Source organism: Beta vulgaris, chromosome 1 (assembly GCF_026745355.1).
Source record: "Beta vulgaris subsp. vulgaris cultivar EL10 chromosome 1, EL10.2, whole genome shotgun sequence".
Classification (NCBI taxonomy): domain Eukaryota; kingdom Viridiplantae; phylum Streptophyta; class Magnoliopsida; order Caryophyllales; family Amaranthaceae; genus Beta; species Beta vulgaris.
Genome location: NC_079202.1, coordinates 59,269,726 through 59,337,697, shown reverse-complemented (window position 1 = coordinate 59,337,697; position 67,972 = coordinate 59,269,726). Strand labels below are relative to the sequence as shown.

At 35.3% G+C, this 67,972-nt stretch overlaps 5 protein-coding genes across 10 annotated transcripts; all 5 read right to left on the bottom strand.

Annotated features, from left to right (window-relative positions):
* Nucleotides 1-7,841: 7,841 nt before the first annotated feature.
* Nucleotides 7,842-15,135, bottom strand: LOC104887351 (U-box domain-containing protein 33). Of its 2 annotated transcripts, none has more exons than XM_048638371.2 (8): nt 14,738-15,135; nt 13,542-13,663; nt 13,255-13,398; nt 12,767-12,871; nt 11,748-12,150; nt 9,723-10,205; nt 8,601-9,341; nt 7,842-8,294 (listed from the first exon to the last, which is right to left on the bottom strand). In XM_048638371.2, exons 2-8 carry the CDS (start codon nt 13,571-13,573, stop codon nt 8,112-8,114), a joined length of 2,091 nt encoding a protein of 696 aa, XP_048494328.1. In that variant the 5' UTR covers nt 13,574-13,663; nt 14,738-15,135; the 3' UTR covers nt 7,842-8,111. The 2 variants fall into 2 exon arrangements, with proteins under 2 accessions (XP_048494328.1, XP_010670272.2); XM_010671970.4 differs by having other exon boundaries at nt 13,277-13,398.
* A 915-nt stretch (nt 15,136-16,050) lies between these two features.
* LOC104887362 (U-box domain-containing protein 33) lies at nt 16,051-21,439 on the bottom strand. Of its 4 annotated transcripts, none has more exons than XM_019248146.3 (9): nt 21,198-21,439; nt 20,867-20,988; nt 20,540-20,661; nt 20,295-20,399; nt 19,559-19,718; nt 18,836-18,940; nt 18,234-18,713; nt 16,726-17,466; nt 16,051-16,591 (listed from the first exon to the last, which is right to left on the bottom strand). In XM_019248146.3, exons 1-9 carry the CDS (start codon nt 21,340-21,342, stop codon nt 16,400-16,402), a joined length of 2,172 nt encoding a protein of 723 aa, XP_019103691.2. In that variant the 5' UTR covers nt 21,343-21,439; the 3' UTR covers nt 16,051-16,399. The 4 variants fall into 4 exon arrangements, with proteins under 4 accessions (XP_019103691.2, XP_010670279.2, XP_057251343.1 ...); XM_010671977.4 differs by having other exon boundaries at nt 18,836-18,937; nt 21,198-21,438; XM_057395360.1 differs by lacking the exon at nt 21,198-21,439 and having other exon boundaries at nt 20,540-20,676; nt 20,867-20,996.
* Nucleotides 21,440-21,528: 89 nt separating this feature from the next.
* On the bottom strand, nt 21,529-38,735 carry LOC104887358 (U-box domain-containing protein 33). The gene is made up of 11 exons (XM_048638360.2): nt 38,347-38,735; nt 37,548-37,633; nt 37,292-37,413; nt 37,042-37,146; nt 36,227-36,542; nt 35,952-36,092; nt 34,850-35,380; nt 33,844-34,602; nt 33,574-33,742; nt 25,457-25,473; nt 21,529-21,972 (listed from the first exon to the last, which is right to left on the bottom strand). Exons 1-11 carry the CDS (start codon nt 38,495-38,497, stop codon nt 21,865-21,867), a joined length of 2,505 nt encoding a protein of 834 aa, XP_048494317.1. The 5' UTR covers nt 38,498-38,735; the 3' UTR covers nt 21,529-21,864.
* Nucleotides 38,736-39,851: 1,116 nt separating this feature from the next.
* Nucleotides 39,852-64,044, bottom strand: LOC104887375 (uncharacterized). Its single transcript, XM_057392377.1, has 24 exons — nt 63,397-64,044; nt 62,371-62,492; nt 62,085-62,206; nt 61,759-61,863; nt 60,793-61,102; nt 60,551-60,691; nt 59,916-60,114; nt 51,405-51,526; nt 51,171-51,292; nt 50,933-51,037; nt 49,363-49,696; nt 49,072-49,209; nt 48,181-48,711; nt 47,315-48,070; nt 46,877-47,057; nt 44,894-45,133; nt 44,409-44,494; nt 44,175-44,296; nt 43,930-44,034; nt 43,132-43,429; nt 42,855-42,995; nt 41,686-42,216; nt 40,710-41,468; nt 39,852-40,606 (listed from the first exon to the last, which is right to left on the bottom strand). Exons 1-24 carry the CDS (start codon nt 63,569-63,571, stop codon nt 40,415-40,417), a joined length of 5,937 nt encoding a protein of 1,978 aa, XP_057248360.1. The 5' UTR covers nt 63,572-64,044; the 3' UTR covers nt 39,852-40,414.
* On the bottom strand, nt 46,583-53,349 carry LOC104887386 (U-box domain-containing protein 33). 2 transcript variants are annotated; one of them, XM_010672005.4, is made up of 9 exons: nt 52,449-53,349; nt 51,405-51,526; nt 51,171-51,292; nt 50,933-51,037; nt 49,363-49,696; nt 49,072-49,212; nt 48,181-48,711; nt 47,315-48,070; nt 46,583-47,057 (listed from the first exon to the last, which is right to left on the bottom strand). In XM_010672005.4, exons 1-9 carry the CDS (start codon nt 52,636-52,638, stop codon nt 46,869-46,871), a joined length of 2,490 nt encoding a protein of 829 aa, XP_010670307.2. In that variant the 5' UTR covers nt 52,639-53,349; the 3' UTR covers nt 46,583-46,868. The 2 variants fall into 2 exon arrangements, with proteins under 2 accessions (XP_010670307.2, XP_010670312.2); XM_010672010.4 differs by having other exon boundaries at nt 49,072-49,209.
* Nucleotides 64,045-67,972: the final 3,928 nt, after the last annotated feature.

Sequence of the window (67,972 nt, the reverse complement as noted above, 5' to 3'; positions counted from 1 at the left end):
TTTTGTCAGTGCCTTTAAGCTCTCGAGAGGCGAAAGATGAAGTAACATGGGCTCTCTCAAAAGATGGCATTTACTCGGTGAAAACGGCTTATATGCTTGGGAAAGGGGGAACTTGGATGATTTTCATCGTGCGTGGGTGGTGTTGTGGGGGCTTGATGTGGCACCAAAGTGAGACATTTTCTGTGGAGGTATTGTACGAACTCGTTACCCACCCGAGGCACGCTATGGGCGCGACACCTGCTGGATAGTGGCAGCTGTCCTTGGTGCCCCGATTCGCTTGAATCGCAGCATCATGCGATTTTTAGCTGCGAACGGATCAGGGGCCTGTGGGTTGATCATGGCTGCAGTGAGATGGTGGGAAATGATGAAGAGGAGGAGGCGTGCGATATGATGGAACGGTGGTCGAAGCTTGACAAAAAGATGGTTCAGCGTGGGTGTTATCTAGCATGGAACATTTGGTTCGAAAGGAATAGATTCGTCTTTGGGGAAAATTGTTGTCCTTTACCGGTATTGAGCCAAAGAGTGAGTAGGCAAGTGGAGGAGTTCACGGAGCACAAATCCCGGATGCAAGGCCCGCCGCGACAGATGCGATGCGTGAGCTCGTGTAGCTGGCACGCTCCGCCGCCAGGTACGGTTAAAATAACACTGACGCTTATCTTGGTGTGGAGGGATGGGTGAGTATAGCTGCGGTGGCGAGGAACTCTGCTGGGGAGGTCCTCTTTGCTAGTGTCCGAAAACAGCAAGCTCGATGGCCTGTGGATATTGCTGAGTGTAAGGCTATCCTATTTGCGGTACGGTGTGCGCGATCTCATGGTTTTTCGGATGTCATAATTGAGTCGGATGCTATGGTAGTAGTTTCGAGGTTGACCAAAGGGTCTTTATTTTTATCTGATTTAGATTCTGTATTAGGGGATGTCCTTTATTTAAGCAAAAATTTGATTTCTGTTTGTTTTAGTCATGTTAAAAGGGATGGGAATGTTGTAGCTCATAACCTTGCTAGAGTTGTGCCGTTTGGTGTCGAGCAGTGTTGGGAAAATCATTGTCCCAGGGAAGTTGCTCCGTATGTATTAATGGACGTTCTGTCCCTTGATTGATTAATGCACATCTCTTTCCCCTCAAAAAAAAAAAGTAATTAGTGAACAGGAGTAGTAAACAAACCTAACACATACAAGATCTATGATGATACCCCTTTTCTCTATGACAAAACTATAAATATCTAAATTTGAAATTTGAGAATGGTAGGAAGTTAGGTACCACTTAAATTAAGTGAAGTTGCAAAATTATTCCCCTAGATTTTAGGCTAACAATAAACATCTAAATTGAATTACATATCCAGCCAATATTTTTTTCTATTTATGATCAAGTCAACCCTTTTATTCTCACAGTTTGTACACTTTCTACTACTACTTTTTATTTATATAGCTACTTGAAAATTATTTTTGCACAACAACATTTAACTTACCTTTATATATTTATTTAATAATCAGTAACAAAAGGTTTTTAAGTTTATATGATTTTGTAAACAAAGTATAATTATACCGATGGTAATATTTTTTTATAAACATCCATGTGAAGCAGCAAGTAATAACTTAGTGATGTTGACATCATTTTCGAAACCAAAGATTTTGGGATCAAGCCACTAGCCTCCTCCTATGCAAGAGGGATCTCCAAATTTTCCCCGACTTACATGAATCATGTTTTTTATATAATGACCTTTTTTTTCATAAATCATATGAATTAGTATTAGATCCGCACTGATTTAGTATAGACCAAGTTCATATAAATTTTTTACACCTTTTTCTATTGATAACCCTTCCTGCATGTTAGGGTTTATTTGCTTCCATTCTATTTTTTCTTTTCTTCCCAATTGCATGTGGGAGAAAAATAAGGAGATAAAAAGAGAAAAAAAGCTGGCCATTAATTTGATAAGGCTTCATCATCGGTTATGGAATTTTATTGTCAATCTTTGTTTTGAGATCCATTTCCCAGAAGACAAGTAGTACAAAGTACTCCAATTTTAATTTACAGCCGTGTTTAATTTAGGCAGCAACCACTCCAGTGAAAGTACTAATAAGCATATGGACGAGTATATGGGTTGGTTTCAATCACATTCATGTAATCATGTTATATACGTCCCTGATTGACCCTTAGCTTATTTGTGCCCCACCATTCCCAACTAATTTCGTACAATGTACCATACTAGATTACTAATAGTTTAATATAATACTTCATCCGTCCCATAATATAGTGCCTATTTCATTTTTGGTGGGTCAAACTTTAAATATTTGACTGAATATTCTCATTTATATATATAAAAAAAATATTTTCATGTGGGATCTTGTTAGATTCGTTTCAATGTGTAATTTTATAATATTAACTTTTTATATTTTTTATTAATATGAAATTGAAGATATTAAAGGTCAAAGTTACGTATTGGAGATCGTGTAAAAAAGAAACAAACACTATATTATGGGACGAAGGGAGTAGGTGATTAGTAGTAGACTAGTAGTATTATAGATTTATAGTGATATCAACTAATGTTAAACTGAGTTTTAAACTAGTACAACACATTATGCATTTTAATATTGTTGTACTTGTACTAACAAATTTGTGGAAAAACCTATTCCATCCGTGTCAGAAAGCCTCTCTATATGTATATATTAGGGTTGGTAATCAAGTCAGATCTGTGTTCGGTTGATAATACATGCATGTTAGAAATCACTCAATTCAAATCTAAACCCTTTAACCAGGTTGTAAAACTCAAATCTAGCCGGACCCATTTAATAAACGGATTATCCATATAACTCGTTTAACCCTTTTAATTATAATTATCATTATATTGAAAAATAAGTATTTTTTTAAAAAGCTAAATGAGTAAGTTCATGATCGAAAGTATGCATGTTTAGAGTTTCTTGGAATGACTGTGACCTATTTTGGTGATATGTTACTTTTTTTTAACCAAATTTTAGATTTATCAATATATTTTTTCGAAGATTTTCTACATGTTTAAGTTAATAAGGTCAAAGCAGGTCATTTTCAGGTCGGAACTGCAAACCTTAACCTAATCCGTTTAATTAAATGGGTTAATCGTGTCAACCCATTTACTTAAATGCGTCAAAATGCAAATCCTACCATACTTATTTCGGGTTAGGTTCGGGTCGAGTCAGCATTTACGTACTAGCCCTAGTATATAGGGAAAGGTCAACTCAAAAATATATAGACAATCCTGCAAGTTTGATTAGAGAAATTAGCCAATGATGGCCACAACCATTGGGCCACGATGGTGGTTATTTAAAAAAGTTACAACTTACAACTGATCCAAAAAGTTCATAAAATATTTTTTTATAGCATATCGCGTCTAGTATTATCCTTATTATGCTTCTTTCATGTCATACTTTTTTGAAAATTTTGTTAAAAAAAACGTTTTAAAGGTTCAATTTTGCGAAAAAAAACTTATAAAGCATTCTTTGTAAAAAGAAACCACAAACTTAATTTTCTCTTGCAAGAAGAAACTAATTCCTGGGTGTTTTCTTTCAATTCCAGCGATGACCCTTCTATCTTTCTTTAACTCTCTATTTCCATTAACTGCAGCACTACCCTTATGCATCTCAAAAACCACACCGAAAAATGATAAAAGGTTTCCTCTTGCAAGAGAAATAAAATTTGTGATTTTTTTTTTGCACAAAGAATGCTTTAAAAAATATTTTTCTCGCTAAATTGAACATTAATGACAGCCACAGGGAACAAGATCGTGCATGACAGAGTGATAGTTAGTTGCAAACTTGCAACTGCAACATGGTAAGTTGGTAGTAACTAATAATCAAATGAAGTCTCTCAATTTAACTTGATGTTGCACCATATTGGTTAAGTACTAGTCTAGGCTACTATATATAAAAACGAAAACTGGTAACAATTAAATAGAACTTATCTGATAATCGTGGAGTGAAAAGATCACTGTCGTACAATTGAGTTTGCCCCGTAACAATACACGGACTCGTAGCAATCTACAAAAACCTCTTATAAACTCCAACACTATACATGCACACAGCACACTGAAAACTGAAAAGATGGCACCAAAAACTGCACGATTGTCTCTTATTACTTATGCTCCTTTTCGTCGCTACGTAGGAGTATTGCGTATTGCTAATGCAACAGGTCCACTTATATTTAAGTTATTAAAGTATGGTAACAGTATTACAGAATGGCATGTTCTCAACCAAAATAAACGAAAATGGTCGGCTGAGTCCATACTTCCAGGAGTACTATATAACTTGCAACACTATTATCTTATAATCTTATTGTCCAGGTACTCTGAACTTTTTAGCTTTAAGAGAGAGAACACAGCAATTGATAGTCCTATGCAATATGTCAATATGTCATCCCACTAACTGAAGAAAAGAAAATACTAAGTTAGATTTTTAGCAGACTTTCTAATCCAATTTAATCCTAATTTTTCAAAGTTATAGTACTTCCTGATTCGATCCCTTTTTATATGAACATTTTGTAAGGAATTGGGGTTGGCTCAAGTGGTGAACTTTTCCATCTTTCCTGACAAGGTCTAGGGTTCAATTCTTACCCTGCTTGGGATTTAAGAGACGGAAGGGGTTAGGATGTCTGACTTGTAATGGGTCTTTGGGTGAGGGTCTTTTGCGAGAATAGTCCAAAGGAATTCTTCTTACTATTTTTTTAAAAAAATTTATGAACATGTTGTATGTTATTGGATTTATTTTAATGTGTATTTACTTTTTTTTATATATATAATTTTTACTAAGAATATTATTTAATATATGAATAGTCAAAGATGTATATTAAAAGATGTGCAAATAAAAATAAATAAATAGAGAGAGTACTTTATTAATTCCGCGTAGACCTATATAAACTAATTTTGCTTTAAGAAAATATATGATACAACATAGCAATAACATTAAGAACGGATATTAGGGAAGATCAAAGCATACAAACATCTTGATATTAATTAGGTTAAATTCTTATATATAAATAACTTGCTATATGCTTATATATAAATCTTATTGTGGATGCTAGATAAAGTAATTGATAAAATAATGAGAACGTATTGTGTCGGACTCGTCCGACCATAATTTTGGTCGGACGACTTTCAGGTGGTTCCAATTTTTTTTTTAGGTAGTCTTCATTTTTTTTCAGGTGGTTCCAATTTTTTTTTCAGGTAGTCTTCATTTTGTTTTCAGTTAATCTTCTTTGTTTTTCAGTGGGTTTTTGTGCTTCAGTTAGATTTACTTGGGTTTCAGTTGGTCTTTATTCTTTTTCAGGTAGTCTATATTTTTCTTCAGGTAGTCTTCATTTTGTTTCAGTTAGTCCATTATTTCTTTCAGTTGGCCCATTATTTCTTTCAGTTGGTCGTCCAACTGAAAGAAAAGAAAGTCCAACTGAAAGAAAAGAAAGTCCAACTGAAAGAAAAGAAACTCCAACTGAAAGAACACAAAGTCTAACTGAAAGAAAACAAAGTCCAACTGAAAGAAAAGAAAGTCCAACTGAAAAGAAAACTAACCTGAAAACAACCATCCTTCGAATTGATAAAAACAACCATGGCATTGTTATAAGCAAGGAATCACCACTCACCACATTCTCACCATCCTTCGAATTGAAAGTAAACCAAATTCGAATTGTCTGATATCAACATTCTTCTCCTTAGTCGGGTCCTTTTCAAGTAATGCGGCAAAATTTCATCAACTTCAATCAAATTTCTAGGACCTCCACCCTTTTTTCTTCTTGCTGCACCTTTCTTTCCTTTACCACATGCTGTATCCATTGTTGTTTTTTCTCTCTCCTAAATGAAGTTTATATTTTCTGGAAAAATATGTATGTATGTGTAAGAATTTTGAGTGTGATGGAAGATGAATGAAAATGGATGATGATGAATGGTTGTGCTCAGTTTTGGTTTTTCACCGGCGGCGACGGAGGAAGAAGATGAAGAAGGAGCAGCGGTGCCGTTCTCGCGGCTTCGTCCGACGGAAAATGTTAGGTCAGACGGTCTGACCCAATACTTTCACTAAAATAATAGAGGTGAAATGCAAAATCAGATATCATAAAATTCGGTCGGATTCTTTTAACTAGGGACTAGAGGTGATCATGGGTCAGACCGGATTAGGGCAGGGCTATGCCTTTAAAAAATTGCCTATTGACCAGATCAGGCCAAAATTTTGTGCCCAAACCTCGGTATTTCGGGTTAAACAATGTGACTTTCCGGGTAAAAAATTAGACTAAAAAGTTATTTTTTGAGTTACCCATAGCCTGTCTCAAAACAAACAAAATTGGATCGAGCCATACTATGGGCCAAATTTTTTTGCCCAAACTCGTCCAACAGCACACAGGCCGAGCTGATTTGATCATCTCTACTAGGAACACATAACCAAAACTGGAATATCTTACACTAGAGTTATCAAGCCAACCCATAATAACTCCCCAATTTCTAATGCTTCCATATGCTACTCATGATAATCGAACTTTTGCTACAAGGACATACAGAATAAGAAGAGCTACCACCCTCTTATTTCCTAATTCTAAAATTTGGGGATTTCAAGCATGCCCCCCTAGGCCCTAGTTCCCTACCAATTGGGTGAGGTGAAGTTGTTATAACTTAAAAGTGGAGGAGCAAGAGAATATTCGTAGTACACATTCATAAAAAAAAGTTTATTAGTGCTGATAAGATAAGCTACAATGCATATTGTACGTACCTTAACAAGTGGGAAGTTCACGTGTCATGTGTTTAGTGCAAATCATTGAGCTCATTTAATAGATTTCCTTTTTCTTTAATAAATCCTAAAAACAAATTAAAATAAGACAAATAGAGATGTAGTTAAAAAAAATATTACTATTCGATGCATATTTACTCAAAAAAATATTTCATATTCAACAAAAATAATCACATTTATTATATTTTATAGTATACAACTTTTATCATACACCGAGTACAGTGAGCGGGATACACTCAAGGCTACTTTTTTATGCTCATCACTTATTTGAAACTTCCAAATGAGCAAAGTTTGCATAATAAGAAGATCTATAAATAAGCAAAGGAAGCCTTAGATGTTCCATGTTTTAGAGCATGTTCTCCCCAGTTTATTTTCGATTCTGTTCAGTTCCGTTCAGTTTAGCTCTGGACAATACTTTTACTCACATATCACTATTTATTTCAGTTCATTTCAATTCAATTCAATTCAGCTATTTTATGCCGAAGAGAACATACCCTTATATTATATACACCGTCCTTTTTCCTTGGCAACAAGTTCATATATTTGTGAAAAAAGTTGGTTTAGATGAGATGGATGTGTCATCTATATCCTTCAAAAAAATCTAAATGATAGAAGTGAGAAATAAGTTAAGCCTTTTTATTGTCAATATTAATTCTAAATAGGTGGCTGGTTATTAAGTAATCAAATAATACAATCATGAGAAAGTCACCTATTATTTATTTCATGTACGTTGATGTTTTGTTTTTAAACAATTTGAAAGTGATAACAAACAAATAGACCAGTGATATTATTAAAAATATAATTGAGATTTGAGGTAAGTGATTTGCATCCTTTGGACCTACTAATTATAGTGTGCACGAGGTAAGGACATTAACGAAGGCCACGTCTGTACGGAACCAATAATCTACTTTTAACACATCACCTTTCAATTTTGAGAGTGACTAAATACCAATACAACATCTTTATCTTTGGATTGTGGAGTAGAAATGGTACTAATCTTAGCTTCCCATGTCCTTTGCATAAACATGTTTGTGTCTTATCACAAAATGGGCGCGTAAATAATAATTTCGGAAAAGATAAGGTTCGAACAGTACTAATTAAATCCGATCGAATATAAACATTAAGTTCAATCAAGGTTGAGAAAATTCGATATGCTGTAAAAAGTTCAGTTTAGTTTAGCAAAATTCTAACGAAGAAAACACATCGCATGCAAAGGAGTGTTTAATTCAACTAAGCTTGACTTGTCATTTATGTACTTGCTAGGTAAATCCACCTCACCAAGATATGTACACTACCAGTTTACTATTATCATCTTGTAATCTTGTTTTCCCTTTTCTTTGCAAGAACCAAAACCAAAGAGTAAATTTGATTTGATGAGAATCAATGCCTCTGTCTCCACTCCTGGATGGCAGAACGAAGGGCATGGTTGGGGATAAGATTAGTGTGTTCGAGTTGAAGATTTGTCATGGGGGAAGTTGTATGGTCGGTATCAAGCCACCCTCGCAACGCTTCCGCCTCATAAGTGTAGCCATCTGCTGCAACATGTGGATCTTCCATGACTTCCTGAGAGTTGTAGCACCAAAAAACACTTTACTTCATAAGACAACATGAAATCAGATCTTCCTACAAGACCAAACTTCAAGATAAAGTAAAGTAGTTCCTTATTTCTTTTCTTCAAAATACATAATTAGTTATGTAGTAAAAAAGTTGTCATATTTTGGAAGGGACCTTTAGAAAATAAGGAAAAGCAACTTTTAACGTATTTTGCTAGATTTTAGTGATTAGTGTAGCTAATAACTGATTCGACCAAATGTTTATGTGAGGCAAATTATAAGGAGACCTGCTGAATCGAACTCATATGAAATATACCTGGAATATAGGACAAATGAAATATGATGGAGCTTGGCGGCGTTCTTCATCTCCAAGATGGTACGGTGTTGAAGACTCACATGAAGTTCTCATCGGCTCCAGGACTCTCCATACATCCGACTCCAAATGTGGACGATCACTTGCATTCTCCTCACAACACCTCAATGCCAATCGAGCCAATTGCTCAGCTTGCACAAATGGCCAGTCTCCTGCTGAAGTATCCAAGAGAGAATCAAGATTGTTTTCATTCAAAGCATGTTCCAGTTCATCTGTTAACCCATATGCTGATTTTCCAGTCAGCAACTCCAGTAGTATCATTCCAAAAGAATAAACATCCACGGAAGGTTTAGCAACTCCCATTATGAAGTACTCAGGATCCGTATATGAGGAACTGCAGGACACCTCAGTGGTGTGAAAATCTTCATCGTGCGGAATTATGCGAGAAAATCCAAAGTCACAGATCTTGCATGTGAAGTTCGAATCAAAGAAAATAGACGCAGGCTTCAAAGCACCATGAATAACTCTTTCAGGTACACGGGAATGAAGGAAGATTAGAGCACAGCATAACTCAGTGGCAATCCTTATTCGGGTTTGCCATGAGAGAGGAGAATTGCACGTAGAACTTAATCTTTCTTCAAGGCTTCCATTGGGGAGATCTTCAAGAACAACACCCTTAGCTCCAGGGCAAACTCCCATAAGAGTTACCAGATTTGGATGTCTAAACTTGCTTAGTATCTCAACCTAATGAATAACAAGAGATGTCAGCAGAGTCCAACTTAGAAAAAGTTTCAACGGGCTCATCAGCATTTTACATGTCAACTGTTAAAGAACAGGCTCAATTTTAAAACCTTCCCTTTAGATTTTCTCATGCAGAATGTTCTTACTAATGCAAAGCGTGGTGAAATATAGAACTGCGTTACAGTGAGGTTACTAATAAAAACAATTGGTGTCTTTAACATATAAGATCTCAAAATCCGGATATATTGGTTGAGCCCAGAAGAGAAAACCAAACTCGAACGATGGGAAATTAACAGTATTATAACTGATTTAGGGTGCTAACTCTAGTGATCTCTTATAAAGCAAATACAAGTATGCTGCAATGCAATTTTCTCAGATATGTACCTCTTGACGAAATTTTGCCTCAGGAAGCCACACCTTCACAGTCACTTGTGTATGGGAAATAAATCCTTTATACATGCTCCAGTACCCATCTTCCCATAATCGTAATGAAGGGTCAAAACCGGTAGTCGCTGCTTTGATCTGCGCAAAGGTGAATGTGGTGAAGAGCTTGAGGACATTGGTCTTGGATGCTGCCTCCGCAGATTGGTTCAACAATTCTTCAGCTGTCTTGATGACATTGTCACGTTCGATCTTCAAGTCCTCCCGCTGTTTCTCACAGATTTGCAGCAGTTCGAAATTAGAAATAATCCCTTCCTCCAATTCCTTCACCACTTTATCATAGTTTGCAACTTTCCCTTCCAATACTAAATTATGATCCATTGCATACTGAAGTTCTTCCCTGAGCTTGGTTCGATCATTCTTCACCTTTTCAAGTTCTTCCCTTTGACTCACTGCCTCTGCATAGCAACCGTCTGGTAATTTTGCCTGTAAAAGCAGCAGCCAAATGACAAATGGAGCAAGATATTCAGAAGTTTCAGTTTCAAGCAGTAATGACATAATGACCTCGAAAACTATGCATCTAAACCCCTATTCTCTTCACCAGATTTTTACTGGCTGAAATTATTAGTACTGATCAAAACAGCCTTTTACTGAAAAATGATTTTTACTGATTCACTAGTTCTTTCTGTTACTTGTAATATCTGGTACATACTGATTACAACTGATTTTTAACAACTTAAAGCTGAATGATCAACACTAAATTTTATTGATAAAATTCAATTTTTACCCAGAGGTCAAACTATAATAAATAGTAGGTGGCTCACAAAGAAAGCTTTAGCACTGCTACTTGGGGGTTTAACTTTCTGCTAGAGACAAATAAAGGAGAGTGATCTAGTATCATGGAACCCTAAATTAATTTTTGCTTTAAAACCTTCTACCACTCACCATCACCTGCGTCAAGTTATCTCAGCATGTAGAAGTTATTTGGCATTTATATTTCAGTCCACAAGAATTTTAGATAATGAAGTACTCCCTCTGTCTTTTATTAGTTTACTCGTTTTCCTTTTAGGGTTGTTAATTATCCCGTCCTTTGATTACAATGAGTTAGGCTCCGTTTGGTAGGGCGTAAAACGTTTTCCCGGAAAACTGTTTTCCTCTATTTTCAGTTTTACATTGTTTGGTTGGCAAAAGTGTGTAAAACTATTTTCCCTTGGGGTAAAATTACTCTCCCAATGATGGAAAACCATTTTCCTTTCAAAATGAAGGAAAAACTATTTTCCTTAATCTCTCTTATACCTCCTCTCACTACCTCATTACTTTCCCTTTCATTTTCCTTTCATTTCATCATTTTTCTTACATCGAACCAAACAGTGGAAAACTAATTTTGGAATTGTGTTCTCCATTGTAAATTGTTTTCCATGAAAATCATTTTACACCGAAAATGTTTTACGCCCTACCAAACGGAGCCTTAATGAGACCACCCTTTTTATATTGTTTTTATTACTTCATGAACATTCCAATCTTGTGGCTCACTCAGAAGCTCTATCCCCTAAAAGAAAAACAAAAAGCTCTTTGAATAGATAAATAGAATATAACAGTTACAGCACTTCTTTTCTTTCATACACCCCACTCAATAATTCTCCTTTAACTTTGTGCCAAATGAAATGAGTAAACTAAGGGAGTATAATATAAATGTCACAACTATTTCATCAAAACAGGAATTCATCAACTTCAACTTCAGCACAAAAGCAACTGAATGACATTACAGTAACTATTGCCTTGAATCTTCTGCCTCAGCAGGGCTTACTCGAGAAATGCTAATTAATCAGTTGGACAACCGACCATTTACTACAAAAACCAAACAATCAAACAAGAGAGAAATTCACATGCAGATGATAAATCTGTGAGGCAAATAGAGGCCTATTTTTTATTCTAAAAAGGGAATTCTCCACAAGCATCCTGGATTAACAAACTACATGATAGATAACAAACCTAGAACTTAGTTAAACTGTTGTGTTGTGTGCATACCTGCGCAACTGAACAATGAGAAATCAAATGATGAAGATGATTCTGTTCGAAGAATGGTCCAGCGAGAAGTTCTAGGTGGTCAGCTATTGACTCTCTGCTCAGGTGAGAAGGTGATCCTTTAAAGACCTCATATCCTTGAGATTTCAGCAATTTAGATTTTTCACTCCAATTATGGCGATCAGCTTCTAAATCAAGTTCAGGCTGAGAAACAGGATTTTCAATGTTTTCCAAGGTGAAACGCTCAGTGACTCCTCCATTGCTCACTCTAAAATGAGATGATCCCTCCTCAAGAACTAAATCCTGATTTCCTCCTTCAGATTTAGTGCTTTGACCCATCAGAGAAACAAATTTTGAGTTAACTGACCTCTGATTTTGAGCATGTATTGATAAACTACATGACTTCCTGAAGAAAGCGAATGGTTTAGATCAGTACCCCAACCATGATGATTTCAAGGTACAAATTAGCAAGAGAATAAAGAAAATAGTGATTGGGGAAAAAAACAAAGAAGCTCCAATCTAGCTTCATGTTAAGCTCCTATAGAATTTTAAGCAGTATGCATCCCATAAGTTAAATGAACACACCAAAGAAAGTTCATTCGACAACTTAAATCAATCATAGGGGATATAAGATTACTGACAAGGGAAGATCTTTACTTGATAATTGTATGGGTATTGGGGCCTATAATATAATTACACAGAAAACCAAGGCTCCATTCACAAGCATTTTTTGCAGGGTAAATAAAGTACTAATGTGGGACAGGCTAAAAAAAGGAAAGAAAAAAAAAGCTGCTACAAGCTTCTTATTTTTTCCCATCCTCAAGAAAAGGAGAATTCAAGAAGGCATTATTCTCGAAAAGCTTAAACTGCGAATGAGTCACCGATTAACAAACTCCTAAATGAAGTTCAAAAACACATTGATAGCAATACTATACTGCAGTTACTCTACTCATCTACATCATGAAGCAGTGCTTGCAGCTATAAGACCTATAAAGTTTCTAAAATTTGAATGTCATGTATACCTCTGATGGATGAGATGTCCCTTGCAGATAAACCAGATGTGACACTTATCAGGTGCGTGCAGCTGCAAATAAGCTGCTTTCTTTGACATGGGTTCCACCATTTTCCTACAGATTTTAAGGCAATATAATCAACAATTCTGCATCAGCAGTCTCTCTTTGCTAGCAATTTTGAGTTTGACCAGATACTATAGAGCAGAGGGTCAGAGTTTATATACTCACGGAGTCTTGGTATGTTATAGAACTCAATGTTCAAGTTTTTGATATGAATTCTCTATCCGAGGAGAAGTGAACTTAACAAAGGTTAAACATGAAACTAAATGCAATTAACACCCCCCCCCCCCCCGGCCGACCAGCAGCACTGCAGCATATATAATAACAGAAAATAGGGCTTTATGTGCATCAGCCAGATCAACAGGACTGATGATGAGATTTCTTTCCCTCACCGGTAAAACAGACCCAGATTACAATAGCATCAAAACAAACAGAACCTAAATATCCTTCGATTCATACGTGTGGTAGCAGTCATCTGGTGCAGCACCCATGACAAGCTTTTCAACATTGTGGTCTGCAATAAGCTGCAAGATACCACCCTCAATTGAGTCCATCTCAATATAAAGCTTCTCTGCCTGCACCTATAAGTCCAAACAAACACAAAATTGAATCTGAAAAGCCAACCAAAAATTTACTAAAACCACCTCTATCTATTTTAGACTCTGATTGTTAGAGGAAGCGATGAAGTATTAAAGACCAAATGAATCATTTAGTAATTGATTACCCCAAACTGGCGACAAATTTGGAGATACTCATCTAAAGTATTAAGCATAAATTGTCTCTCTATTCGTCGGTATGCACTGACTTGCTGCTCTTTCAAGGAGCTCCAATGGAACTTTTCACCCACTACAAATAAGGCATCAATGACAAGAATTACATAGTAACTTAACATAAATGACCTCTGAATAATTGATCACATCGAAAATCGATTAAAAGTTAAACCATTCTACGAAACACGAAGATAACCTCGAGAATGGGGAGTGGGAGATTAAGATCTATCTATGAATCATCACTCTGTACCTTTAACCAGCAAAATGCTATATTGTTTATAACTATAGTAAGATGGACTAAAACATTATTTATAACTCTACTCTACATGATCATAGCTTGCATTTATAAGTTAATGATGCATTCTCTTCACCTTAAAAACACATTTCAGGGCCGATCAGGTCTAATATCAAGTCCAATCAGGCGTAAATATAGCGTAAAATCAGGGGAAAATCAGGGTGATTAACTTTAGGTGAAGATAACACATCCTAATTAAGATCAACTCACTTCACAAAAGATGAAAAGACCAACTCTTTTTAGCGGCAACTGTAACAACCCTAAATTACAAATAATTTAACAAATGGCAACTGAAATTTACAAGCTAAATGAAGCAATTCTTATTAGATACTCTCTTCTTACACAAATTATTAAAAGAGACGGTCTACTTTTAATATAAAAGTAAACCTAGTAACTGAATGGATTAAACTAGTCACCGAAAAAAATTAACCTACTCATTATTATACTAGTTCTCCTTTTAATATCATTGCCTAATTTTAATTTAAAAGTAGGCAGTCTTTTACACGACACAAACTCCTCTTCTTCTTATTATTGTTAATTTCCATATGAATCCAGCAAAATTCACAAGTCTATATGAACTGAGAGTTCACTCCCAAGTCTTAGCCATAACTATCAAATATTGATTTTCTGATTACCCTTGTCACATAATCATTCAAAAAAAAAAAAAATCTTTTATCCAATTTTTATACAAAAAAAAAGATAAAATCTTTTATCAAACTTGAACAAAAAAATTGTAATTAATACCTAAAGTTACAATTTTGACATAATAAATCATCCACAACCCATATAATCCAAACCCACAAAATTTTTATATCTAGAAATAAATTAAAATGAAAGGGAAAAGTAGAAAATTACAAATGGGGATGAAATTTTCAGGTTGATGAACATGAAGAATGCAAATTTTGTGGCACCCAGAATTCTGAATAGCCCAAAAGAGAAGGGTTTCATATAGTTTGACCTCCTTTCCCAGTGCAACGTACAACTTCTCTTCTTTCATGGCGGTTATGGCCATGAGTTTTCTTACTCCATTTTCAATATCACTACCAGAATCATCTTCAACAAGTATCAAATCCATGGTTTTTTTGCTTGTTTCAGGAAATTCACCACTCATTTGTAATGAAGAATTTGATCAAAACCCCAAAGTTTTGTGTATAGTAGAACATGTAGTATTAAACACTAATAATAAGGGAAATAATATTGTTTTCAGGAAAGAATCTGTTGACTTGACATCTTCAAGTCAGTTGCTTTTCTTTTTCCTATTGTTTTGTTATTCGGTCAACTGAAATAAGACTATTGGAGGAGATTATAATTAAGAACCTTAAGTAAGGCCTTAAGTAACTTGGCTTAGTCCTGGCCAAAGCCCAAATGTTGAATGCCTCATTGATTAGGGTATAACTAGTCCCATATGTGCGCGATGCGTGCGTTAACAACCTTATATTGCTATATACTCCCTCCGTCCTCTATTAGTTTATCCGTATTCCTTTCAAGGGTGTCCATTATTAGTTTACCCCTTTCTTTTTTGCTATTTTTGGAATGGGACCACAAACTTTTCATCACACATACATTCAACTTTAATATAAAATAATAGTTTCTCTTTCTTTCTATGACCCACAACATTATTTCTCCTAAAACTCTGTGCAAAAGAAAGGGGTAAACTAATATTAGGACGGAGGGAGTATACCAATGTACATGTTTTAAAATTATTTTGGTAGTGATGTAAATTATCGAGGTTTTTTTTAGATGTTATTACCGTTTTAAATTGAAGGTGATTGATTTTTAATTGTTCAATATCATCACTGAAAAATTTGATCGATGATTTAATAATTCTTTATCAGCGACTTTACTATAGTTCTTTAAAGATTATAAATATTAATAAAATATATTGTTTGAACTTTGTAAATACGAAGTATTATTTTATCATGATATATCGCTAACGACTTTTTTTTATTGAAAATTTTAATTAATTTCGTGAATGGATTGTGTCAATCTATTTTGTCAAGTTATTAATGTATTGCATATTCCTTTTTTTACTCATCAACCAAAAAAAAGAAAAAAGCTCTATACACACGGCATCTTAGGATTCACCATTGAATTCTTGACACTTACACCTAAAAATAGCGTTCTGTGTTCATATTACTAATACTATTACATTGGTACACTCAGCTATGAAATCAAGTTTAAAAGGTCTTCCATATACACTGTACAAAACAATTTTTAGCTAAAATATACATATATTACATCAATTACTATACAATAAATCAAGCAATGCCAAAGAGAAAAGGGAGAAAATGGCGTAGGGGAATTCACTCGAGAAAGTCCACCTAAAGAATTGTTTGGTGATGAACAAGAGAGAGTGGAACATTTTGGTAATTATACTTGTTGCGGCGCCACCCTCTTCCTCTCCCTTGTTCATCACCGAACAATTTTCTAAATAAACTTGATCCATTCACAAGTTGCAGAAAACACATCAGATGTGCAGCTTCCATATAGTATGGGGATAGAGATGAATGAGATGAACTACAGATGCTGTTGCTGTTCCAGCCATTCTTTAATTGCAGAACGCAGAGCACGATTAGGAGTAAGGATATGGTTATCGATTTTAAGATTAGTCATTGGTGAAGTATCATGGCCACCCTCAAACCAGCCTCTGAGAGCATCTGCTTCATATGTAAAGCCATCCGCAGCAAAATGTGGATCCGACATTATTTCCTACACATTCAAGAGAAGTCATGCGATATCTACAATGTAAATTATACTTCTAAGTTCTAAGACTATTATTGTTCATGGGAAAACAAAAGACAGAAGATCTTAAAATTTTAATTATGTTTCCAAAGTAAACAAACCTGAAAAATGGGACAAATGAAATAGGATGGTACTTGGTCTTCACTGATAAGCTGAAGAGGGCTAGACGAGCGTACACTTGGATTCATCACTGGTTTAAGCACACTCCATACCTCTGAACCAAGGTCTGGTCGGTTTCTTCCTTCGACATCACAGCACTTCAAAGCCATGTAAGCCAGCTGCTTTGCTCGTACAACCGGCCAGTCACCAGCAGAAGGATCCAATATGCTATGGAGATGATCATTCTCTAGAGCATGCTGAACTTCCTCCACTATTTTCATGGGAGGTTTTCCAGTTAATAAGCGCAACAATATGATACCATAAGAGTAAACATCAGATTTATGGGAAAGATGTTTTGTTGAAAGAAACTCAGGGTCCATGTAAGAGGAACTGCACTTTGGCTCAATTATAACAGTCTGCCTGTTGTTCGAGATTATATGACAGAGACCAAATCCACTGAGCTTGCAGCTAATATTGGCATCAAGAAGCACATTTTTAGGTCTTAAATCACCATGTATAATGCTATAAGGTTGGATGGAATGGAGGAAGTTCAGGACTGAGCATAATTCGGTGACTATACGAATTCTTGTTTGCCAAGGTATTGGTGGACTGTTGTCCTTGCAACTAAGTCGGTCTTCGAGATTTCCATTGGGAAGATATTCGTAAATGAGACCGAAGGAATCTGTGCAGGCACCAATGAGATTCACCAGGTTTGGATGACGCAGCTTGCTTAAAACATCAACCTAATTAGTGTAAGCACAGAAAAGTCACACTTTAACATTACTTGATATACTAAGGCCCTATTCTTCTCAACTGAATTTTACCAAACTGGAATATTTTTAGATAGAAAAAATGGAATTCCATTTCCATCTATGAATTAGAGTCATTTTTATTGATCAAAGCTGAATTATGCTGATTCAGTAGTGTTGCTGTCAAGAATTACTAAATTTTGCTAATTGTAATGGATTTAACTAAATATTTGTTATCTTTTCAAGTTAAAATTAATTGGCCTATTGTTGCAGTGCTTCCTACATATACAATTATACATGCAATAGTAAAGGATTACTAAGATAAAAAAGTTTCATGCAAGAGGAAACATATCCGTTTAAAACAAGATACTAACTTGTAAAATCAGCAAGAGAGTCACAAAAATCTTAGGCCAGATCTAATTTTTGGAAAACGTTTTCCATTATGTTAATCCGTAAAGCAAGGAAGATACTTTCTATTTTAGAAGACAGGATGTCAATGATCTATTGACGCTTTACCTTATGTGAACTAGGACACAAAGATTATGTACCTCCCCTAGTCCCCTCTTTCAAAAAGACTTATGTTCTTAGCTCCATGCAAGCATATTGAGATATGCCCATCCAACAAAAAGTAAATTATTTGATAATACTATCTCCTACACCAGAGAAATAATTACTGTTGATAATCTTCAGAACCTAAATTTACTGTTTAACAATGTATGGCTGATGTATGACGAGTAATAGAGAGTTCTAGGAGTTAGTACCTCTTGTTTGAACTCCACAACACCCTGCAAGCTATTAGGGTTGCATCTCTTTATTGCCACTTCAGTATTATATAGGAAACCTTTATATACACTGCCATAGTCTCCGTTCCCAATTCTCAATGATGGATCAAAGCACTTAGTAGCTTTCTTGAGATCCAACAGGGTGAACTCACAGAAGAAGTCAGGAACGTGTGAGCTTGACGACTCCTGTGCAATTTGTTTCCTCAACTCTCGAGTTAATTCAACAACATTATCGCACTCCATTTGCAATTCATAAGACTCCATCTGGTGCTTCGGCAACTTCTCCATAAAGACCATTTCTGCTTCAGGACCCTTCTTTAATATGCTTTCCTCAATATTTCTACATGATGAAATGTTATCAGCTGCTTTCCAAATCGTCTGTGATAACTCGTGTAGCTCAAACGTTGTACCTTTAAGTTCCTTTGTCACTTGAGCTAGCTCTTCTTCAGCTGCTTTCAGCTACACATTTGATAGTCAGAAACAAATATGGCAATATTCATGATGAATTATTTAAAGAAAAAATCTCACCGTTCTCCAAACTGATTTAAACTTTAGCTGGTAAATTGGCTTCATGGACTTACCTCAGCTTTCTGTCGTCTCTCTAATTCTGCCAAAGCTTCTCGTTTTGATATTTCAGCCTCTTGCAAGGCTTGCTGAAGTTGTTCATACAGATCTTGATTTTGCTGCTAAACCAAAATTTTAAATCTTCAGGAGCTTTAAAAGAACTTCAGACAGAATCTTTAATGGCCTGTTGTTTAGGCGATAATGAATGGTGGTAATGGTAATAAATAGTAAGGTTGTGAGCAAAGTCTCAACTTAATGTCCATAGGAATGCTTGTCTAGCCACAGATACGTTAAAATCTTCTATTACCATCCATTACCACGTTAGATGTCGTATTGAGTGGTAATTGAAATTTGTGAAGAAAATGGAGTTACATTACCATGGGTGTTGACATAAGACTTCCTTTACAAAATTACATGCAAATTAATTTACCATTGGCCATTTGATTACCGGCTATCAAACAGACTGTGAATCACAGAGGTGTAGCTCAATGAGAGGCAGACTTTCAGGAGGCTGCATCATGGGCTCTTTAAATTCTTAGACGAACATATATTTTGCTAAGATTCCCCTACTCCCCAAAAGATTAGGCTTTAACCAGTTGATAACTCATGCTAGTAATTTGAACTCGGAACAGATAATGTGTTTGAGAAATAAGCCTATCTTACATTTATTTGAAGTTTTTAACTAATTTCTCTAAATACTATTATTTGGGACTCACAGATTACAGAGGATAAATGCCTACCTGTGTACTAGCAGGTGATAATTCAAGACAAATGCTTTCAGTCATTGGTGATGAGCTACCACTTGGTTCAGCTGACTCTGAATAGACTGATGATTCTGAGTAACTGAGTCTGTTCAACTGGTTTTCTTCAATATGTTGGTTCAGTTGCTTCATGCCTTCCCTATTATGGTGCAGAAATTAGCATCCATAATAATCATAAGAACTAGTGCTAACACCTATAGTAGGCAATGTTTCGTATGAGATGGTCTAACAACCACTTATTGTGCGAATCAGGGTGACTTTTCCTAGTTTGGGGATGCCTTCTTACTATCTTAGGAGCAGCTTGTAATATCTCACAGTAAATGATCCTATGTAAGACTTCTTGTCCTTATAATGGTCATGAATTCAACAAACATGACACAATCAATAGAAACAACACCACAAATAAGATGACAAGACATTCTGCTGAAAGTTTTAATCCCAGAAAACCTATATTTTCCCATAAAGCCTTTAAGGAAGTAATTTATCTCATGGTTTCTCTGCATCATTAATCAAATGACAATAGTATGTATTTTCTACTAATCCATGAGCAACCTCTGAGATACAAGCAAATACACAGAAACCACACGAATAGACCATTCAAACAACTTTTGAGCTTCGTCACAGGATAGCACCTTTCTATAGAGTAATAAAACCAAGCACTTAAGATGACGAGCAGATACAACTTTAAAGCTAAGAATATGAGCAGTATACATACCTCATACAGATTAGTTGATTCTTGCATATGAACGAGATATGACAGAAATCAGGAGCACATTTGAGCACATAATTAGCCTTTTTTGATGTGGGTTTTGTCATTCTCCTGTAATGTCAAGGTAGCAAACGAGAAATCTGAGCACATAAGTCATACTAACATTTTCTCACAGTGGACTGCTTAGAAAGTACGAAATCAATGCAGAACAAAGAAAATGTGAAAGTGTACAGCAAAATCTGCACGCACACCTTGAATATTTATTGTTAGCTGCTCCACCCATTACCAATTTCTGTATCCCCAGCTGAGATATGACTTCCAAAATTCCGTCCGTTATGGATTCTCTTTCGACATAGATTTTATCAGCACGGACCTACCAAAAGGAGAACTTCAAATATACACTTAAATTACAAAAACTAAACACCAAAATATTGGCAAAGAGTTCATCCCAAAAACACCATAATATTGTATCTGATATTTTCCAACAATTGGATTCATACCTAATATAACAATATGTTAAACTAGAGAATTCGAGTTCTACTCATGTTAGTAAGACCTAAAAGGCGAAGAAATTATACCTGATATTTGGCACACATTTGAAGACAATCATCTAGGATTTTATAAACCTCTTTTCGTTCCCATTCTTGAAAAGCTTTGACTTCTACTTCATGGACTGAACTTATAGGAGCTTTGAAACCATCTGTAATATGACAAAAGTTAATACTTATACACCAATTGAGACAGATAGGGGAAAACATGAAGTTGGATTAATAGAAAATTTTAACAAATCTATGGTTAGAACATCATATCAGGGTCATTAGAGTATAACAAATCGCAGTCAAAAGATTCTTGCACAGCTAGGAAAGCATGAAACAACAGTCGTAAAACCACCATGGACATTATAATTACTTGGAAGGTGGATAATTTGAGCAGGAACATGAACATAAATAACACAAACAGTCTCTCCTTTTGATTTCTTCAAAGCCCATTTCAGAGTTGATTTTCTTTCTTCAATCTCTTTCCCAACTGCTACAAATATCTTGTTCTCCTCCATACCTTCTCTGTCTGAATTAAATTTTAATCACCATCTCCTAGTTCCAGCCCTCCCTCTCCCCATTTTCCCACTTTCTATAAAATACAATATAATTACAGGATCAATATAGATAGAAGACAAAATTTTAGTTTATGTAACTAAAATGAAATTCAAAGAGGATCAAGCTGCCAAAGTAACAGGACTAGGTTATTAAATATCAATGATATTCTATTAAAAAATGTAATAAAGCTGATATTATTATAATGAATTTATGCCTCTTATTTTATTTTTTATGTCACTCAAGAATTGGTCAAGTTTACATGCATAACAATTGATAGCGACTCCATCTCTCTATACAGGAAGTAATATGCAAATGCTCCATATTATCAATATAATGTGACTTTGCCTCTTTCTTCTTTGTCATCTAGTAGTATATTTGCAGCTTTAAAGTAAATTACCATGAATATTGCTGCTCAGTGCTAGGTTGGCTTGAATGGGGAAGACGAGGACGGAGCATAGCTGCCTGGCTAGTGGATGAGTGCTCTATAATTGGTCCTCAAGGCAAATACTCATAAATGAGAGCCCAATATTCATGGTGACACCAATTAGAGTTACTAGGTTTGGATGCCGCATCTTGCTTAAAATATCCACCTGGAAAAAAAAAAAGATAACTGAGATACGGAACAAGTTAATGCTTCAAAAATATACTTCCTCCGTTGCATAACAAGTGAAACACTTCTCTAAAAAAGCTCTCACATAAAAGAGAGAAGTGTTTCACTTATTATGGAACGGAGGAAGTATAAGCTGAATGGATACGGAACAACAAAAAATGACAGGCAGAATCCTGTAGGACAGTCATAAATTACACAAAAGAATGAATAAATGAAGCTAATATTTTGGTCTCAAACATTCAAACTGGTCTATTTTATGAAAATTTTCACATATTTGGCCCAAAATGTAGTCTCGGAGTATTATATCCATGGCGTGGTGTCGAGGACCAAAACGGCTACTTGAGGTAATATGAAGAGTTTGAGTAACATTGGTGTCCCGTATACTCCCTAAAGTTCCTTAAGATCAAGATAAGCATGATAAAATATCCTTAGTCAAAAACTCTATTCTGTCAACATCTAGATGACATAAAATAAGAACAGGAAGAACAGTCATAAGAGAAAATAAGCAAGTTATTTGACCAAGTAACACAAGTCCAAGGAATTTTATAATATCCCGGTCCAAGTACCTTAATATTAAATAACACCATCATAATTCATCCCAGCTAAAGATCGTAGGTAAAAATGGAAAAAGAAATTCAATGATGCATCATGCAAAATAGGGATTGGAGCTGTAAAATGTAAAAGTTTCATTGAAGATTAACTATCTTATTCAGTCAAAACTGTCATTCATTGCATCAAACGTGTTTCACCTAAACAAGCCACGAAACACGCACGTAAACAAATCCAATCAACAAAAAAAAGTGTCCTAATCAAAACCAACTCATGGAACAATATATGAACATGGAGTTTGTTGAAGATGATTATTGCTGATTTGCTGTAACCGTAAGTCGGTAACCCTAGTCCTCTTCACTTGAACCAAATTATTCATTTTTAGTGTTTTATGTATAAATTTGGAACAGCGTATTCACCAACTTCACTTCAAATGTCTTACTCCAAAAAGTGCTAAAAATAACCTAATCATGTTTTCACTCAACTATCCAAAAATACAGTATAAACTTTCTGCACCATAGAACTGAAGTAATCCATCAACTTAAGCTAACTTGAAGATAACATCAATTTCAATATACTAAACTAACAAAGATAATGATAATTTTAGGGGAACACACAAGTTATATAATGCATTATTTCCAATCAATCTCAATTACCAATTCGTAATCCGCAAAACATCGAAATAATAATAAAATTAACCTAGATGAACTATATAAGATTGGAAGGTGCAAAATTAACGAGAGTTTTTATCAATTAAAATGCACGACCGCAACAAAGTTACGGAAGAGAGAGAAACTAACTCTCGGCGAAGATCGCAAGTGAGGTTTCATGGAAGACGCGGGAGATAATCTCGATTGAGAGGGACTTCGGTAAACCACCATTTGAGAATTGAGAATTGTATAGAATTTCAGTGTGCAGTTGAGAGCTTACACAGTTACATGCATGTAGGGACGGAAGGAAATCTGTTAATTACCTTGGAATGATGTATGGCTGTTATGCCGTTATTGCCCATATTTTGTAGGTCATCGTTTCATAATTCTTGTAAGTTGTAACACTTGTAATTTCGCGGTGACAATATGCTAATTCAAGCTTAAGTAATTAAGTAAACAACTTAATATTCATTTAACTAAATTACGTGTGCGATCCAGGTCGGACTCGGATGTAGTTGGAGCAAAGCTCCGGTGTTGCCCATCAAAGCTAATTAATTAAGTAAATTCGTGTTCAAATGCTCAATCTATACTTCTGCAACTTAAATTATTACTTTTTCTGTTTGTTCTTTTTGCAGGAATTTTAGACTATTCACTCTCCACCCTCTAAATATCTATTGTGGCTTTTACATAAGGAAGAATATAATCATGTAGGATTTTGTTAGTTTCTTCTCGATATTTACTTTTAAAATATAAGATTTGTATTATTTTTACTAAAACGTAATTAAAGATATTAATAGTAAAAGTTGTGCATTGACATGTGCGAAAACTCAATTTTTGCAATAGAAAAAGAACGAATGAAGTACAACACTCTTTTTTATTAAATTATTCATTTTGTTGTCGAACTGCGAACAAAATCAATGTGACTTGACATCCTTATCAATACATGATATTCTAATAGAGAGGAATACTAATGTACATTAAAAACATATTAGTGTCAAATGTTAGATTATTAAAAAAATAATCAAAAAGTGAAATTAATTTGAGTGAACGGTTCAAAGATTGGATTATTAGAATTATTTTTCCTAAGATTTAAGGTAAAAACAAATAACTTTTCTCTAAAGACATTTTTGTAAAAAAAAATGATGGCATGTTCGTAAATAAATGAAATAGGTTTATTTTCAAAAAAAAAAATTAAAAAAAATTATGTTGTTTTTCAGAAATAATAGTTTCATGTAATAAATCATAAATGTCAAATGTTGTATACAAACTATAAATATTGCATAACAAATGATAGAAGAAAGATGATACCATATAAAAAAAAAGAAGTTAAAGGATGGTCATGATACGAGCAATTTTATATTCCTCAAGAAAAGGAATTAGACAAAGCTCTGCTCAATATATGCATCACAATAGTATTTAATCTGAATTTTAATGACTCAATAAAACCAACTTGTACAGATCAAATCTGGATTTGAATGATTCAATAACGAAAAATAACCCAAACCAAATCAACCTGAAGTGCACCTAATTCAAACAACCCCTGCAACCTCTTCTCATGAATAACATTATGGTGAAATCTTGTATTATATATACATTTTGATTGTCCTTAGTTGCAGTATACTTCTTGTAGTCAAGGCTTGTAATACGCCTCTGGATGGGGTCCTATGCCAGATTGCCAGGGCAGTCCAGAGGAACTCTTCTTACCAATTTTTTTTTTTTTTAAAATTTGCTCGGCGTCTTTTCATGTAGGTACTTGGTGGCAATAAGCTTTTGAGTGCATTTGTTATGGTTTCATCCATCAGACACATCAAAAGAACGAAGTGGACGAGAAAGATCACCTACCAAGCTACCATGTACTTCATAATTCAACCATTCTGTGTTATAAATATAAATGAATAAGGAGATATGTTTTCATACACACATATATATCCAGGAAGAACCAGGATCATGAAGTCAATCAATTAAAACTAGCAGAGGGGCTTGCCACTTGCCAGCATATTCAATCTCTATTGCAGATGAAGTAGTAACTGACTAGAATTTCTTGGTATATACATCCCAATGTAAGGTAGATTAGATTAAGCCATTAATTCCTATACAATGATTGTAGACACGTGAATGCTACAAGGAGCGATGACATAGTGATTCGATTGCAGGTCCTAGGTAAAATACTAATATCCCACAATACTTTACAAAGTATGCAAACCTGAAAGAGTAGATAATGTGAAGTTATCTTTTTGTACATGTACCAACTGAAAAAATCTATACCTTGCGTTGATACTGTATGAAGGATTTATGTCCTCGACTTAAATGCAATTACTAATATATAATGGATCGTATTATAGAGATAATAAGTTCGTTATATTGGGTCGTCTATACGTCTTGCTAGAGAAAGTTATAGAACTTCGGATTAGTAAATAAATAAACCCGAAGCCCAATGTAACGGATCCTACAAGGTCACACATTAAACTTGGATCAACAAAAGAAACCTAGAGCCCAAGAGGGCCCTAGGGTGGCCGGCCAAAGATAGGAAAAGGGAGAGAAATCTGACCTAAATACTTTTATATATTTGGGTTAGGCAGAAAAAAAAATGTAGTTTATTCTCTTATTATTTTCTCTCTCCTATTCTCTCTCTTCATCAAAGTCACGTTTAAACTCCAAAAACAAGAAGAAGTTTTCTTCCTTTCCAACTAGCATTGGTGGAGTGTTGATCTGGGTTGGTGGACTAAGTAGAGGAATCACATCTGAGATTCTCAATCCGGGTTCTTCAAGCTTTGTGGAAATCACGCTACAAAGGTTATTTCTAAACTTGTATGTGATCCTTAATTATATATGCATGTGATCCTGATTTAAGTGCTTATGAATTTGATTCATGAAATTCCGCTTTATAGTACTTATAATTCCTACAGTGGTATCAGTTTTAGCCTCTTGCATAGAGTTTTGGTCATAAAGTTTAGTTTATGTATGATTATTTTTAATTTGATTAAGGGGAGGAATTAAATTATGGATTGAATAATTAATTGAAATTTGTTAAAAAGAGTTTTAATTACTTTCTTTCTCATATTTAATAGCCGTTTTTCCACCTATAAACCCTAATTTTCGAAATTTATAAAATTCTGATTTTAGATCTCTAAATTTCGAAAATAAATTCATGTATTAATTATAATTTTCATGTTAAAATAGTTTATGTATGAAGATGAATTCATATAAAAGGTGTTTTGTATGAATTAGTGATTAATTATATGAATAAATCTGAAAATTAATTAAAATAGAGATTTTAAAATTTAATTTTTTGTATTAAGCATAAAGAGTTATGTTTAATTTGATCAAGATCACGAAGTTAATTTTACAATAAGTTGTAATTTTACTTTCCTTCAATATTAAAAAAAAAAAAAAAAAAAAAGGAGAAAAATTTGAAGGAAGAAAGAAAGGAACAGCCAAGGTGGCTGCTCCGTGGTCGATGGTCTGCCGGCGTGAAGTCGGGGAGGGAGTCGCAGACGCCGGCGAGTAGTCGCGTCAGCGAGGGAGGACGTGGCGGCAGGCGACGCACGTTTGACGTGCGAGCATGTGTTAGCCGCGATTTCGGTAGTTGATAGGCTGGCGCTGGTGGTCTTTCTGCCGGCGTCGGCTCACGGTCTCAAAAACCGGCGAGTTGTCGGTGAAGTCGTCGACAGGAGTGGCCTGCAATGGTTGCCGGAACTTTTGGCGGTGAAACTTGCGTGAAAGCAGTCTTGTGCTGCGTTTCACGGTTTTTCAAATAAAAAAAAAAAAATTTTTTTTGATAAAAGCAACGTGACTAAAAGACTGGGCAGCAGCCATTTTTTTATTTTATTTTATCTTTTGGAAGTTTTATTTTGAAAACAGATTTTGAGAAAGATAAGTAAATTTCAATTATGTTAATTATTGACTTGGTCATAAATTTCAATCCATAATCTGATTTTTTAATCTAATTAAAATTAATTAGGCTAGTTTTAAGGGATAGAATCTTTAGGTGATTAGATATTACTTAAAATTTTATCTTCTTGCTTTAATTAAGAATATTTGATATTTTAATTGATTGGCAAGTATAATATGTGATATTATTATGTGGCTTTTATATATGATATATTTGCTATTATGACTAGTATGGCCCAAATTAAGATAGAAAATACGATCTGCGTATCGTGATGTATTCTTGTAATTTTAAATACGATCTGCGTATCGTTAAGTATTTTTGTAATTTATTTAATTTAGTTATTATGTAAATTATTTTTGATACTTATGTAATCCAAAGAAGAGTCCATCAAGAGAAGGCCCATGGAAAAGTGGATGGAGATCCATGAAGAGTCCAAGAAGGAGCCTTTGATGCTTAGTTCTTAGGATTAGGGGCCATACTAGATCATTTTTTTTTCGCATTTTATTATTCTTTAAAATGCTTATAAGTTTATTGTATGTTGGTTGTTGATGCGCTAGAGTTCACTAATTCATAACAACATAATAAACTTAGGCCCCGTAAATATTAAGGTTTGCTTTTCCAAACATAAAGTACTTATAAAACCCTTAATTAATAGTAATAGGTCATGCCTCCGCAGGGTGTTATCATTAATTTTGGGATATAAGGTAAAATTGCGAATTTTACAACTTAGTTTGGTTGTCCTTAACAAAATTATCAAAAGCGTTTTGAATTTTGAAGCAAGAGATAGTTAAACATGCGATGTTTATCCATCTAAACAAGAGTTATAAATGTTATAATTAGTAAAAGAGTTTACTTACCTTGATAATGTAACGTTATGATAAGGCCTCCGTCTGCTTAGTGTTACATGTTGATAGGATCTTGTAAAACACTTATTCATAGGGGACTTTAATTTTGAATAGGTGGTCAACCTAGAATTTATTACATGTTTTAGGTTGCTTTATAAACATAAAATTGAACTTTGCCTTATTTTTCTGTCTGTAGATATCATGTCTAATAACAACAACAACAACTCCGGTTTCAACATTCGTCCTTTTCTGGAAAAGGACAGACTGAATGGTGAAAATTTCCTTAATTGGGAAAGGACCTTAAGACTCGTTCTAGGTTTGAGGGTCGAGAGGACGTCTTAGATACCCCGCTTCCTGTAATAACTGATGAATCAACTGACGCTGAAAAACGTCGTGCAAAACAGGCTAGTGATAAGTCTATACCAATCACTTGTTTGATGGTAGCAGCCATGGAGCCGAACCTCCAAAAGAGGTTCGAAACCAAGGATGCCTACACGATCATGCAAGAGCTGCGGGCCATGTTTAAAACTCAGGCCCGAGTTGAGCGGTATGAGACTAACAGGGAGATCCTTGAATGTCACTTGAAGCCGGGTCAAGCTGTTGGCCCCCATGTGTTCGAAATGATGGGTCTTTTCGAAAACATGGAAAGACTTGGGTTCCTTATAGGCTCGAGTTGGCTACTGACATATTCTCCACTCACTACCTGAAGTTTTAATCAGTTCAGAATGACCTACAATATGAATGAGTCTGAAAAGACTTTGCAAGAGCTGCATGGATTGTTGGTCAATGCTGAAAGGAACATCCCTAAGGTTGAACCAAAGAAAGAGGTTCTGTTGGTTCAAAAGGGAAAGGGTTTCAAAAAGAAATGGGCAGGAAAGAAGGACAAAGGCAAGCAAGTTGCCACTGTCGCTGAAAAACCTAAGCCAACCGCCAAGCCCAAGGTTGCTGCGGAAAGCAAGTGCTTCCACTGTCACAAGATTGGACACTGGAAGAGGAACTGCCCGATATACTTGGAGGAAATAAAGAAGTCTGGGGCTTCTACTTCAGGTATATATGTTATAGAAATCAATTTGACTTCTACTTCTTTATGGGTATTTGATACCGGTTGTGGTTCTCACATAGTTAATGATGTGCAGGGACTAAAAAGAAGTAGGAAGTGGCAAAAGGCGAGGTAGAGCTACGCGTTGGAAATGGAGCACGAGTTGCTGCACTTGCCGTCGGGAGCTATAGTCTACACTTGCCATCTGGGCTTATTTTAGAATTAAATAATTGTTATTTCGTTCCTACAATAACTAAGAACATAATTTCGGTTTCAGTTTTGGATTCTGAAGGTTTTTGCTTTGAAATAAAGAACAAATGTTGTTCCATTTCTTACAATAATATGTTCTATGCCAGAGCTAATTTGATAAATGGTTTATATGTGCTTGATAAATCATTACAAGTCTATAACATAGATAGCAAGAAAAAAATCAAATGATTCTAACCTAACCTATATTTGGCATTGCCGAATGGGTCATATAAACCAAAAGCGCATTCACAAGTTACAAAAGGACGGTATAATTCCATCATTTGATTTCGAATCATTTGATGTATGTGAATCATGCTTAATGGGTAAGATGACAAAATCACCATTTACTGGAAAAGGTGAAAGGGCCAGCGATCTTTTAGGACTCATACATACAGATGTATGTGGTCCTATGAGCACAAAGGCAAGGGGAGGGTTTAATTACTTCATCACCTTCACTGATGATTTGAGTAGATATGGCTATATTACTTAATGAAACATAAGTCGGAATCTTTTGATAGATTCAAAGAGTTCCAAAATGAAGTACAGAATCAACTTGGTAAGACAATAAAAGCACTACGATCCGATCGTGGTGGTGAATATTTGAGCCAAGAGTTTGATGATCATCTAAAGGATTGTGGAATTCTTTCACAATTAACTCCACCAGGAACACCACAGTTAAATGGTGTATCTGAAAGGAGGAATCGAACATTACTAGATATGGTTCGATCTATGATGAGTCTTGCTGATCTACCGATTTCTTTTTGGGGATACGCTCTCGAAACTGCTGCACACACACTAAATAGGAGCCCGTCAAAGGCTGTAGAAAAGACTCCATATGAGTTATGGAATGGAAAACCTCCAAACTTGTCTTTTCTTAAAATCTGGGGATGCGAGGTCTATGTAAAGCGGTTACTATCAGACAAACTCGCACCCAAGTCAGATAAATGTCTCTTTGTGGGATATCCAAAAGAGACAAGGGGTTATTACTTCTATAACCGTCAAGAGAACAAAGTGTTTGTTGCTCGTGATGGTGTCTTTCTTGAAAAGGAATTTGTTTCTAGAAAGACAAGTGGGAGTAAAATAACACTCGAAGAAATTCGAGATGAGCAACAACTGGACGTGGCTCACACCATGTCAGAGACGGCCCAACAAGACGAAAGTCATGTTGAGGAGATAACGTATTCAACGCTGAACCTCCTACCGTCCCATTCGAAGTTGAATCAAGCGAAAATCTTCAAACTGTTGAAGAGAACGTTTCTCTTGATGCTCAGACCCCGCGTAGGTCAGTAGACCAAGGATTCCAAACAAAAGGTTGGTTGATTTCCTAATGACTGAAAATTCTGAAATTATGATTTTGGAAAATTCAGAACCTACTACCTACAAACAAGCTTTGACGAGCCCAGACTCTGAGAAATGGCTTGAGGCCATGAAATCCGAGTTAGACTCCATGTCTGAGAATAAAGTTTGGACACTGGTTGACTTGCCTGTGGGGTTAACCCTATTGGATGCAAGTGGGTGTTCAAATTGAAAACAGACAAAGATGGAAATGTCTATGTCTACAAAGCAAGACTGGTTGCAAAAGGATTCAGACAAGTTCATGGTATAGACTATGATGAGACCTTTTCTCCAGTAGCAATGCTTAAATCAATTCGGATACTTTTAGCGATTGCTGCATTTTTCGATTACGAAATTTGGCAGATGGATGTCAAAACCGCATTCTTGAATGGGTTCTTGAATGAGGATGTGTACATGACACAACCTGAAGGTTTTGAAGATCCAGAAAATCCTAAAAGGGTTTGCAAGCTTCAGAGATCCATTTATGGATTGAAGCAGGCATCTCGGAGCTGGAATCTTCGGTTTGATGAGGCAATCAAACAATTTGGTTTCATCAAAAGCGAAGAAGAGTCTTGTGTTTACAAGAAGTTTAGTGGGAGCAGCTTAGTCTTCTTGGTTCTGTATGTAGATGACATACTAATCATGGGAAACGACATACCAATGCTTGAGTCAGTCAAGGAATGGTTAAAAAGTTGTTTCTCTATGAAGGACCTTGGAGAAGCTGAGTACATACTGGGAAATAAAATCCATAGAGATAGGTCTCGAAGGATGATTGGGCTGATCAAGAAACTTATATTGATAAGGTTCTTACAAGGTTCAACATGGAAAACTCGAAGAGAGGTTTCGTTCCCATGTCACATGGCATATCGCTTAGCAAGAGTCAGTGCCCGACTGAGCCTGATGAGTTAAAGCGAATGAGTAGCATTCCTTATGCTTCGGCTATAGGGTCTATTATGTATGCCATGATAAGTACTCGACCTGATGTTGCATATGCCTTGAGCATGTGTAGCAGGTTCCAAGCAAATCCAGGAGAAGCACACTGGACTGCAGCTAAGAGCATCCTTAAGTACTTAAGGAGGACTAAAGGCATGTTCTTAGTATATGGGGGACAAAGTGAGTTGGTTGTTGAAGGTTACACGGATGCAAGCTTCCAAACCGACAGAGATGACTACCGCTCTCAGTCAGGGTATGTCTTTCGTCTGAATGGAGGAGCAGTGAGCTGGAAGAGCTCAAAGCAAAGCACTGTAGCAGACTCTACGACAGAATCAGAATATTTAGCAGCAGTTGAAGCAGCTAAGGAAGCAGTTTGGATAAAGAATTCTTGACAGAGCTGGATATCGTACCTAGTGTTCTGGAAGGAATTGAGTTGTTTTGTGACAACAATGGTGCTATTGCGCAAGCAAAAGAGCCAAGGTCACATAACAAGTCCAAGCATGTGATGAGGAAGTATCACCTCATTCGAGAGATAGTTGACAGGAAGGATGTCAGAATCTGCAAAGTTCATACGGATGAGAACGTGGCTGATCCGTAACTAAACCTACCTCAACCCAAGCATGAGTGTCACGCTAGGGCTATAGGCTTGAAGCAAATGTTAGAGTGGCTTTAGATTGTACTAGGTTTAGAGAAACTTATTCAATGTAAAGACATGGTTTTGCTATTTATGTTTATGATAATAAATTTTGTCTTATTTAATTTTGGTTTGGTATTAAATAAAATGTCCAAAATATATCTTGAATTCTATGGTTTTGTCAAATATGTGATTTGATGAATGAAACACCATAAGTGAACAGAATTCATAGAATATTAAAGTTCCTAATCTAAGTCATTAAACTGGACATAAATGACTTATTAAAGGGATTAGCATATAAGATTGATTGATAGCGCCGTTTCATGGGCTATGGAAACATAGAGATGTTTAATCAATCATATGGACATGTATAGTTGATACATAGTCGAACTTGACCTACTTAGAAGTTTTATAACTTCGAAATTATATTAGTAGATTCCTGAGACATGAGTAGAACATTACTTAGCCCAATGATTAGTATAGCTTTGATACTGTCAAACGTCATGCCGTAAAAGGGGACTATAAAGGCAGCATTCAGGTTGTGCTAAAAGTTGAGTGGGAGTATTGGTTACTACAAGATTGGAAAAGTCCTCCTATATGAGATAGGATAGGTGTCTTGGCCCCTTGAAGAGTGAAAAATTGAAAATGCATGGCCGTGCTCAAATGGATCATTCGATGATCATTTGTTGACAATTTGAACTCGGATTTCAAGGAATAATTTGAAAGCTAGTATGGATGATATAGAAATATGATCATACTATCAAATTAAGACATTAAGAGACTTGAGGAATAAAAACATTGCACACTCGTCTCGGACAAGTGGGAGATTGAAGGATTTATGTCCTCGACTTAAATGCAATTACTAATATATAATGGATCGTATTATAGAGATAATAAGTTCGTTATATTGGGTCGTCTATACGTCTTGCTAGAGAAAGCTTAGAACTTCGGATTAGTAAATAAATAAACCCGAAGCCCAATGTAACGGATCCTACAAGGTCACACATTAAACTTGGATCAACAAAAGAAACCTAGAGCCCAAGAGGGCCCTAGGGTGGCCGGCCAAGAGATAGGAAAAGGGAAGAAATCTGACCTAAATACTTTTATATTTGGGTTAGGCAGAAAAAAAATAGTAGTTTATTCTCTTATTATTTTCTCTCTCCTATTCTCTCTCTTCATCAAAGTCACGTTTAAACTCCAAAAACAAGAAAGAAGTTTTCTTCCTTTCCAACTAGCATTGGTGGAGTGTTGATCTGGGTTGGTGGACTAAGTAGAGGAATCACATCTGAGATTCTCCATCCGGGTTCTTCAAGCTTTGTGGAAATCACGCTACAAAGGTTATTTCTAAACTTGTATGTGATCCTTAATTATATATGCATGTGATCCTGATTTAAGTGCCTATGAATTTGATTCATGAAATTCCGCTTTATAGTACTTATAAATTCCTACACTGTAGCCATTCTTGAATTGCAGAGCGAAGAGCCCGGTTAGGAATAAGGTCGTTGTTTGCAAGTTTCACATTAGTCATAGGTGAAGTTTGACGGCCACTATCTAGCCAGCCTCTGATAGCCTCTGCTTCATATGTAAAGCCATCTGAAGCAATTTGTGGATCCTCCATCATTTCCTGCAAGTGAGTTTCCGATTATTCAATTGATAAGTGAAACCCAAGAGAAAATCAACTTAAGAAAAATGTGGTCACTCCTCAAAGTTAAGCTGCTAACTAGCCTGGAAGATGGGACATAAGAAATAGTGTGGTGCCTGGTTCTCAGAAGCCAGCAGAAGTGTAGATAACGGTTGAGATGAAGCTTTCATGGGTTCAAGAACCCTCCATATATCTGATCCAAGGTCAGGGCGATTCCTTGGGTTCATGTCACAGCACCTCAAAGCCATGCGGGCCAACTGCTCAGCCAGGAGAAAAGGCCAGTCCCCAGCTGATGGGTCCAATGTCGCACTGAAATCATCACTGTCCAGAGCATATTCCACTTCCTTTGCTATTCCAAAGGCTGGTTTACTAGTCAATAAGTGCAACAATATAATCCCAAATGAATAGATGTCTGACTTTGGTGTAAGTTCTCCAGTTGCAAGAAACTCTGGGTCTATGTATGTGAAAGTGCCCCGTAGTTCAGAGGTTATGAATCTAGTTGTTTGTTCCATTGAGACTCTGTCATCTGAGATTACACAACTTTTACCAAAATCATAGAGTTTGCACACCAAATTGTCATCTAGAAGTATATTTGCAGGATTTAGATCCCCATGGATTATGCTGCTAGGTTGGCTCGAATGAAGGAAAATGAGGACGGAGCATAATTGCGTGGCTATTTGGATTCTTATTTGCCATGGTAGTGGAGGAGTGTTATCTTTGCAGATGAGTCGGTCCTCAAGGCTTCCTTTGGGAAAATACTCATATACAAGAGCCCAAGATTCACGACAGACACCAATCGGAGTTACTAGGTTTGGATGCCTCAGCTTGCTTAAAACATCCACCTATGAGGAAAGGATAATACAGGCAAGATAGAATTAACAAAGAAATGCTTACATAACATCGCAACTGAAATGAATATCAAACAACAATATATGGGACAGGAAGAATCCTCTAGGATAGATAGAATTAACAGTAATGAATTTACCAAAAGCCTCGGTCTCAAACACTGAAAAAATGGTATAGCAGTCAACAGAGACATGTCAAAATCTTCCAATAGAAACAGCAAAAAAAAAGAAGTTAAAAATATACCTCTTGTTCAAACTCTTGAGCACTATGACTGGTGTTAGGCTTGAATATCTTTATTGCCACTTCTGTGTGATGGAGGAAGCCTTTGTATGTGCTTCCATACCCACCTTCCCCAATTTTTAACGAAGGGTCGTAGTAGTTAGTAGCTTTCTCTAGATCTGAGAAGGAGAATTCAGAGAAGAACATGGGTGCATGAGAGCTTGATGGTTTCCCAACAAGTTCTTTTCTTAACTCTTCAGCTTCTTGAAAAGCATGATCCCTTTCTACTTGCAATTCATCACGGCGATTCTTGTACAACTGTAACAAGTCCACTGCAGACAATAGTTTCTCTAACATCTCCGTTTCCGAGAGAGAGAGATTTTTAAATTTGCTTTCCAGAGAAGACTTCTGATCCAATGCCTGATGGAGTTCCCGTGAGACCTTTTCCAGCAGGTCCTTTGTGACTTCAAGTTCCTTATTCCTCTCAGACAGCTCTTCCTCTGTCTCTTCCTTTTGTCTCAATTCCTCAAAATACAATCTCTGGGTAGCTTTTACCTTAATCCCCATCAACAAAAATAATGAAAGAGATATGGATATGGAAAGTAAAAGGCCCTAACTTAGCCATTTAAGGAAAAAAGACTTAAAGTGAATCATAAAGCTTGTACAAGTTTAAGTGATGAAGATAAACAGTAATATCAACATAATATAATCCACAAACTGCTTTAAACGCCTCTTCTTCATAAACATAATTGGAGTCACTCTCAATGATAAATTCCAATCAATAACTTTAAGAAGGATTCCTGAAAAAAATTTGGCAGTCCAATCTTATGTTACTCAAAACTGGGAACTTGTACGAAAAGTTCATGATTTTATTAGCCTAAAATGAAGCGTCGAAGAGTCCCATGCTTTAAACCCATGTCTGAGTGTCCAGAACCCTATATGGGTACTCAAAGTGAGAAGAATCGGGTTAACATAGGACACCCCTCAAGAACATGAAGACTCATTATTTTATCATATAGAATAGAAATGTAAGGTCTATTATAACAGGAAAAAGAAAAAAGAAGATGAAGAATATCAGTCAAGTATAAATAGAATATTGGTGGGAATTTTTTTTTAAACCCCTTACCTTGCAAGATATTTCCAGAACCTCTTTCTCAGCTTTTCGACGCCTAATTGATTCATCAAACGCTTCTTGCTTTGAATTTTCTGCCTCTGTTATGGCTTGTTCAAGTTGATCATACAGATCATTAATCAAATTGCTTTCCTCCTGAACCAAGTACCAGTGTCATGAACTTGCAAATTTGTTCAAGTGGCAATAGTAGCCAAACAGCCTGTATATTTTCTCAGCAAGATAATTAATGAATCTAAATCTTAACATCAGTCGGGACTGCGTGTTAAAACCTTATGTAAGTTCTTTGTCTGAGGCAGAGCCAACAACTCCAGACCAGATTCGCTGACTTCATCTCTTGCAAATGATAATTGAGGTGAACTAAAAGCTGATTCAGCTTGTGTAGAGTGGGTTGAGGACTGAAAAAAATTAACTCTTGGTGACTGATCAGATGATTCAAATCCATCAGAACTTCCTCCATAGCCACCAAAATCTGAACGGCTGAATCTATCTAATTCCCCACTAAGTATACCTGCATCAGATTCATCATCCTCAGAAACATGTAATGGTAGCCCTTCAACATTTGGACTTGGCTGCTTCACAACTTCCCTGCACTCAGATGGTGCTTGTTAGTGTTAGAGAACTCAGGTTACCACCACTGTACTAGCCACTAAAACTAATTCAATAAGCTAATTATTCATAAAGATGCCATTGTGGCCCATTACAGCAGGTACATGTCGTACAACCTATGTTACTCAGACTCAAGGACTCGTGTCATAAATTAGTGCATGTCTAAGTTTCCAACTAAGCTGCTATCTTGTGAAAAAGTTCCACGATTTTGGCCCAAAATAAAGTTTCCTAGTGTTTGCATATCCATGTTGGAGAGTTTAGCAACTGACATGAGAGGAAAAATAAAGGGTCCGAGTAACATAACAACATCCTAGTATGAATCTTATTGAGACATACAGAGGTCCATATACATGCCATTATAAGACCATTCGTGATGTATTTTCAAAAGGCAGATTATCTGTAAAAGGAAAACCTACAAAGTATAAGAGAGGGTAAATTATTTCCTTCTAAAAGGAAACAATTGCGAAGGCATAAACACCTTGTAGTGAGTAGAGGATCCTTGCGTACAGACCATATGTGACAAAAATCAGGAGCATGTTGGAGCACATAATTGGCCTTGTTTGATAAGGGTTTTGTGATTCTCCTGCCATATAAAGGCACAAACAATAAGTTTACTTTCATTGGTGTCAAAGGTTCATCAGACTAGATTTTCCAGCATATTGCATAGAACAAGGTCACTAAAATCATAAGTTAAACCTTTAATTATATGAGATACTCAAATGGTATACCTCGAATATTTATTGCTAGCTCCTGCACCCATCACCAGTTTTGTTATCCTCAATCGAGATACGAGTTCCAAAATTCCATCAGTAATAGACTCTTTCTCTATATATAATTTTTCAGAAGGAACCTAACATAAGGAGCACATAAAAATTACATTTCACAAGAGCTATACCAAAGAAAAACTAGCAAATTGAGTCATTAGGAAAACTCAATTATCAAAATATTTCTACTTAGTATAAATAGCAATGCAAGAAATCATGCCTGTTTAAGGGCACAGATTCGAAGACAGTCATCTAGCATGTTGTCCACCTCTTTTCTTTCACATTCCTGAGATGCTTCAGAACCATCTGCAGTTAAACCAGTAAAGAACATCAAAACAAGACTTAGATTACGCTTGTTTTGGAGGAAAATGATTTTCCCCATTTTTTGTTGTTTGGTTGGACAAGAGATTTAATTTGAAAACTAAGGGTCCGTTCGTTATCGTTTTTTATTTTAAGTTTTTTTGAAAACTAAAAACCAAAAACTGGAAACTAGAAAAAGTGGTTTTCAGTTGTCAGTTTTCAAAATCATAATGTTCCCAATAAATTTGACTAATTTTTTATTCATTATAGGACATATATCATATGACTTTGAAAATCAAAAAACCAAAAAGCGGAAATCACATTAATAACGAATGGACCCTAAGGTGCAAATGCGTTTTCCATCCCTTTGTAAACATTTTCCTCCGCTCTCTCATTCCCAACATCTCCATTTTTCCCTTCTTAGCTTAATAGATTTCCATCAAACCAAACAAAGGAAAACTAATATTCATTTGCATTTCCAACGAAAATATTTTTTCATAGACAACCATTTTTTATGCTAAATCAATACGATTTAGAATTTGTTATACCAACTTGCATGCAAAAACAATCAAACATGATACAGCATCAAATTGGGTAATTGGGTAATTGGCTAATTGCAACATAGAATATCAACAGCAAAAAGGAAAAAAAAACATGTATAAATTTAAACAAAGAATCAAGATACAAAAATCAGCAAAGGTAAAATTGAAGAGATTTACTATAATTATATGGCATAGAATTGATTTCAGAAGGAATATGAACATGAATTACACAAATGGTCTCCCCTTCTGAAATGTTTAAAGCCCAATTTAGAATAAATTCTCTTTCTTCAACATCTTTTCCAACTGCTACATATATCTTGTTCTCCATAACTCTGTTTTTCACTAGAAAATTTTCAGGGTTTCTCAGATACAATGCAAACGAATCAAGGGTTAAAAATCAGAAGAAAAATCTTGAACTTTTGAAGAAGATGAAATTGCCAAATTAACGAAAGAAAAGTTGTTTTTATGATACTTAGTAACTCTGAATTGTTACAGTTGAAGTAGTAAAACAGAAGTTGAGATTAAGACATGAAAATTGATCGAGTCTATGATGGTGACACAGTGATACTAGTCCTACACCCTCGAGGAGCAGTATTTTTGCATTAGGGCTGGTTCTTCCCAACTTATTTTCAGTTCAAATTACGACTTATTTTCAATTCAGGTTAGTTTAGTTCAATTCAGATCAGCTCTAAACAATACTCTCATTCTTACATATCACTATTCAGTTCAGTTCAACTGTTTCATGCTAGAAAGAAGAGGGCCTTCGTAATACTCCATTGACTTTCGCTGACTTTTTCTAAATTAAATATTTTTTGGGAGGGACTTACTTCACCTAAATTCTGGTAAACTTCCCGCGGCCTCTTGGCGGTTGCAATCGAACGAGGTACTCCAACATGGGTATTATAGTTTTTTTTGCTGTAAAGTTAAGAAATGGTGTTATATAATTATATTGCACTTTTTAGTATTATCATTGGATATTTATATGCAGTGGCGGATCTAGGAATTGAACCACGTGGGTTCGAACTTATTTAAACATATAATAAAAGCTAACCTTATTTGCACGCGAAGCGTGTGGCAAAAATTTACTATTAAAATACTTATATTTAAAGGCGTTAAAAACATTTGTAGTGGTTTGCCTAATAAATTATTAATGACATTAATGATTAACGACTCATCAATAATAAGTATTTGTAATATAATTTGGCTAATAAATTATTAATGCTATGATTAATTGATTATTTAAACAAGTAAATTGGAAGAAATGGGGAATTGAATTAAATTTATTTCCCAATCAGTATATTAGTACTTGGTGGAACTTGGGTAGGAGTATTTGTGAAGAGCAAAATCTGGAAAATGGAAGAAAAATAAAACAAAAAATTAAAACAAAGTTGTAAACTTGTCATAATAAAAACGAAGGGAAGGGAAAAAAATTAAAAATTACAACTAGCCGCGATTCGATCCTGCGACCTAAGATAGGGTAAGGCTTTCTATTTCACGCGATGCCACTAAGCCAATTGCCTATCAATGAAATTATTTGGGCGCTTTAGCTTATAAACGTGTTTTAGGGTTTTCCTTATTTCAACTTCTTTCGCAGATCCACGTGGGTTCAGTTGAACCCACTAAACCCACGCTGGATCCGCCCCTGTTTATATGTAGTATGTACAACCTACTATGTAGTATGTACAACCTACAGTGAGCTAGGATTGAATAAGCCATTACATAGTATCATCTTATGTTATAAAAAGAATGGTAGACCAGCTTTCATATACATATACATATACATCCAGGATCTTGAAGTCGATCAATCCAGTTGCTCCCATATAGAGGGGAGTTGGCACTTGCCAGCAAATTCCATTTCTATTGCTCTACTGACTAATCTTAGGTATGTACACCCCAAAATAAGCTAAGAGTACTATGCTATAGAGTATAGACAAATAAGCAAGAGGTGTTTCTTTTTGGGTGTACAAAGAGACACAAATCGCAATGATATAGGTTGGAATCGATCACAAGTATTGGGTACCACAAGTCCACAACTATCACCTGCACAAGATTCTACCAACTATTGGCATATGGCATCCCACTTAGAGGCATAAGTTAATTCTTCGTTCTTTTCAACTCAATAAAACGCCTCAAAATAAGGTTTATTCAGGTGAAAAGAATATAGCCTACATGGAAAACATGGGTAAACCTGAAATAGTAGAAACTGTGAGATTTTATTTTTTCTGCTTGTACCATATAAAAAGATCTATACATTGCGGCGATGTTGTAGCCATTCTTGAATTGCAGAGCGTAGAGCCCGGTTAGGAATAAGGTCTTGGTTTGGAAGTTTCATATTAGTCATAGGTGAAGTGTGATGGCCACTATCTAGCCAGCCTTTGATAGCCTCTGCTTCATATGTAAAACCATCTGAAGCAATTTGTGGATCCTCCATCATTTCCTGCAAGTGAAAATCCAAGTATTTAACTGATAAGTGAAACCCAAGAGGGTAACAACAACTTGACAAAAAATGGTCTGTCCTCAAAGTTCAGCTGCTAACTAACCTGTAAAATGGGACATAAGAAATAATGTGGTGCGCGGTTCTCACAAGCCAGCAAAAGTGTAGATAATGGTTGAGATGCAGCTTTCATGGGTTTAAGAACCCTCCATATATCTGATCCAAGATCAGGGCGATTCCTTGGGCTCATATCACAACACCTCAAAGCCATGCGAGCCAACTGCTCAGCCAAGAGAAAAGGCCAGTTTCCCGCTGATGGGTCCAATGTCGCATTGAGATCATCGTTATCCAAAGCATCTTCCACTTCCTTTGTTATTCCAAAGGCTGGTTTACCCGTTAATAAGTGCAGTAATATGATCCCAAATGAATAAATGTCTGACTTTGGTGTAAATTCTCCGGTTGCAAGAAACTCTGGATCTATGTATGTGAAAGTGTCATTTAGTTCAGAGGTAGTCAATCTCGTTGTTTGTTCCCCTGAGACTCTGCCATCTAAGATTACACGGCTTTTACCAAAATTATAGAGTTTGCACACCAAATTGTCATCTAGAAGTATATTTGCAGGATTTAGATTGCCGTGGATTATACTGCTAGGTTGGCTTAAATGGAGGAAAATGAGGACGGAGCATAATTGCGTGGCTATTTGGATTCTCACTTGCCATGGTAGTGCAGGAGTGTTATCTTTGCAGATGAGTTGGTCCTCAAGACTTCCCCTGGGAAAATACTCATAAACAAGAGCTCGTGATTCATGACAGACACCAATGAGAGTTACTACATTCGGATGCCTCAGTTTGCTTAAAACATGCACCTACGAGGAAAGGATACCACATGTGAGTATAAATAAGGAAATAAATGCTTTTATAACATAATAACTGAAATGAAGATCAAACAACAAAATATGGGACGGGAAGAATCCTCTAGGATAGTCAGCAGAGACATGAACCAATGAGTTAGAAGAATCTTTAAAATCTTCCAATGGGTGCATATGTAGTATAGAGTGAAGGAAACAAAAAAAAAAGATATACCTCCTGTTCGAACTCTTGAGCACCATGACTGGTGTTTGGCTGGAATATCTTTATTGCCACTTCTGTGTGATGTAAGAAACCTTTGTATGTGCTTCCATACCCATCTTCCCAAATTTTCATCGACGGATCAAAGTAGTTAGTAGCTTTCTCTAGATCTGAGAAGGAGAATTCGGAGAAAAACATGGGTGCATGAGAGCTTGATGGTTTCTCAGCAAGTTCTTTTCTCAACTCTTCAGCTTCTTGAAGAGCATGATCCCTTTCTACTTGCAGTTCATCGCGGCGATTCTTGTACAACTGTAACAAGTCCACTGCAGACAATAGTTTCTGTAACATCTCCTTTTCCGAGAGAGATAGGTTCTTAAATTGGCTTTCCAGAGAAAACTTCTGATCTCTTGCCTCATGAAGTTCATGTAAGACCTTTTCCAGCTGGTCCTTTGTGACTTCAAGTTCCTTATTCCTCTCAGCCAACTCTTCCTTTATGTCTTCCCTTTGTCTCAATTCCTCAAAATACAATCTTTGAGTAGCTTTTACCTGAATCACCAGAAACAAAAGCGTGCAAAGTATGATATAAATATGGATAGCAGAGGGCCTAACTTAGCCATTGAAGGAAAAAAAAAAGGACTAAAGTGAATCATTAAGGCTGTGCAAGTTTAACAATTGATGAAGCCAAAAAGTAGTATCAACATAGTATAATATACAACCTGCTTTAAATGCCTCTTCATCAACAAATTTGTAGTCACTTTCAAATGATAAATTTGAATCAATAAGAAAGCTTCAAGAAGGATTCCTGAAAAAAATTGGTAGTCCCATCCTATGTTACTAGGACCTGGCAACTTGTATGATTGTATCCAACACGAGTAATTATCCAAGTATCCGACTTGAGTATTTACGAAAAAAATCCATGATTTTATTAGCCTAATATGAAGTGTCGTAGAGTCCATACTCCAAACCCATGTCTGAGGGTTAAGAATCCTATATGGCTACTCAATGTGATAGAAGAATCGGGTTAACAAAGGACATCCACACCCCTCAAGAACACGGAGACTCGATATTTTAGAATATTGAAAAGCAATGGAAGGTCTGTTATAACATTACAAAAAGAAGATAAAGAAAATCAGTGAAGAGTAAGTAGAACACTGGTGGCAAAAAAAAAATCTTTGAACACTTACCTTACGAGATATGTCTAGAACCTCTTTCTCAGCTTTTCGATGTCTAATTGATTCAACAAAAGCTTCTTGCTTTGAAGTTTCTGCCTCTGTTATGGCTTGCTCAAGTTGATCATACAGATCATTGATCATACTGCTTTCCTCCTGAACCAAGTACCAGAATCATGAACTAGCAAATTTATTCAAGTGACAATAGTAGCCAAACAAGCCTGTTATATTTTCTCAGGGGGATAATTAATGTATGTTAATCTTAACATCAGTCAGGACCACATGTTAAAACCTTATATAAGCTCTTTGTCTGAGGCACAGCCAACAACTCCAGACCAGATTCACCGACTTCACTATCTCTTGCAAATGATAATTGAGGTGAACTAAAAGCTGATTCAGCTTCTGTAGAGTAGGTTGAGGACTGAAAAAAACTGTCAAATCCATCAGAACTTCCTCCATAGCCACCAAAATCTGGATGTCTCAATCTAAGATCTAATTCTTCATTTAGTATGCCTGCATCGAGTTCATCATTCTCGGAATCATGTAATGATATCCCTTCAACATTAGGACTTGGTTGCTTCACAACTTCCCTGCACTCAGGTGGTGTTAGTTAATGTTACAAAACTCGAAGATATCTTCAAGAATATAAAGGATACCACCACTATACTAGCCACTAAAACTAGTTTAATAAGCTAATTGATCATATAAATTCCCTTGTGATTTGTGACCCATTAAAACAGGTACATGAACAACCTATCTTACTTGGAGTCGCACCAAATAAAGTTTCAAAGTGTTATATCCATGTCGGAGTATTGAGCATCTGACATGGGTACATAAGGAAAAATAAAAAGTTCGAGTAACATAACATCGTAGTATGATTCTTATTGAGGCATACAGAGGTCCGTATGCATGCAATTGTAAGACCATCAGTGATGCTATTTTCAAAACGCAGATTGTAAAGGATAACTGTTAACTAGGAATTACTCCTAAATCAATGATTTAGGAGTATTTCCTAACAATAACCTATGTAGTATAAGACATGGCGAATTATTTCCTTCTAAAAAGGAAACAATTGCGAAGGCATAAACACCTTGTAGCGAGTAGAGGATCCTTGTGTATAAACCAGATGTCACAGAAATCAGGAACATGTTGGAGCACGTAATTGGCTTTGTTTGATAACGGTTTTGTCATTCTCCTGTCAATTTAACAAACGATCAGTTTACTTTCATTGGTGTCTAAGGTTCATCAGTCTAGATTTTCCAGCATATTGCCTAGAACATGGTCACTGAAATCATAAGCTAACCTTCAATTAGATCATATACTGAAATGGTATACCTCGAATATTTATTATTAGCTCCTGCACCCATCACCAGCTTCGTTATCCTCAGTCGAAAAACGAGTTCCAAAATTCCATCAGTTACAGACTCTTTCTCTAAATACAATTTTTCAGAAGGAACCTAACATAATGAGCACATAAAAATTACATTTCACAAGAGATATACATATACCAAAGAAAAACTAGCAATCAATATTCCTACTTAATATAAATAGCAGGACAAGAAATCATGCCTGTTTAAGAGCACAGATTCGAACACAGTCATTTAGCATGTTGACCACCTCTTTTCTTTCACATTCTTGAAATGCTTCAAAACTATCTGAAGTTAAACCAGTAAAGAACATCAAAGCAAGACTTAAAATTCAGATGGGACTACTAATTCAGTCAAAAATACTATGTTAAATTCGACATAAGAGTTCTTATATTCTCATATCATATAAACAATTTCATATAGTTCGAAACATTTACTAATGAATGTGCCCCTATTTAAATCGTTTGTTGTCGATATTTTCTTTCTTATCTAGTTATTGTTAGGTTAACACAATTATTCTCCACACTTGTACAATACCAATATGTCAGCAAAAACAACCAAATATGATAAAGCATGAAATTGGGTTATTGCAACAAAAGAATATCAACAGCAAAAAGAAGAAACATGTGTACTAACTAACTAAACCATGATATAAACCAGCAAAGTTGTACAATTGAAGGAAGTTACTATAATTATTTGGCATAGAATTGATTTCAGCAGGAATATGAACATGAATAACACAAATGGTTTCCCCTTTTGAAATCTTTAAAGCCCAATTTAGAAGTGATTTTCTTTCTTCAACATCTTTTCCTACTGCTACATATATCTTGTTCTTCATAACTCTAATTTTCACTAGAAAAATTTTAACAAAATCTTGAACTTTTAGAAGAAGATTAAGTTGCCAAATTAACGGGAAAAAAAGTTGTTTTTATAATACTTAGTGATTATATAATTATTACTATTGAAGTAGTAGAGCACAAGTTGAGATTAAGACATGAAAATTGATCTAGTCTATGATGGTGACACATTGACACTAACCCTTCAAGGATCAAGGAGCAATAATTTGCGTTAGTGATACTCCATTGACTTTCGCTGACTTTTCCTAAATTTTGTATTTTTGGGGAGGGACTGACTTCACCTAAATTCTGGTAAACTTCCCGCCTCTTATTTTACTCATAGAAAACAAACAAAACGTCTGCGTAATAATGTATACGAAAAATTGCTCATAAAATTTATTGTATATTTTTCTTTATGTTTTTTAAAAACCAATAAATCAAGGATGACGTAAATATTTTGTTAAATGAAGATATAATGATAAAAAATGGTAAATTTGTATTTTATTACTTAAGGGTTTAAAAGGTTTACCATTTTTAGTGTCTCCCTCCTCTCCCCTTATATAATAGAGATGGCTCGCAAAGTCGCAACACATGACTACCACAGAAAAAGACAAGCATACTACACACCTATTGAATGAGAAGACTTCTTTGCTTCTCATTACAGTTACAAGTTGTGCATTTTCGCTAGAAAAGAAAAGGATGTATGTTGCGAGAATAGTGGATTGGTAAATTCCACTATTAAGCATAGTGAAGTCCACCTGACATGTATTTAATGCATGGGTGAATTTTTCTTCCGATTGCTGCAATTGTTGATATTCTGCATATTACACAGTGAGAATTGTATCTATTAATATTGTCATTTGTAAGAAGCGGTTTTGCTCAATTTAAATACAATACACTCTTCTGATGAATTCCTACTCTATATATATTTCTCACAACAATGTATTATTTATTGGTACATTTTTTAGTAGGAAATAAATGTTTTTTTGGGGATTTAGGGGGAAGAGGGTGTATGGCTTGTAATGGATTTTAGGGTACAGAATCTGTGCTAAGGCAGTCTAGATGATTTTGCACATTTTCTGGTACTATATTAAAGATGACTAAAATAATGTGAAGTTGTACAGATATTTGTAAACTAATATAAACTTAATTATTCCCTCTATTTTCTTTTAATTTTTACCCTTATACTTTTCGCACATATCAATGCAAAACTTTGAAAATATACAACTCTATTTTTGTATTTGTAAAGATTATAAAAAGTATACATTAATAAAATACATATTAATACGAATCTAACAAGATCTCACATGATTATGTTTTTATTCACGTATAGTGCAAATTATGGTCAGAGACGCGGAGCTAGTATTTTGTTATGATTAATATGAACTATTAGTTCATAAACCGGCAAGAGGAGAATATTTGACTACAAACTTTTGCATTGTGCAAAAAATCAAAGTGATTGAGTTAAAAAAAATATAAGAGTACCACAGGAGTAGTATCATCTAGTCATCTACCACACATTCATGCACAACAGCGGAAATTGAGGTAAAAATATGTTAAAAAGAATAACTAGATCAATGTGTTCATATACATAAATTTAGGGTCTGAAAGGGAACTTGATAGCAAACAACTAGACCTCAATTGCTGCAGCGCAGCAGAATGGCTTCAGGTATGTACAACCTACAGTAAGGAGGCAACCTATCTCTACTCTTAACACTAAAGCGAGAGCCGAACGTTCGCAACTAAATGGGATACAAAGGAGGCAACCTGGAGAGATGTAGAAAATGTGAGATTTTGTTTTTGTGCTCTGTACTAACAGAAAGGATTTACACACCGCTGCGTCTTTGCCATTCCTGAATGGCGGAGCGAAGAGCGTGATTAGGAATAAATTCATGATTTGCAAGTTTCACATTAGTCATAGGTGAAGTGTCATGGCCACTATCTACCCAGCCTTTGATAGCCTCAGCTTCATATGTAAAGCCGTCTGAAGCAATATGTGGATCTTCCATTATTTCCTGCAAGTCAAAATCACATTCATAAGTACTTTTGTTTCTAGTTAAATTCAGCACATGCTATTTAAGTGTCTCTCATGCACATTTTTGACCAAGAATTTGGTTTTCATAAACGAATTGTTGATATTTTGCGCACACATTCACGACAAAATAAAATCTAACAAATTCCACATACTTGCACTTATTTTATACTTTTATGAGAATATGGCAGTCAAAGTTTGTGAGTCATGGTCTTATAAAATGGAGTTGAATCCACCAACCTGAAAAATGGGGCATATGAAATAATGTGGTGCTTGATCATCAGACGCCATAGGCATAGATAAGCTTCGAGACGAAGCTTTCATGGGTTCTAGAACCCTCCATATATTTGTTTCAAGATCAGGGCGATTCTTTCCATTCATGTCACAGCACCTTAAAGCCATACGAGCTAACTGCTCAGCCTGGACAAAAGGCCAATCCCCAGCTGAAGGGTCTAATATGAAATTTAAATCACCTTTAGCTAAAGCATATTCAACTTCCTTTGTTATCCCCAAGGCTGGTTTACCAGTCAATAAGCGCAGCAATATGATCCCGAAAGAATAAATGTCAGACTTTGGGGTAAGCTCTCCAGTTGCCAGCAATTCTGGGTCCATGTAAGTGAAAGTGCCCTTTGGTTGAGTGGTACAGAACCTAGTAGTTTGTTCCGTTGAGGTTTCGCCATTTGCGATCACACAGCATATACCAAAATCGGCGAGCTTGCATGCAAGATTATCATCCAGTAGTATATTTGATGGCTTTATATCTCCATGTATAATGCTGCTAGGTCGGCTTGAATGGAGAAAGATGAGGATGGAGCATAACTCTGTGGCTATTTGAATTCTTGCTTGCCATGGTAGTGGAGGGGAGTTATCCTTGCAAGTTAGTCGGTCCTCAAGGCTTCCTCCAGAAAGATACTCATATACAAGAGCCCAAGATTCAGGACAGGCACCAATGAGAGTCACTAGGTTTGGATGCCGCAGCTTGCTTAAAACATCCACCTAATCGAAATAAAATCATAGCTGAGGTAAGAATAATGCAAATACCTTTATTTATATGAATACTGAAATGTAGAATGCAGCAGAAAAATCAAGAGTTCTGGAAAAATTACCTCTTGTTCAAACTCTCGAGGACCCTGCATGCTGTTGGGATTCAGTATCTTTATTGCCACTTCAGTGTGACGTAGAAAACCTTTATATATACTACCATACCCTCCTTCCCCAATCTTCAAGGATGGGTCAAAGTAGTTAGTAGCTTTCTCCAGATCCGAGAAAGAGAATTCAGAGTAAAAACAAGAGATACTTGAGCTTGATGGTCCCTGAGCATACTGTTTCCTCAACTGTTCGGCTTCTCGGAGAGCATCATCCCTTTCTACTTGTAAACCATCACGTTCCATCTTATACTTCTGTAACAAAGCCACTGCAGACAATAATTTCTGTTCCATCTCCTTTTCTGTAAGTTTGACTTTCTGAAATTCGGTTTCAAGCGACATCTTCTGATCCAATGCCTCGTGGAGTTCCTGCAAGACCTTTTCCTGCTGGCTCTTTGTGATTTCGAGTTCCTCCATCCACTTAGCCAGCTCTTCCTCTTTCTCTTTCCTTTTTCTAGATTCCTCATAATACAATTTTTCAGCAGCTTTTGTCTGCCAACACACAGAATATGAAGTGAAAAGAAAGAAATGCAGGGTCTTATACTAAACACTTGAATATCACATAAGTTGTCATAATTTGTAATATTTACAAGATTGTCTGCAAACTGCTTTGAATGTCCCTTTGTCAGAAACATCATCGATCATACATGTAAAGATAAAGTAACATCTTAAAGACAATTCCCAAAGATGGATTCATGAAGGTGTTTGGTGCTACCACATTTGACATGTTTATCAATGATGGAAAGTAAAGGAAAGTTTTTCAACAAGAATGGGGGACAGAGACTGTTAGTTAAAAGAAAAAATCATTCAAGAATAACATAAGGTCAGCAAAAAGGTTTTTTGGACACTAACCCTGCGAATAGCATCCATAGCTGCTTTCTCAGCTTTCTGACGCCGTATTGATTCTTCAAAGGCTTCTCTCTTTGAATTTCCAGCCTCTGTCATGGCTTGAACAAGCTGGTCATACAGATCATCATCGATACCATTTTCCTGCTAAACCAAAATACAAATTCAGAAGCTTCCAAAGTTATATGAAATGGGCAATGGCAAATACACAAGCCTGCTATATCATAGCTCAAAAAGATAGTCAATCCATCTAAAACTGGATATTAGAGTACATAAAAAACAATGATAAACTTTTACCAATACGCTTGGAGGTGATAAACCTTGATCCTTGCTCTTAGTCTGAGGCAAAGCCAACAACTCCAGACCAGATTCTCTGACTTCTTCTCTAGTAAGTGATGAACAAGGTGAACTGAAAGGTGATCCCGCTTCTAGTGAACGGATTGAAGACTGTGAAAGACTGAGTCTTGATGATTGATCAGATCTATCAGAACTGCCTCCAGATCCACCAGAATCTGAAAGTCTAAGCCTAGAATTTAATAATTGATTTAGAATGTCTGCATCAATGTTATTATTCTCTGAAGAGAGTGACGATCTCCCTTCAACATCCAAACTTGGTTGCCTCATACCCTCCCTACAAGCAGGCGGTGCTAAGTTAGTACCAGTGAACTTCAGACACCATCAAGAATAAAAGATACCATCACTTAGTTACCCAGGCATTCTAACGAATTCGACAGGCTAATGGTTTCATGAAAAGCATCATCAGAACCTATGTTAAAATGTACAACCGTCAACAACTACAATAACAACAAAAGAACATGAAAAATAACAAGCCAGTCCAACATGGATTAGCATTAAAGAGACCCAAATTCTTTGACTGGAGCAAAAGAAGCATGTAACAGCTAACATTAACGCATTATTACCATTACCCCCAATGACTCCCACAAGGCTTCGGTCTATGGTGGGTAGGGATGGCAATCCAGTCCGAAGTCGGCCCTAGTTCGTTCTGATCCGAAGGACAAAATCCGAGCCATCCCTAATGGTGGGAAAGGGTGTTAGATATATTAGTCTTTCCTGTACAATTATTCCCCTATCATTGTAATCATATTATTCCTATTAGATTCTTGGAGTGAAAAGCGTATTATAGCTCATGGACCTAAAAAGCAACTGCCTCTGTCCCATAATTGCCACATTTTTTAGTTGTCCCAACTTTTTTCGCCACATCCCCTTCTCGACAAATTTTTTCTCTACTTTTTCCTCCACAATTAGTCCCAGCACCTATCCATCCACTTTGTTCTCTGATTCTCTCAACTTTCTCACTTTCCTACAAATTCGTTCCAAAATGGTTTATCCCTAAAGGAAATACTTTTTTGGATCTTGAAGCATCCAAAACCAAATAAAGAGAATTCAGCTATACAGTCATAAATTAATTATACGATTGTCATTATTATTATACATGCTGAACCGATCATAAACATTTACAGGAATCATAAGCAAATACCAAAAATGAAGCATCTTATATTTCTACATAATGGTTTTCCAACGTATATCAAAATCTATACAGGGCCTTGTCATAATATCTATCAGCTCAAGTCAACAAGTGTAATCAAGACTCTCTCATATCAAGCAAGCGTATCCAAATACATAGAATCATATTCATTGTCAGAAAAAAGAAATAGTAGAATACGCTTCTGGGAATAAAGTCCAGATCACTACCTTGTGACACCATATATATTACAAATAAGCTTTACTGAAGGAGCTTCAAGAATCAAATAAAAAGAAAATTTTCACCAGATACATAATGTACTTATTTCTCAAGGAAAGACAGCTAATACCACAGCAAGAAATGAAGGGAAACTAAAAGTAATACCTCGTACAGATTAGACGACTCTTGCAGATAAACCTGATTTGACAGAAATCAGGTGCATGTTGGCGCACATAGTTCGCCTTTTTTGACTTAGGTTCCACCATTTTCCTTCAATAGCAGAAATAGAAAATAAGAAACCTCAAAATTTGAGTTAGCATAGCATACCAAACACACAATTCTGGTCTATGAACTCCTAAAGCAATAGACATAAATAATGCACAACCAAATCCATTATGAACACCTTGAAAATCTACTGTCTGCTGCAGCACCCATAACAAGTCTCCCTATCCTTTGTTGAGATATGAATTCCACAATTCCCTCCTCTATGCAATCCTTTTCAATATGCATACTTTCAGCACATGCCTGCCAAAATTGTGACAGTGTCCCAATATCAAAAAAAGACCAAAATGCAAAAATGGTCCTTAAGAGTAGAGTTTCAGCCACAGCTTGCTATTAACAAGGAAAGAGATCATACCCCAACTTGAGCACAGATTTGAAGATAATCATCTAAAAGTTTATGCATCTGTTTACTTTCCTGCTCTCGGAATGCCTTGAGTTCCCTTTCTCCCACTTGATTAGCTGGAAATTTCCCACCCACTGCAATTGAACAAGTGTCTAGCACCATTAGGATAGAGGACAAGATATCATGGTTTATGAAGGAACAGACAACATAAACAAGAAAAACTTAGTTTTGTATTCGATTAGCATATGTGGAGGTAAAGGGAGGTCAGGAAAACGGGAGCAGAAGAGAGAGCTTCCATTTACCTTCCGAATCTATCCAATTGTAGAGGGATATGATTCATCAAAAGGTAAAGAGAAATGGATCTCACCATGTTCTTTCCCTTCCCCTATGCCATATCGAAATAACGAATATAAATCCCTCACTTTCTCTTCCGTGCCTTTCCCTCCATATACAGTGTAGAAGATCAAGCAACTTCACCACCTTGTCAAGGTTTTTTTTTTTTATCCATATAAGCCACGAAGGCAGTACAAAGTACAAAGAAGGGGAGGGGGAATTTGAACATATCATTCACAGCACCTCAATCTTAACCACTAGGCCAAGACATCCTTGGTACCACCTTGTCAAAGTAAGCCAACAACAATCTCATCCCGGTATGGAGTGTAAAAGAGGTGAAATCCCCATCAAAATGGGTAACCCCCCCCCCCCCCCCACACACACACACACAAACAAAAAAAAAAAATCTCCATACAAGAATACCCTAGATTTGTGGTATATATTGCACAAGATCACTTCATATCTAACATTTAAGAAACAAAATTGAACAAACCAATTAACAATATTAACCACAAAGGCAATTCTTTTAAATAATACAGCATTATAGTAACAATCTAACATTTAATGATTTGGATGAAAAACATAAGATCTAGCTACTTCATTAACAAACTATTAAGCAATAATAACTCTCATTCATAATGACACAAAAATGAATCCAACATCAAAACACAAAAGAATAAATAGAATAAACCCATATGATCATAGAATTGAAGCAATAATTACTTGGCATGGGAATCATTTTGGCTGGCACATGAACATAAATTATACAAATCTTCTTCCCATTTGAGTTTTGTAAAGCCCATAAAAGTGTAGACTTGCTTTCCTTCAACTCTTTGTTCACTGCCACAAATATCTTGTTATCTACCACCATCCCTTTTTTGTCTTCCACAACTTCTCCTCTGCTTGAACCCATTTTTTAAGATGCATTCAATATCTGGGTAACTCACAATTTACCCTTGAAATTCATCATATATCATCAAATTTGATCATCCAAAAACCCCCAAAAAAACCCAGAATTCTTCAAATCTCATTTTTTTTCAAGTTTCAAAATTTAGAAAATACCCAACTAAATTCACTAACTTGGGTATAAACACAAAATTATGGAGTAAAAATTAGCTTTTTCATTAAAATTACGTTGGAGTGAAGAACTGGGCCAAAAATAGGATAAAGCTGAAGTTTTTTGGAATTTCAACGGAGATTCAACTAACCTAAGATTAAAAAAGGAAAAAAAAACAGAAAGAAAGATGGGATTTTGAGAAAAAGGGTTTTTGTGGGAGAAATAGCCAAAGAAAAAGGTATGATTATACACTTTTTTTAGCAAAAGGGTTTCTTGTCATCAACGCACAAAACTTATAGCAAAAAAACGAAGAAGAAAAGCTTTAATAGAACATAATACTAGTGTTTAGGAATGTAGGTAGTAAATCAAAATTGAAAAACTAAATGAAAAAACTATAGAATATACCAAAGTTGATTGTGTGATGATGATGTTGACTGCACAGTTTATAAGTCGACGTAACTGTGTGTGTTCTTATTCTATGAAGTCAATGAAGGAGCTTGGCAGCGGAATTGTTATCAGTGTAGACTACTGTAGTACTTTGCAACGAAGCTTCTATTGTTGACTGCTTGTTCAATAATGTCCTAGCCTCCTAGGTTCATAAATAAATATTTACTTGACTACTTCCTTGTTTCCAATTTAAGTGCGACACTTTTTATTTTATGAAGTCTCAAATTAGATATTAGATTTTTATTTTTGAGTAATACTGTCTTTCGATCTCTCTCATATCACATGAGATCCTTTAGTTTTTTTCTCTACCTCTTTTCTCTCCAAAAATTGTCTAAAAGTTCATGATTTTAAAAGTGTCACAATTAAATAGGGACGGAGAAAGTAGTAGAATTGCACAGGTTTGTTTTCATAGTCTAAGGGTTAGGGTTTGCGTTTAGGGTTTATGGTTCGGAATTAGGGTTCGGGTTTAGAGTTCAGGGTTTAGGATTTTTATGATGTAAGTTTGGGTTTTTAGATGGACTGAAAAGTTGGAAATTTATATATTTTTCACAAGTTTAGAATATAAAATTGTCCTTTGATTTTGGTCAAATATGCAGACAAGTATAAGCCCTTAGTTAATGTACGTTTTGAAGAAAGGAATTTTGCAATTTGAGATATGTTACTACCATTTTTACATTATAGCTAGCATTTATTATGATTCATTGAATCAAGCCCTAAAGGGTTTAATAATCATGTAAATGAAGGCCCAGTTATGTCAAGAAGCCCACAACAAATAGTCAACAAAAGTCAACAGACAACGATCCATGGAAGAAGGCTTGATCGTCAGCAATAGCCAAGAGATAATGATTGAAAATCAAGCAACGGGAAAGATAATGATGTGGCTGGAAGTTAATCTGATTACAAACATGCAAGAACGTGGGTAATGGAACGTGATTATCATGATGCCATAAATGGCAGTTGTAATTTGAATCATAAATGATTCAAATCACTTCCTCCAAGGAGTAAAGAAGTTATACATGTCTTTGTAGTATAAATACAAGAAGGAACATCAGAATAAGAACAACAAACACATACACAACAAACGTGCAATTTACTTCCCTCTAGCGTAGCTTTACTTAGGGCCTGTTCTCCCCAACTTATTTTCAGTTCAGTTCAGTTCAATTCAGTTCAGTTCAGTTCAATTCAGTTCAGTTCAGTTCAGTTCAGATCAGTTCAGTTCAGTTCAGTTCAGACCAGTTCAGTTCAGTTCAGTTCAGCTCTTGACAATACTTTTACTCTCACATATCACTATTCATTTCAGTTCAGTTCAATTCAGTTCAGTTCAGTTCAGATCAGTTCAGTTTAGTTCAATTCAGTTCAGTTCAATTCAGTTCAGTTCAGTCCAGTTCAGCTGTTTTATGCCGAAGAGAACAGGCCCTTAGATTAGCCAACCCCGTTCTGGGGCTATAGTTAGCCTCTAGCCTAGAATTAAATCATGTATTGAGTTACCAAGTTTGTCCAATTTTCAATGCAAGTTGAAATCCATGGAGGTATTCATCTTCATGTTTGTCCTTTAATTGTCCAGCCTGGTCTATCTTTATGTGTGTTATAGATACTTTCTAGAAGTTTGTGATGTAAGTGGGAATATTCAGCAATTTAATTAATAGATTAATTCTTGCATTGATCATCTTATTTAATACACGTCGCCAGGGGCGGCTTTTAGCATGTTCAACATGTTCCATGGAACAGGGCCCCTTAATTGTGAGGGCTCCAAAATAGAGAAAGTTCAAGTAGTAAAAAGAAAAAATTTATCTACTTATTTGAATTACTTTTTTTTCATAATATGATTGTATGAAGTATGGATGAGCTATTACATTATTGAATTCTTCAAATATGAGAGTGCACAGGGCGGCCTCTATATAGTTCGAGACGCCCTGCACGTCGCCTAACTTTATTAGGTGTTATAGGAGTAGTTTAATTACATCAAGCTATAACAAAGTACTTTAGCAAGGTTTTATCAAATTAAAACCGGTAACCTTCAGGGACTAAGACTCCCGTGACATTCAGTATCTGACTATTGGGTGTGCATTGACTTATTTGCAAAGTCATTCAACTGAATTTGCACCAAAAAGATGGAAGAAAGGTATGAGAAAATAATATGATTTTATTTTAGGGAGAAAAGAAAGAGAAATGAAAGAGAGGGGAAAGGGGGGGATTTCTTTTATGCTATTTTACTAATTTTCTCTATTTTACTTATTTTATATGAAATATCTTTCACATTTCAAAAATAATTCATTAAAAATATCTAAAAAAATTATCATGTACTTTAACTTAATTAAATATTTTAAAATAATTTATAATAATGATTAATGAATATAGAGTCTTAGTCTCTTAGAGAGAGAAAAATAGATGGATAAGGTCGAAAAAGTAAGAGAGAGAAAAAAAATATTGGATTTTTTGTTTATTATTAGGTAGGATGATTGCCTGATTGGATAATATTTATGAGAATAATATTTTTTAGGGAGTAAGTGATTTGATATTATTCTTATTTATAATCGTCAATAATGACGTTCTTGTAATTTTTGTCTCTTGTAACTTGTAAGGTGATGTTACATTACATGTAAGCCATTTTTTTTTTTTGAGAGGAACATGTAAGTCATATAAGATTTTTCATTGACTAATTTATGAACATATCATTAAGTTTTTTGTCCTTTAGCTTATTTATTTCTGCAACATTTAATTCATGCAAAACTATCACTACGCAATTATCAACCACTACTAGTTGAGTTCTCTGTTCTTAGCTTGAGGTCTGAGGACTTGAGTCTTGACCCTCTTCGTTGTTTCTAATGATGTCAATTTTCTAACATTTCAAAATAACTGCAGCACCGTAATTGGGTATCAATTTTTGGTGTAGATTATACTAGTACAATTACTTGTTATTCATATGGAAATCTGAGTGCATTCATTATACAGTTAGATATACAATATGTATGGTATATATAAAAATATTTTTTTAATTATTTATCCATTTGAAGCTTTCATTACTCGGTGACGTTTATTTATATGCAAATTTTAAAATGATAATGAGTAAGAAAATAGCCTTTAATACACATATGCTATGATACACCCAAGTATATGATAAAAATGTAATGAAAAGAAGCATCTTGGCTAAAGTTGCAGCAAAGTATTGTAAGATAAAGACTTAATTTTTTGCCTATTTTGAATGAATTTTATGTACATTAAGTACCACTTTTTAGAAAGAGTATGTAAGGTCTTTTTCAAGTATACTTCATTCACTTCATAATATTATTTATAACCAAATTCCTTTACACATTGTTTTAAGATGAAAGATTGACAATATAAACGAATACATAATTTAAAAAATTAAACACTAAAGTATAGGAAACAACAAAGACAACTTTTTTTTGTTTGTTAGAGGTGGCCTACTAGATGTCGTAGTTGATTTATAAGTATAAATATTCAAATGTTGATGGTGTATATATAACTATATAAGGAACAATTTGAATCATGCATTTATAAGCTAAAAATCTAATTATAAAAATGAATTCTCATGTCCTAATCAAGATTATGCTTTACATTTAATAATGAAGAAATTACTTCATATGATAATATTGAAAAGAAGTTACGCGTACCATAGCATAAATAAGCAAATACGGAGTGTGCAACATCATCCACGACCCCACATCATAGAAGTAACCATCTTTAACGATATCGAGACTGTCAAACGTAATCCCAAAATTTATTAAAATCGCTTCGAATTTATTTTTAATTTACTATCTTACCCTTTTTTTTTTTTTCACCACCCACACCCACATTCATGCCAAACATTTAGGACCAAATTCTTAACTTTACCTTTTTGGCCTCCCTCATTCATTCTCTCTCTTCCAACCTATTTCTCCCTTTCTCTCTAATTTTTCATGTTAAAAACTAAGAATCATTTATAGCAATATTGATTTTACATTGTATTTTCCCTAGAAAACATGTTTTTTCATGAAAAATCATTTTTCCTTAAAAAAAAAAATTATGTCCAACCAAACAAAACCTAAATATAAAGTTATAAGATTACATTCAATTAGTGAATTAGTAATTTATAATATTATTTAATATAGATGTATTGATAATTTGATGCTTAAGCTATGCAAGTGCTTCTTACGAAGTTTTGTTGCTTTGAAGTGTCCTCTTTTACCTTTTTTAAGGTTAGAATTTGTTGGTTTCAATTAAGGAATTTCATAAAATAATTTTTTTCACAAATTATTAAAATAGACAGTCTAATTTTAAAATTAGATTAAACCAAAACTGAATTTTTCTAACAAGCTCATTCCATTTTACTATACTAGCTAGTCATCCCTTCTCTTCTCCTTCATTTGTTTTCTTGATTCTCGAACTACAACAAACAATTTCAAAAAATAACTCGATATTCTCACCGAACAGCTTAAATTAGTCACTAAATGGAATAAAGTAGTCATTGAATAGGTTAAAGAATGACATTACTGAATAGCTTAAACTGATCACGAAATAGATTAAACTGGTCTCTAAATAAATTAAACTAGTCATTATATTAAAAAAAACTGACATGTCCTCTTCTTAGAGGTACTAAGATTGGGCCGTGCTTCATTTTTAATTAAAAATACGTAGTCTCTTACATTACCAACTAATTTTTTTTAAGCATGTAAGTTGAAGAGAAAAATGAAATATGATTTCTGAAATAATTCTGGGATTGAAGTCAACAACAACTTTTCATTGTCTTGAAATTCCATACTCATATTTTTATATAGAAGGTTATATACTTAAGATTTTGTATATCCATCAGTCCACCACTTATTAATTTAATTATAAATTCACATTTTAAAACCAAATTACTCTCCAAGATCTCAACCCCGCCTTATGAACTAGGGTGGCCAACTATAACATGACTACTATTGGTGTATTATAATATTTGGTCTACAAATATGAGAACATAAGAAATTATATATTCTTTTGCAAGATTTTTGCTACGTCATGTTTGATTTATTTAATTACAGAAGTCCAAATTAAACAGTAATCAAGGGATAACCTTAATCACGCATGTTGAGATTTTTATGTGTTATATCCCCTTCAAAAGAAAGAGACTTTTATGACTTACAGTTTACAAACTCATCAATCTAAACTTCCAAGTTCCAATACCCAAAGAATCCACTCTATGCACTGTGGGCTGTGGCTACAAGACTATGCTCAAGAATATGACCAATGTACCAGAATTTATTTTATTTTCCAAACAAAAAAAAAAAAATCTTGAGGTATTTTTGAGGTTTGGTTTTATTCTCAAAATACACTTATTGAATTTTGATGTTCAAAGTTTAAGTTTCAAGGGTACCTTAAAAAATTAATGCACTTGAATTTCGGTATATGATAAGGGTATTTTGAGTTCAAACACAAAGTTCAAGGTATGTATCTGAAGAGTCTCCAAATGTGAAGGGTAATTTGAGAATTACGTCAAAGGGGTACGTGAAAAAAAAAAATTTAAAAAAAAACGAAGTGCTCTTGTATGACAAGTATGCCATTCCTCAACTATAAGTTGTCAAAAAAGAAATGTCTATGTGGACACCTCCTTTGTTAATTTAATGGTAAACTCGACCTGTCCGAGTAACTCGGATATGGGAGTGTGATTAGGAATAGTAAAGATGTTTTGTTTATGATCCCTTTGCAACTGAATTATTGGGTATTTATGAAGGACCTTAAGTCACCAAACAAGAAAATATCGAGCATGCCATTTTGTATTTCAGTTGCAGGTTTGTGGTGGATTTGATCCATCTCCGAGAGGTGTCTGATAAGTACTCCAATATTGTATCCTTGTGTAGAAAGTGGTGGAGCATTATGCGGAACTTGAAGATTGAGCATTGCATGAGAAAGAACAAATAAGTGTGCGGATGCTATGGCCAGGCTATTAGAGTTTCGGATATAGAATGTAATGTAACTAGGATGTTTTCCGTCCCCCTAGTTATTATATGAATTATGCTATTGCAGTTTGTAACCGACATCTTTATTTAATCTAAGCTCCTTGTTCAAAAAAAAAAAGAAAAAGGAAGAGAAATTTATTTCATCAAATAAAAATAATAATAATAATAAAATCATTACAAAAATACTACAATAGATAAAAAGATTTACCTACATCAACACTTCCCGCTTATAAAGGGGAATAATACACTTTTTTTTTTTGAGGGGGGGGAATAATACACTTACTTAGCTTTAACAAGGTAATTAATAAACAAGAAAAACTCTCTTTCTCTATATTGTAATTAGCTAAACAAGATGTGGACATATTTATGGTAGAATTTTTGGCTTCACAAAGTGAAGCTATGAAAATGCCTAGACATGAGATAAAAGTTTACTGTTTACCTAAAAATTAAGTCAAATAGCCGTACTCTATAAATAATAACGTACTCCTTCCTCCGTTTTTTTTAAACGCAACAAATGAATATTTTATATCTCATAAATAATACCCCTTTGTTACATTTAAAACGTAATGGAGGAAGTACTTTCGTTGTGTGCTTCTCAATTAGTGTCTCAAGAACATTTAGCAATAGATGGATAATTCTCCATTTTGTTCTGTGATTTTCCATCATGCATTGGGGACTTACCAACCATGATCCTATAGCTGCCTGAAGCTCCGTAACGACTTCAAATCAGAGATCATTATTTCTTCCGGCTCTTTCCGAATGACAATAGACTTCTCAACTTTGCTTGTTTCGGCAACAGTTTCTGATCCATGACAATCCGGAGTTCATCTAGGGCCATGTCGCGCTCCTTCTTTGTACTTTCGAGTTTTTGTTTGGCCTTAGTCAACTCTTCTTCAAGTTCTTTCCTTCTTCTCAACTCCTCATGGTACAAACTTTCTGCTACCTTTGCCTGTTAAATTTGCATATTTGCAACTATTTGATGAGAGCACAAACACTCCAAATCCAAATAGCCTAAACTTAACCAAGTTATGTAAGTTGTATTACTACCTATATCCCTATATTGAAGTTTTCTTTTGACTTTTAAGGTTTGCCAATTCTGATCATCAAACCCTTACGAATATATCCTACATGAAAACACTTGATATATCTATCTTGAAAGTTGAAAACTGTATAATACATACTTTATACTTTAGTAAGATATAAAAACACAAAACAATGGTAAAAATTGTCGTAAAGATTGCTAAGGCACAAGAACAAAATATCAGGGATACAGGGAGTGTAACGCACATCCTCTCCGAAATAAAGGTCAGAAATGGAAAATGTTCATGGTTCAAACAAATCAAATTAAAGATAGAAAAGGTATCAGCACAATTTAGAACTTCTACCTTGCAAATTGCTTCAACTGAATCTTTTTCTGCTTTACGACACCTCATTGACTCTTGAAACGCCTCCTGCTTTGCAGATTCAGCCTCTGCTATGGCCTGATCAAGTTGATTATATAGTGCATCATCCATATTCCCTTCCTGCTACAATTTGGTCACCAAATTCAGCTGCTTTCATAGATACAGATAACTAACAACAATTATGTCGCTGTTTAAACTCTCAAGTCCACATATTCAAAGCTTACCTGCGCGTTTAGAGAGAGTAAATGGTGCTGATTTCCGTCAGGTCGAAGAGGTAGAGTAAGGGACCGAAATGAGGGTTCTCTATCTTCTGTTCCCGAATGATAGAAAGTTGAATCAGTGGCAGCTTCAGAAGATCGATAAAAAACAGATAATTGAGAAAGGCTAAATGTTGATGATCGATCAAGACTCTCTACAAAGTCCACTTTGCTGGTGGCAGTAGACCATTCACTAGTATACTGAGACAATCTTGACTTTGTATTTGCCTGTCCATTTTGATCTTCATCATCTAACCGTGACTGTTTTATACCCTCCCTGCATGAACATTATGACTTGTTATGGTCCTCCAAATAATAATTTCCAAGAAACATGATCTCTGCTTGGATTGTTGTTACAGTTATAGTCTATGATCATATTACCTAAAAAAATAATCATATGATTTTTACATAATAGTAAACTCTGGGAGTAACAACTAATAAAAATTCAGACCCTTCATGTATTCATATGGAATCATGCTTTCCTACCAACAACATCTGATAGCAACCCTTGAACCCAAAGCAAAGATAGAAAAGACAGAAAAATAAAGAAACAACAACACAGCATCTTGCTTAAATTTTTGTCCATTTGATACCTCAAACACTAAAAGCAAAGACAATTTAAGAATGTAAGTACATACAGCCCTTGAACCCAGAACAGGATCCTTGTCTTCATGTACACTACATATTTCGATGATGCAGAAGTTACATGGCACATACAACTGCTATAGAAGCTATGTTACTCATACTCTTTATTTGACCTCAAGTACCCGTGTTAGATTCCCAATACTACAACATGGATATAGGCATTTTGACACTTCATTTTAGGCAAAAATTCATGGAATTGTTCAAGATACCCAAGTCGGACACTTGTGTTTAGCAAGAGAACCCGAATCCAAGCAACACATAAGTGCATGTAACTTACAAAAATTATACCTTTTACAGATTAGACGCCCCTTGCAGATAAACCAGATGTGACAGCATGCAGGAGCATATTGACGGACATATTTGGCCTTCTTGGATTTTGGTTCCAACATTTTCCTGAAATCAAAATATAATGAGAAGCTGCCACAAATGTGAAGACACTACACCTTTGTTTGAATCAGAAAAAATATGATCATCCTCCATACACTAGGATAAAGTAATATTCTTGTTCCAATTAGAGTCGGAGAAAAAGTACTAAAGCATATACTTAGCAATCACATTTTGGAGCAATGTTATCCAATTAAAAAATTTGCCAAAGTCAATTACTTCTTACACACCTTGAATAACTCTTGTCAGTTGCTGCTCCCATGACAAGTCTCTCGATATTGTGCTGAGATATGAGCTCCACAAGTCCACTTTCAACAGTTTCCTTTTCAATATACAGTTTCTCTACTTGAACCTACCAACAGAGAAAATGGTATGAGCAAACATGCAAGGAAGCAGAATTCAGATAGGAAAACTAACATCTAGTTTATTATTAATATTCCATATATAACAAAGATAGCAAATACATAAGTTTCATATTAGTGCTTCAATATTTGCTGGAAAAGGAAAAGGGATTACCCCAGCTTTAGTACAAATGCGAATATATTCATCTAAAATCTTGTACATATCTTGTCTTTCCTTTTCACGATGTGCCTTTACTTCGGGTTCTGACAGTGAGCTTGTGGGGAATTTTGCACCAACTACAGGCACAAACCAAAAAAAAGAAAAGATAAAACACCAAGAAGATTCACGGAATTCACCATAATTTGGAAACTTCAGTAGATGCATATCTAGTCCTAGAGAACTAAAGATAAGAGGGAAGACAAAGAGGAGTTGAATCAGAACCAAAGAAGATTTATCCAGATAACACAAACAAAGACATCTCAGATGAGAGGCTCCAACTAATTACTAGTTCCATTACAGATTAGAAGATTCTTTTCAGAACTTCAAGAAGATCCCTTCTCATCTCACTGACTGATTGCAGACTTGCAGTCACTTAGTTGCAGGCTTGCAGCTTCAAACATATTACTATCCTGAGGTAATCTAAACCCATTGGACTCACTTTATCATCGTGTTTATGGCCAATATATGATGAAGTTCCACAATACAAACTAGTGACACAATGTAGGCATGAAGCCCAAAGTATGTCGATTGTCAAATAGACCAATATTGATAGGATAAAGCTAGGGTGTGAAACTAAACCAACTTGAAATTTTTATTCTTCCTACTTTCTAATTTATACAAAAGAAGGCATTAGGAGAATGAAAACCACGAAAATCGAACCATTTGAGCACTTAAGCAAAAGTTATCAAATGGAAGTCTTATTACAATCATTCAAAAAAAATTTTAAAAAAATCATCTTAGAGCAGATTTTAGGACTATGTTCCTCAGACTCGAAATCTCAAAGTATCCACATCCTAATTCAATGTAACCAGCAGAAATTTTCAAATTAGACATAAAAACAATCCAAACAATCTCAATAAACAGCCAGCTCCGAAGTTCGAGTATCACAAAACCATACTAATAGAGAAATGTGTTTACCCTAGTCCCTAATATCATAAAGTTCAGCAATGGATTAGAAAACAAATGAATATAGGTACTCACATAAGTAAATATACTGTGCAGGATGGTGAACATGAACAAAGCATAATGTCTTTCCTTTCGAGTTGCGAACAACCCATTCTAGATTTGGTTTCCAAGCTTTCCATTCTTTGCTCACTGCAACATATATCTTTTCATTAACATCATCAGCAACATCTTTCCCCATTAATAATGCCATTTTAGCTAATTTCTCAGAAAACAGCCAAAAAAAACTTCCTATATTCAAAATGAGCTCACAAAACTGCAAAATTCAGACTCTCCAACTGGGTTTAAGGCCAAATCTTTTTAACCTGAATAAAAAAATCAAAACCAACCCAACAATCCAAAGATGCAGGAAATCAACCCCAAAAAACAACCAAATACAGCAAATTCTCAGTTTTAATTGAGCTTTCCTATAAAATTGAAGCAAAAGTATATTATATTATCCTCCTTAGTAATTTAATTTGATGGTCATTTTCAAGCAGTATAATACTGCAGTTGTAATAAAATTAATACTAGAAATTCAATGAAAATGACAGGGAATTATGGGAAGTTATTAAAAAAACATAATGCTGATGAATTGAAACAAACTGTCGTCGTTCAAAGGGATTACTTGTGATTGGAGTAGTTTAAAGATTATGCTAAATAACCCAAAATACACAAATGTAAATAAAATTAATAAAGGTTACCATATCTTTAAAATATATGCATATCTTTGTGTGCTTTGAACCAGATAATGTGCAATGGGATTCATGCCTTCATGGTATTAGTGGGTCCCAGATCATCTCATGAGGCATGAACAGACCTGGGCAGATCGCCAGATAGGCAGATATACAGGAAGAAGTCCACGAAGAATGTTCTACGATTTTTGGGGAGCAGAAATGGTGCTGGTCTGACATTGGGGGGCTTTTTGCCGCCCTCAGAAAAGGTGGTCCACCAAGTAGTATTTTTGTCCCTCTTTAATACTCTTTCCGTTCTTATTCTATTGCAATAATTGAATTTTTATACTATTCACCTATATTTATCATTACCTGTTGTGATTCTACATAAGGAAATATAGTTATGTACTCATGTGGAGTGAAAATTCTATTGTGCTCTCGGGAGCACAATGCACACCATGCACCCAGTAAATTTGTTCTATTTTCGATAAATAAATGTTCTATTTCAACAAATGTTCATTTTTAAGCATATTTTTCAGCAAAAAAATATGTTCTAGTTTTCGTAAAAGATGTTCTATTTTCAATAAACAAATGTTCTATTTCAATAAATGTTCGTTTTAAGCTTATTTTTCAGTAGAAAATTATTTATTTTCGATAAGCAAATGTTGAATTTTAAAAAATGTTCTTTCAAAACTTATTTTCCACCAAAAAAAATATGTTCTATTTTCACTGAAAATATGTTCTATATTTGATAAGCATATATTTTATTGAAGAAATTGAATTCTAGTTTCCACTTCAACCAAAAATGTTTATTTTTGTATTTGGATTCTGGTAATATTCCACTTTAACAGTAAAATGTTCTTTTCATAAATGAATTCTTGTAATGTTTCATTTCAACAATAAAATGTTCGTTTTCGTAAATAGATTTTGTAATGTTCCACTTCAACAGTAAAATGTTTGTTTTCGTATTCATAAATGTTCGTTTCGTATTCGTAAATATTCTATTTTGAATTGTGGGAGCACAGTTCTCATTGTGCTCCCGAGAGCACAATGCACGCATTCCATGTGGAGTCTTATTAAATCTATCTCGATATATACTTTATATATGACATAGGAAGGTTAGTAGATAAGTTCGATAACGAAGTTCGACAAAAGAGCCTGAAATGATTTCTACTAATCGGGCTTACGGAGTCTGATTGCTTATTATGATACCTTTCTGAAAGCGAAACGGGCCAACGAGTCAAACTCACCGATGTGTTGTGACCTATAGGCTTTTAAGCCATCCGAACTCGTTTAAGGCCCGAAATCAGCCTTTTAATTATTTTCGGATTTTATTATTTCCTTAATTTCGTATTAGGATTTTGTGTTAAGTATTTAAACATTATTAGGTCATTGTTTGGAGGCAGTTTTTTGACTTTTAATAATATCACAGACTTCCTACTCTTTTCTGGTGGATTATGGAGTTTTTACAAATTTATCGCTTGTAAATCTGTTTGTTCTTGATCGAGATTAGCGCTTGCTTTTCTCCATATTTTCCGACTGTGTCGATATATATATATATATATACAATATACATATATATATATATGCATATATATATATATATATAATATATATATATATATATATATATATATATATATCAGATTTTTGTAATTTTTACTATGAAGTAATTAAAGATATATTAATAGTTAAATTCTGAATTGTCAAGCGTGAAAACTGTATTGTTGCGAATTTGCAATAGAACAAGAACTAAGGAGGCATATATGTGATATTCTGATATGTGTATGATATATGGATAGGAGTAGAAATGGTGCATTAGATAAGTGGATCTTTTTGGTGTTTGGTTTAGTGTTCCTTTATTATGTGGTTCAAAAATATTTGAAGACTATAATTATGCAAAATGATATAAAAATAGTAGGATGACTTGTAAAATGATTTTTAAAAAAATAAGTATTTTTTTTGGATTTGCATCAGATAATGTTTGAGTCTCTGAAGAAAAGGAAGCACATCCCAGCACTACCTAGCTCAGCTAATTCTACAGATTGTTTTGTAGTCTTTATTATGTGTGTACTACGTGACTGTTATTTTGTCATTTAGTTAATTATGTCCTGGGATCATGTACTGATTATCTGCAGTACTGAATACTGAGGATAATAGTGAGATGTGGAACCTTGTCCTTTATTTCTCTCTCTATGGCTATATATATCAAACCTTGTAATAGAATCTTTTTGAGAGAGTTAATACAAAAAAACTATTCCTCCATTCTTCTGTCTTTTGTCTTCATCTTTCTAAACCTTGATGCAAATATCAAAGTTTACATGGTATCAGAGCCACCTGGTCTGATTGAGCCGTTATCTCATTTTTCTCCCTTGTTCCTCCATTGACACCTTCTCTCAGTTGCACCTTTTCTTGTAACCTTCTTGTTTCAAATGGCTAAATTATCTGACATCCAAAATCCTCTCTACCTACACCCCATCTGATGGACAAAACTCTGTCCTAGTTGACAAGCTCACTGGACCTGGAAACTATAGGGAATGGAGGAGGTCTATGGAAATCATTCTAGCCTCAAAAAGAAAACTAGGGTTTGTAACTGGAGTACTGAAGATGCTGTTAAGGCTGAGCAGTGGGACACCTGCAACAGCATGGTGATAGCCTGGCTGATGGGTTCAATGAGTGAGACCATAAAAAGGTCCACCTTGTTTCTAAGCACAGCCAGAGAAGTGTGGAAACAGTTGGAAATAAGGTTCTCTCAGACAAATGGGGCCAGAAAATACAAACTCAGCAGAGAAGTGTATGAGCTGAAGCAGAATGAAAAATCTGTGAGTGAATACTACACTGAAATGAATGCTCTTTGGGAAGAAATTGAAGGTTTAAATCTTCTTCCTGCCATCACTGAAATGAGCACTGAAGTGAATGAATTCATAAGAGTTATGAACCAACAGAAAGAGGAACAACACTTGTTTCAATTTCTGAATGGCCTTCATGAAGATTATTCCCCTCAGAGAAGTCAGATTCTCATGCAATCTCCTCTTCCAAGTGTTGAGATAGCTTGTGGATCCCTGCTCCAAGAAGAAGCTCAACGTGATATACTGAAAAGGGTGAAAGATGAACCTGAGATTTCAGCTATGTACAGCAGAGGAGGAGATTTAAAACCTCAAAGGAAGACAAGTGAAGGTGGAAATAGATGCACTGTGTGTGGGAGACAAAATCACACTACAGATGAATGCTGGAGAGTTGTTGGCTTTCCAAAGAACCATCCCTACTACAAGAAACAGCAAAAGGGTAAGGAAGGAGGAGCCCTAGCAAGGTGGAACAAGCCCAACCAAGGATACAAAGTAGCTGCCAATGCTCAGACTATTGATGAAAGTGTATCCTTGACTGCAACCCAGCTTGAGCAACTTCTGAAGCTTGTTCCATCAACATCAAAAACCACCAAATCAGGGTATGAAACTGAGGAGGAGATAGATCACAACTTTGCAGGTATGATCTCTTGTAATGTTGTTTCTAGAAACATGAAAGGTTGGATAGTTGACTCAGGGGCTAGTGATCACATGACTGGTGATTTTCATAAACTAGATCATCCTGTTCCTACTCTTGGCAGACCTAAAATTCACCTTCCAAATGGGAAGACCCTAGAAATATCTCACACTGGAATTGTGTCCCTAAGAAATAACTTGAAGATGAAGAATTAACTGTACATCCCAGAGTTTCAGCATAATTTATTGTCTGTTAGCAAACTTATGCAAGACAATAAGTGTAGAGTAAACTTTCACCCTGAACTGTGTGTTGTTCAGGATTGTGCTACTCAGACAACTAAAGCTGTAGGGAAAGCAGCAGGGGGATTGTTTTATCTAGTAGAAGCAGAAGAAAGAAGAAGTGGAGGTGAAGAAAAAACCACTAAGCCAGGAATGAATCAAGCCCACCAAGTTCACTCACAA

Excerpts from the sequence above, each read along its gene's own strand:
- LOC104887351 (XM_010671970.4), bottom strand. The coding sequence starts at position 14,993 with ATGAGTGGTGAATTTCCTGAAACAAGCAAAAAAACCATGGATTTGATA. Across the intron at positions 12,872-13,276 it reads CCAGATGACTGCTACCACAC|GAAAATGGTGGAACCCATGT; the intron begins GTATGAATCGAA and ends TAAAATCTGTAG. Across the intron at positions 9,342-9,722 it reads AGGCAAAATTTCGTCAAGAG|GTTGAGATACTAAGCAAGTT; the intron begins GTACATATCTGA and ends GTTATTCATTAG.
- LOC104887362 (XM_019248146.3), bottom strand. The coding sequence starts at position 21,342 with ATGGAGGAGAACAAGATATTTGTAGCAGTTGGGAAAGAGATTGAAGAA. Across the intron at positions 20,400-20,539 it reads GCTAACAATAAATATTCAAG|GAGAATGACAAAACCCACAT; the intron begins GTGTGCGTGCAG and ends TTGACATTACAG. Across the intron at positions 16,592-16,725 it reads TCATTTGTCCCATTTTTCAG|GAAATAATGTCGGATCCACA; the intron begins GTTTGTTTACTT and ends TTGAATGTGTAG.
- LOC104887358 (XM_048638360.2), bottom strand. The coding sequence starts at position 38,497 with ATGGAGAACAAGATATATGTAGCAGTTGGAAAAGATGTTGAAGAAAGA. Across the intron at positions 37,147-37,291 it reads GCTAGCAATAAATATTCGAG|GAGAATCACAAAACCCTTAT; the intron begins GTATACCATTTG and ends TTTATATGGCAG. Across the intron at positions 36,093-36,226 it reads AGACAAAGAACTTACATAAG|GAGGAAAGCAATTTGATTAA; the intron begins GTTTTAACACGC and ends TACTTGGTTCAG.
- LOC104887386 (XM_010672005.4), bottom strand. The coding sequence starts at position 52,638 with ATGGGTTCAAGCAGAGGAGAAGTTGTGGAAGACAAAAAAGGGATGGTG. Across the intron at positions 49,697-50,932 it reads AGTCGTCTAATCTGTACGAG|GGAGGGTATGAGGCAACCAA; the intron begins GTATTACTTTTA and ends GCCTGCTTGTAG. Across the intron at positions 47,058-47,314 it reads TCATATGCCCCATTTTTCAG|GAAATAATGGAAGATCCACA; the intron begins GTTGGTGGATTC and ends TTTGACTTGCAG.
- LOC104887375 (XM_057392377.1), bottom strand. The coding sequence starts at position 63,571 with ATGGCATTATTAATGGGGAAAGATGTTGCTGATGATGTTAATGAAAAG. Across the intron at positions 44,297-44,408 it reads GAATCTGTGCTCTTAAACAG|GTTCCTTCTGAAAAATTGTA; the intron begins GCATGATTTCTT and ends TCATTATGTTAG. Across the intron at positions 41,469-41,685 it reads CTCAAGAGTTCGAACAGGAG|GTGCATGTTTTAAGCAAACT; the intron begins GTATATCTTTTT and ends CTTTCCTCGTAG.